The sequence below is a fragment of the Malaclemys terrapin genome, chromosome 1 (assembly GCF_027887155.1).
Source record: "Malaclemys terrapin pileata isolate rMalTer1 chromosome 1, rMalTer1.hap1, whole genome shotgun sequence".
NCBI lineage: Eukaryota > Metazoa > Chordata > Testudines > Emydidae > Malaclemys > Malaclemys terrapin.
In genome coordinates this window covers 349,664,984-349,735,828 of record NC_071505.1, presented here as the reverse complement: position 1 = coordinate 349,735,828, position 70,845 = coordinate 349,664,984, and the positions used below count along the sequence as shown (strand labels likewise).

The 70,845-nt window shown below is 47.2% G+C and overlaps 4 protein-coding genes, 3 non-coding genes and 2 pseudogenes across 7 annotated transcripts; 6 read left to right on the top strand and 3 right to left on the bottom strand.

Moving 5' to 3' along the window:
* Positions 1 to 5,268: 5,268 nt before the first annotated feature.
* LOC128845057 (olfactory receptor 52P1-like) lies at positions 5,269 to 6,205 on the bottom strand (annotated as a pseudogene).
* Positions 6,206 to 10,067: 3,862 nt separating this feature from the next.
* On the bottom strand, positions 10,068 to 11,006 carry LOC128832815 (olfactory receptor 52P1-like). Its single transcript, XM_054020447.1, has one exon. The coding sequence runs from the start codon at positions 11,004 to 11,006 to the stop codon at positions 10,068 to 10,070; it is 939 nt and encodes a 312-aa protein (XP_053876422.1).
* Positions 11,007 to 34,251: 23,245 nt separating this feature from the next.
* Positions 34,252 to 42,619, top strand: LOC128832808 (olfactory receptor 52E2-like). Its single transcript, XM_054020435.1, has 2 exons — positions 34,252 to 34,519; positions 40,495 to 42,619. The coding sequence occupies exon 2, from the start codon at positions 40,539 to 40,541 to the stop codon at positions 41,493 to 41,495; it is 957 nt and encodes a 318-aa protein (XP_053876410.1). The 5' UTR covers positions 34,252 to 34,519; positions 40,495 to 40,538; the 3' UTR covers positions 41,496 to 42,619.
* A 5,077-nt stretch (positions 42,620 to 47,696) lies between these two features.
* RPS11 (ribosomal protein S11) lies at positions 47,697 to 52,852 on the top strand. The gene is made up of 5 exons (XM_054016022.1): positions 47,697 to 47,801; positions 48,334 to 48,465; positions 49,080 to 49,155; positions 50,680 to 50,809; positions 52,683 to 52,852. Exons 1-5 carry the CDS (start codon positions 47,787 to 47,789, stop codon positions 52,804 to 52,806), a joined length of 477 nt encoding a protein of 158 aa, XP_053871997.1. The 5' UTR covers positions 47,697 to 47,786; the 3' UTR covers positions 52,807 to 52,852.
* LOC128830732 (small nucleolar RNA SNORD35) lies at positions 48,810 to 48,903 on the top strand. Its single transcript, XR_008443673.1, has one exon. It is a non-coding gene; the product is annotated as a small nucleolar RNA SNORD35 (small nucleolar RNA).
* Positions 49,587 to 49,677, top strand: LOC128830731 (small nucleolar RNA SNORD35). Its single transcript, XR_008443672.1, has one exon. It is a non-coding gene; the product is annotated as a small nucleolar RNA SNORD35 (small nucleolar RNA).
* Positions 51,345 to 51,439, top strand: LOC128830730 (small nucleolar RNA SNORD35). Its single transcript, XR_008443671.1, has one exon. It is a non-coding gene; the product is annotated as a small nucleolar RNA SNORD35 (small nucleolar RNA).
* A 5,289-nt stretch (positions 52,853 to 58,141) lies between the features above and the next one.
* LOC128832801 (olfactory receptor 52P1-like) lies at positions 58,142 to 59,077 on the bottom strand. Its single transcript, XM_054020423.1, has one exon. The coding sequence runs from the start codon at positions 59,075 to 59,077 to the stop codon at positions 58,142 to 58,144; it is 936 nt and encodes a 311-aa protein (XP_053876398.1).
* Positions 59,078 to 64,539: 5,462 nt separating this feature from the next.
* LOC128844973 (olfactory receptor 52N4-like) lies at positions 64,540 to 65,537 on the top strand (annotated as a pseudogene).
* The last annotated feature ends 5,308 nt before the right edge of the window (positions 65,538 to 70,845 follow it).

Below are 70,845 nucleotides of genomic sequence, written 5' to 3'. Positions count from 1 at the left end.
ACCCCAAATAAATCCGTTTTACTCTGTATAAAGATTATACAGGGTTAATTCATAAATTGTTCACCCTCTATACCACTGATAGAGAGATATGCACAGTTGTTTGCTCCCCCTGGTATTAATCATTTACTCCGGGTTTTCTAATGAACAAAAGTGATTTTGTTAAGTATAAAAAGTAGGATTTAAGTGTTTCCAAGTAATAACAGACAGAGCAAAGTAAGTCATAAAGCAAAATAAAACAAAACACACAAGTCTAAGCCTAATACAGTAAGAAACTGATTACATAGGTAAAAAGAACAAGGAGCATTTGTGGCACCTTAGAGACTAACAAATGTATTTATTTATTTAGTCTCTAAGGTGCCACAAGTACTCCTCATTCTTTTTATTGATACAGACTAACATGGCTTCCACTCTGAAACCTGATTACAGGTAATATCTCACCCTCAAAGATGTTCCAATAAGCTATTTTCACAGACTAGACTCCTTTCTACTCTGGACCCAATTCTTTCCCCTGGTACAGTCCTTGTTATATCCAGCAGAAATCTCAGGTGGTAAGCATGGATTTTCTCATTACTGGCAGCCCCTTTTGTCCTGTTCCACCCCCTTTTATAGGTTTGGCACAAGGTGGGAATCTTTTGTCTGTGCTTGTCCTCACCCCCGCCTCATCCATGGAAAAGTACAAGGATTAAGATGGATTCCAGTATCATGTGACATGGTAGATGTGCAGGTGAATGAACCCCTAATGGCATGGCTGATATGATTAGGTCCTATGATGGTATCACTTGAATAGATATGTGGACAGAGTTGGCATCGGGCTTTGTTGCAAGGATAGGTTCCTGGGTTAATATTTATGTTGTATGGTGTGTGGTTGCTGGTGAGTATTTGCTTCAGGTTGGGGGGTTGTCTGTAAGCGAGGACAGGTCTGTCTCCAAAGATCTGAGAGAGTAAGGGATCATCTTTCAGGATAGGTTGTAGATCTTTGATGATGCGCTGAAGAGGTTTTAGTTGGGGGCTGAAGGTGATAGCTAGTGGTGATCTGTTATTTTCTTTGTTGGGCCTGTCTTGTAGGAGGTGACTTCTGGGTGCTCATCTGGCTCTGTCAATCTGTTTTTCACTTCAGCAGGTGTTTATTGTAGTTTTAAGAATCCTTGATAGAAATCTTGTAGGTGCTTGTCTCTGTCTGAACAAAAACACTGACCCAGGAACCTATCCTTGCAACAAAGCCCGATGCCAACTCTGCCCACATATCTATCCAAGTGATATCATCATAGGACCTAATCACATCAGCCATACATCAGGGGCTCATTCACCTGCACATCTACCAATGTGATATATGCCATCATGTGCCAGCAATGCCCCTCTGCCATGTACATTGGCCAAACCGGACAGTCTCTATGCAAAAGAATTAATGGACACAAATCTGACATCAGGAATCATAACATTCAAAAAACAGTAGGAGAACACTTTAACCTGTCTGGTCATTCAATGACAGACCTGCGGGTGGCAATTTTGCAACAAAAAAAGCTTCAAAAACAGACTCCAACGAGAAACTGCTGAGCTGGAATTGATATGCAAATTAGATACAATCAACTTAGGCTTAAATAGAGACTGGGAATGGCTGAGCCATTACAAACATTGAATCTATCTCCCCATGTAAGTACGCTCACACTTCTTATCAAACTGTCTGTATTGGGCTATCCAACTCCCACCTTTTCATGCTCTCTGTATGTGTATATATATCTCCTCAATATATGTTCCATTCTATGCATCCGAAGAAGTGGGCTGTAGCCCACGAAAGCTTATGCTCAAATAAATGTGTTAGTCTCTAAGGTGCCACAAGTACTCCTGTTCATAAAACATATGGAGTGCAACATCACAAAGGGCAACAAAAATAATTAGGGGTATGGAACAGCTTACATCTGAGGAGAGATTTAAAAGACTGTGACTTTTCAGTTTGGATAAGAGACAACTAAGAGCGGATATGATAGAGGTCTATAAAATTTTGAATGGTGTGGAGAAAGTGAACACAGAAGTCTTGTTTACTCCTTCACACAATATAAGAACCAGGGGGCCCACAAGGAAATTAATAGGCATCAGGTTTAAAACAAAAAAAAAGGAAGTGCTACATACAACACACAGTCAACCTGTGGAACTCTTTACCAGGAGATATTGTGAAGGCAAAAACTGTAATGGGGTTCAAAAAGAATGAGATAAGTTCATGGATGATAGGTCCCTCAATGGCTGTTAGCCAAGGTGTTCAGGGATGCAACCCCATATTTTGGGTGTCCGTAGCCTCTGTCTGCCAGATGATGGGATCTGACAACAGCAGATGGATCCCTCTATAATAACTCTGTTCTGTTCTTTCCCTTTGAAGCACCTGACATTGACCCTTGTCAGGATTCTGGACTAGGTGGAACATTGTTCTGACCCATTATGGCCAATCTTATGTTCTGATTTGAGTCTCCTTTTTCTTCTCTACGTGCTGGACCTCATATTTGATGGGGCCCACATGCCTCACTACCTCAAACAATCCCTGCCATTGAACCAGTAATTTGAACAGCAAACTTGGTAGTAACAATAAAACTCAATCCCCCAGTCTGAACACTCGCAGCTGAACCCCTTTGCTCTAGGCCTTCTCTTGTACCTGTTCTTCATTTAGCAAAATTCTTCTAGCAAACGCCCACAAAATATGGAGGCAATTTGCTTCCCATACAGCAGATCAAAGGGAGAAAACTTGGAGGCTTGAGACACCTTCGTGATAGCAAGCAGGAGGGAGGGGAAGAGTTGGTCTCAATGTTTGCAATCCGAGGCTACAAACTTCTTTAACATCGCCATCAAACTTCTGTGAAGTCACTCTACCAACCCATCATTTTGGAGATGGTAGATCGACGTATTTTATGTCTTTACCCTTCGTACATGGCACAGTTCTTTCATTAGTTGTAAAGTGAAGTTAGGTCCTTGATTAGAAAGTATTTATTTAGATATTACCACCCGGGAAAGGAATTTCATGAGTTTGTTTGCTCATTTGGCTCATAGCCAGTGTGCTAGGACTATGCCTTAATGGAAATAAACCTGGTCGAGTGCCTTTGTCACTGAACTGTGTCTGTGGTCTTTCTTTATGAGTAACATCAAGCTCTGCTGAATTATCACGTTCCTTATCTGTTAATAATGATAACACTGGAGCTCGAAGGACAGAAGCAGTGAGTAGCCTGCACAGCATTACTGAGGCATCAAGATTCCAGCCTTTAGCATTTGAAAACAGCCAGCTGACACTCTGAGCCTGGGGTGAACAAATCAACTATCTGCAGCAAATCAGCGACTGTGGTGCCTCCTCCTCAGTTGCTGGGGTTCCACCACACTGAGTTGTTCATAGGAATTGATAAGGATAATATTATGTCATGGAAGTCATGGATTACGTGACTTTCAGAGACTCCATACTATTTTCCACTTCAGCTCCGGGGCGGAGGAGCCAGGGCTGTCGGCCAGCAGAGGCCCCCAATCTCTCAGCTGCCATGGGTGGCCAAAGACCAGAAGCCCCCACCAGCCATGGGCGGTGGGGGCACTCAGACATCATAATAGATGCTCAACTCAAAAGTATACCCAAAATAAAAAAAAAAAACAAGAGAACCAAAAAAGTGTCACCATGGCTAAACAATAAAATAAAAGAAGCGTGAGAGGCATAAAGGGAAATCTCTCCCCTTCCACTAGAACTGTCCAAGGACTCCACAAAACAATAGTAGAAATGAGATAGCAGCTTATCTAAGTTGTGAAGGACTTTGTACTGCAAGCGATTCAATCACCTGAACATTTGGTGGCAATCTCTGTTTCATCTGTTTCACAAACTCCAAGATGAAATCTCGACACCGACTTCTGACATCTTCGAGAACTGGAATGCTTACTGTGTATTTTGAAAGTCCCCACTAAAAGTGACTTAAAAATTGGCTGCATAGAGTGGTAAGTTATTGCACTCCAAGGCATTGCCACAGCAGTCTGGTACCCGGGTATTTCAGAACCCACAACAGGGGCAACTTAATTATTTCACTTCAGGCGGCGTCAGGAATAAATCAATTGGAAGAGAGCAATTCTGTCTGATAAAGGAAGAAATCCAAGCAAGCATGCTCTTGTCTAACACTGCAGTTTATTAGATTTAAGCACACAGAGACATAAGCAGTAGGTCTAGAACATCCCAGATATTTACCTAACAGCTGGAATGGTTTAGAGTAATTAACAGCGGGTTTGCAGTGGCCAGTTGCTCCCCCATCAGGGATAAAGAGTGTCAGGAAAAAATGTCTCTCAAGATAGCTTCGGAGGACTGCTCCAAAGTACACTGTATTAGCTAATTTTGTATAACTTCTACAAAACACATAGGTCATAGTGACCCCTGCTGGACCACCACTTTTCCTAACTTTCAATAAACTTGTAATATCAGAGGCATTTAGACTCAAGGTTATCATCCATTTATATTCTTTCATTCTTACATATTAATTTGTCTGTCCACTCCTCTTATTATTATTACCAGAAACTACTAGCAAGATTTTGATCTTGCATTTAAAAGCCTGCTTTCCAATTAACCCTTAATTATGTGGTGTTCCATTTTATTAATTCACAGTGACTGAGTGTACATCATAGAGTTGCAGTTGGCTTGATCACATTCTGGGATAAACACCCCTCAAATACAGAGTAACACAGTCCAGTTCTCACAAACACACAGTTTCACAACTCTCACCAATAAGCTCTAGTAGAATGTCCTCAGTTCCTGCAGCAACTTTCCATATTAAAGCTTTCCAACTGAAATACCTGGTTTATCTGCCAGGATTCCTGAAGGATTGCACGTAGAAAAAACAGGTAAATTTTGCTCACCAGATCACTGTACATATGATACAGAAGTTCAGCATTGTAGTTGCTTTCTTTGTCTTTGTTTATCAGAAAGTGTAGCTTCAGTTCACTAAACTGATCAAGAATCCTGTTCACACAGGGTATAATGGAAATCCACCTTGTTTCAGAAAGCTGCAGAATATTCTGGTGGTCTGGAAACTGCAGAAAGGATGAGTGACAGCATGTGTGGAGGTGGGGGCTGATAGGTGACACTGAAAGGGATCGGTGATGGTCAGGGAGGGGGAACTCAGCAACGGAGAGAGCAGTGCTTGGTTATGGAGTGATAAGATGTTTGGTGTGAGGATGTTCTCAGAATGTGAACTTCCACAATACTGAGCTCACCCAAACTGGGACAGAGCACCCTTGATTAATGAGGAGATATCCTTCCCCCTCTTGTCACGCAGGTTTAAAGTGAGTGGCTACAGGTGATACCTTTCTGCAGGTGTATTTGCCCACTTTGTCATGAAGCTCTTCCGTTTTGATCCCATAAATGATAGGGCTGAATATGGGGAGGGGGAAGGAGGACATAGAGATTGGCCAAGATGATGTGAACATGGGGCGCGATTCTCTAATCGAACCAGTGTGTGAGAGTGGAGAAGAGGAAGGGAGGATAAGACATCAACATCACACACATGTGGGCTGTGCAGGTGTTCAGGGCTTTCTGGTGGGCTTTCTTGGAGGAGATTCTGAGAACAACCCTGATGATCAGACCATAGGACAGGGCAATGAGCGTCAGGTCTAACCCAATGACTAGAAACGCCATCACCAAGCCGTACATATTGTTGACTGTGGTGTCCCCATACAACATCTTCACAACAGCCATGTGCTCGCAGTATGTATGGGGGATAATGCGGTTGGCACAGAATGACAGCCTACTCAGGAGCAGGGGCAGGGGCAGAACAACGAGAACAGCTCTTATCAAACCCACTAGACCTAGTTTAGCTATCTATGTGTTGGTGTGGATGGTGGCATATCTCAGAGGGTTACATATGCCAATGTAATGATCAAAGGCCATTGTCACGAGGACAGATGAGTGCATCATGGAAACCCTGTGAAGGAAGAACATCTGCCTCAAGATATTGAGGCAGCCACTCACTGTAATATCTTTCAAATTGAACCAAAATATACACAGTGCCTTCGGCACGACTGAGGTAGACGTGGCAATGTCTGTGAGTGCCAGCATGCAGAGCAGCAGGTACATTGGCTTGTGCAGGGTCTCCTCTTTGCCTACAACAAACAAAACCATGAAATTTCCCAACAGGCCAATAAAGTAGAACATAGAGAAAGGGATGGAAATCCAGACGTGAGCAGCTTCCAAGCCAGGGATACCCATTAGGATGAATGTTGAAGGGTCAGAGGGGGTGAGGTTGAAAAGTGCCAAGAGGTGGTCGATTCTTCAATTGGGCTCAGAAATGCTCAATGTGCCTGTGAAGGGAGAGAAGCAGAGCAAGTTGGTTATACACTTTATAACAAATATTGTGGTAAATACTTTATAATTATTAAAAGTCTAGAAAAGGGGGTGAATAGTGAGATGGCAATATTTACAGATGGCACCACATTATTTAGGTCATAGTCAAGTCTAGAGAAGTCATCAGAGGGAGCCCATATCAATAACTGCAAGGTGTCTGCCCACTGGAGGGAAAAGCTTGAACTCCTCATATACCTTAAAAGGTTCTAATTTAACTTTATGAACTCAGCACAGCGACCTGGGTATCATGGTACACAGCTCTGTGAAACCCTGCTCACAGTGCAAGCACGTTCAGAAATAAACCAAAGTATTGGGATCCAGGAGGAGTGGGATGGGGAATTATACAGAAAATATAATGCCATGAGATCACTCTGTCAATGTTTCTCCCTCCTCTGGATTCCTCTATGTAGTACTGGGCACCCTTCTCACACAGGATATTGCTGAACTAGAAGGGGCTCAGGGAAGGGCAACGAGAATGATCAAAGGCCCCGGGAAACTCTCATATGGAACAGGTTGAAAAGACTGGAACTCTTACCGTAGAAAGAAGATGAATTAGAGGGGACATGAGAAATGTCTATAAATTTTTGACTGGTAGTGAGTAGATAGGAAATGTGTTGTCCCCGTATCCTACCTCAAGATCAAGAGGACATTCAATTAAATTGAAAAGTGAAAAATTCAAAATAGATAAAAAAGAGTGCTTACTTATAGTACAGTTTGGTTCATTTACAATTTTTACTTCATTTGATTCTATGCTCTCTTTCATGTGTAGTGCCACTCGGCCGCCAGGACAACCTATTCTGTCCTTCCGATATATTTTGAACCTTGGTATTATTGTGTCCCATTGATTATCCTCATTCCACCAAGTTTCTGTGCTGCCTCTTATATCAATATCCTCATTTAATACTAGCTACCCATCTTATTAGTTAGACTTCTAGTATTTTAATATAAGCACTCTAAGAATGGTCACTTTTTAGTTGTCTGTCATTACATGGTGTAATTGAATGGGACTCTTTTTCATTTGACTGTTTCTCATCAGATGCTACCCATATTTTGTCGTCTTCCATCCTCTCCTCCTTACAAAGACATAGAGAATCTCCATTACGAGATGTATGGCTTTCTTTCCTTGAAGCTGACTGGGAACTATTAACATCTGTAGGTCAGGGCTTTACAGACAATAGCCCCAAGGTTTCACTCTGTGAAATACTGTCTGAAAAGTCCTGGTAAGACAGAGGTGTGGCCTGGGCTCCAGCAAAGAGCGAAACTGAGGTGCAGGACAAGGGGGAGCGTAAAAGAGTGATACATAATATTGCCTCAGAATCCCCATCTGATCCCTCTGAAGCATCTGGTGCTGTTCCCTGTCAGAAACACAGACTCTGATGTGACCAGCGCCTAACACACATACTACTATTGATATCATTTCCACCTTTGGCCTTCATTCTTTTGTAAGCAGCCTGAGACAATTGCTGTGCCCCTGTGCATACTATTGGGGTGATACCACAGAAGCCCAGCGATGATCACTGAAACAGTGACCTTGTGAAATATTCCACTGTTTGTTAGTATAATGAAGATATCCACACGTTACTGTGAGTGGTACCAAAGCACTACAGAGGGGCATCAGAGCCCACAGAGGGCCCCTTTTCCCAGCATCCACCCTCCCATTGGGTTCATGTCCCCCACCCTTGAGTCCAACTTCAAGGCCCTGATGTCAGGCGATGTCTTTCTGCACTGGGCCCTCTTCCCATGGTCCCACCTTGCTCTCCACGGCTCCTCATCATGCTCAGATGCCATGTTACCAATGGCATGGCTGGTGTCCACTATAGTGGTTCTTGCCCAACAGCTTCCTGCTGTAGCTCATCCCTGCCTCCCCATCAGCACAGCTGGTTTGTGCTGACCCAGCTCCCGGCTCTGCTGTGCTCCAGCTCCCAGCTGTGCCTCAGCGCTGCTTCTCTGCCTCCGGCCGTGCTCTGCTCACTGCTGCTCATCAGTCTCTGGCCCAGCTCTGCCTTCTGGGCTGCTTCTTTGGCCCCTCTGGTTCTGGCTGGCGTGGCCAGATTTCCACTGCATTAATAAACCAAAGTCACTTAAAACTAACCTAAAAGTAGCTCAGCATATTTCTTGAAACAAAGTTTTGTTTTGTTTCATTCACACATTGGTCTTTACATCAAGTAAAAAATGAAAGCTTTCTTTAGCTACCTAGTACAGATTTGATTTTTTTTTTAAAGCTACATGCCCCAGTAGGAGTTCTTCCACATTAGCAACAAACCTTTGAGATGACAACCAAATTCAAAATTAAAATGCCAGTACTGATACTTGTGTTAGGGTTGGCAGGTGTTTCAAACAAAAACTGGCACATGATGGTGTTAAAAATAGCCCAAAAGTAGCACAAAACATATGTAGTGAAAAAACAACAATAACATTATTATATTATTTATTTCTAATTGCATTCAATGATGTAAGTCAATTTCTACATTTTCTGTTGAATTCATTTGTTACTGTTAGTGATTATTTGGTTTATCCTCCAGGTTTCCTGAAGGATTGGATGTAAAAAATGCAGGTAAAGTTTGCTCACCGGATCACTGTACATAAGATAAAGAAGTTCATCATTGTAAAGTTTCTTTCTTTTCTCTTTGGCTATCTGAAAGTGTAGCTCCTGTTCGTCAAACTGATCAAGAATGCTGTTCTCACAAGGACTAATCTTCCATCAGAAAGCTGCAGAATCTTCTGTTAGTCTAGGAGGTACAGAAATGCTGAGTGACAGGGTGAGTGAGGTTGGGGGTTGACGGGTGAAATGAAAGAGATCGGGTGATGGTCAGAGAGAGGGAACTCAGCAAGGGTTCAGCATATAGACTTGTTTGTCATCCTGAGATCAAATTTGGGGTTTGATGCTTTGATACTTTTATATCTTACACTAATATGTGTGAACAAAGGACAAAGACACTGTGTGTGTTGCATCTGCCTGGCCAGATGGGTTTGTTAGTATAATGGGAAGAGATAAGGGATAGAACTAAAAATGTTACAGGGTATGGTGGGAGTGTAATATATGAGTATACATTGAAAGGCTGCCTGGCTCCTTTCTCAAGCCAAGGTCAAGCAACCTGTTAGGAGGGGCAAGAGAGGATGGGGGGAGGCATAATGAATACTAAAAGCCAAAGAAAAGATTGGCCTTGGCCAATGTGGTAAGTAACTCACTACTTACCCCTCCCATGGGGTACAAAAGGATTGGGATGAAGACCCCAGACTCACGAACCTCCAAAATGGAACATGACCATAAGTTGTAAGGGGTGGGACTTGGGGTATGCATGGCAGGTATATTTGGGCCTACTAAGAAAGAGGAGGTGGAAAAAAATGGGAATGGGAAATGGGGACACAGGCAACATTCTGTGGCATTAGCGCTCAGAATGAAACATACACAACCAGCATGTAGAGCTATGGATATGCTTGCTTGGAACTAACCTCCACAAACATTCATTGTCTACACTTTGGACTTCTGGTCTTCTGCTTCTTGTCCATGTGACAAGAACCAGGGAAGGGGTGAAGGAAAAGCCCTCTACAAAAAAGACCAGTGCTTGGTGATGGAGAGATAAGCCATTAGGTGTGAGGAACTTCTCAGACTGGGAACTTCCACAATGATCAGATCAGACAAACTGGGACAGAGCACCCTTGATAAACAAGGAGATATCCTTTCCACCTCTTGCCACAAAGGTTTAAAATCAGTGGTCCCCGGCAATTACCTTCTGCAGGTGTATTTGCCCACTTTCTCACGAAGCTCTTTGGTTTTGACCCCATAAATGATAGGGTTGACCATGGGGGGGACAACGAGATAGATGTTGGCCAAGATGATGTGAATGTGTGGAGCGATGCCCTGACCGAACCGGTATGTCAGAGTGGAAAAGAAGAAGGGAGGATAAGAAATCAGCATCACACAAAGGTGGGCTGTGCAGGTATTGAGGGCTTTCTGGTGGGCATTCTTGGAGGAGATTCTGAGGATAGCCCTGATGATCAGAGCATATGACAAGGCAATGAGAGTCAGGTCTAACCCGATGATTACAAATGCTGCCACCAAGCCATACATCCTGCTGACTGTGATGTCCCCACATGCCATCTTCACCACAGCCATGTGGTCGCAGTACATATGGGGGATAATGCGGTTGGCACAGAATGGATGCCTGCTCAGGAGTAGGGGCAGGGGCAGAACAAAGAGGACAGGTCTTATCAAACCCACTAGCCCTAGCTTAGCTACTCGTGCATTGGTGAGGATGGTGGTGTATCTCAGAGGGTTACATATGGCAACATAGCGATCAAAGGCCATTGTGACGAGGATGGCTGAGTGCATCATAGTACCAGCATAAAGGAAGAACATCTGGGTGAGGCAGCCACCCACAGTAATGCCTTTCAAATTAAACCAAAATATACACAGTGCCTTTGGCATGATGGAGGTAGTTGTGCTGATTTCTGTGAATGCCAGAATGCAAAGCAGCAGGTACATTGGCTTATGCAGGGTCTGCTCTCTGCCTACAACAAACAGAATAGTGAAATTTCCCAACAGGCCGATAATGTAGAACGTAGAGAAAGGGATGGAAATCCAGACATGGGACGCTTCCAGGCCAGGGATACCCGTTAGGATGAATGTTGAAGCCTCAGAGGAGGTGAGGTTGAAAACTGCCATGATGTATTCGATGTGTTGATTGGGCTCAGAAATGCGCAAGGTGCCTGTGAAGGGAGAGAAGCACAGTGAGAGGTGGGGGGGGGTTACACACTTTATAACAAATGATATATATTTTATAGGTTTCCCTGTGGTAGCCGTGTTAGTCTGTATCAGCAAAAAAAATGAGGAGTCCTTGTGGCACTTTAGAGACAAAAAAATATTTGGGCATAAGTTTTCGTGGGCTAAAACCCACTTCATCAGATGCGTGGAGTGGAACTTACAGTAGGGAGGTATAAATACACAACATAAGAAAGTATGGGAGTTGCCTTACCAACTGGGGGGGTCAGTGCTAATGAGCCAATTAGAATTGGCCTATTCTCAACAGTTGACAAGAAGGAGTGGAAAGCACTTTTGTAGTGCTAATGAGGCCAAAGTAAACAAGATGGACCATTTCAAACAGTTGACAAGAAGGTGTGAGTATTTAGCAAGGGGAAATTAGTTTTTGTAAAAACAATGAGGAGTACTTGTGGCTCCTTAGAGATAACAAATTTAAGTAGTTTTTGTAGTGACCCAGCCACTCCCAGTCTTTATTCAGGCCTCATTTGATGGTGTCCAGTTTGCAAATTAATTCCAGTTCTGCAGTTTCTCGATGGAGTCTGTTTTTGAAGGTTTTTTGTTGAAGAATTGCCACTTTTAAGTTTTCCAATCTAGAAATGGGATGATCAGAGAGGTGGCAACATTTGCAGATGGCACCAGATTATCTAGGTCATAGTCAAGTACAGAGAAGTCCTCACAGGGAGCTATCTACCCAGGTGAATAGGCAGAATGGTGACACTTCGATGTCAATAACTGCAATGTGTATGCCCATTGGAGGGAAAAGCTTGAACTCCTCAAACATGCTATCAGGTTCTATTTTAATTGTATGAACTCAGGACAGGGATCTCGGCTTCATGGTACACAGCTCTGTGAAACCCTGCTCACAGAGTGAGCATTGACAGAAACTAAGCAAAGCATTGGGATCCAGGAGGAATGGGAGGAGGAATCATACAGAACATACAATGCCATGAGATCAGTCAGTCAATGTTTCACCCTCTTCTAAACTCCAATGTGTAGTACTGGGCACCCTTCTCACACAGGATATTGCAGAACTAGAGGGGTTCAGAGAATGGCAACCAGAATAATCCAGAGCCCAGGGCAACTCTCATACCTGGGAGGATAACCAGGGGAATGCCAAGGAGATGTAGATAAGTTATTTTACCTCTGTAGTTGGCACTGGTGCGACTATTTCTGGAATCCTGTGTCCAGTTCTAGTGTCCACAATTTAAAATGGATGTTGATACACTGCAGAGGATTCAGAGAAAAATCACAAGAATTAGTAAAAGATTAGAAAATGTGCCTTATAGTGATAGACTCAAACATCTCAATCTATTTAATTTTACAAAGATGGTTAAGGTGTGACTGGATAACAGTCTGTAAGAGCCTACACAGGGAACCAATATTTTATAATAGGCTTTTCAGCCTAGAAGTTAAAGAAATTCTGACTGGAACTAAGGAGTACAGTTTTTAAACGGTGAGAGTAATTCAACATTGGAACAATTTACCAAGGGTCTTGGTGGTTTCTCCAAAACTGAGAATTCTTAAATCTAGCTTGGATGTTTCTCTAAATTATTTGCTCTAGGAATAATTTGGGGGAAAATCTCAGGCCTGTGTTATACAGACTAGATTATCACCATGGTCCCTTCTGGCCTTGGAATCTTTGAACATGTCCCCAGGAGTCAGCTGGAGGCATTTTGCCTGAAAGCTCGTGACTCAGATACTGAAGGCATTTTTTCTATTCATGACCGTGTTGAAATTAGCCCTGTGAGGAGAAATTCTCATGTAACTGCGGTGCCTTGGAAATGTAACACTAGGTGTGTATTTCACGAAGCTGAGGGATCCCAGGAGGCACTAAATGGATGAACATTTTAGGTGAGAAAAATAATGACCTGAGCCCATAAAATCTCCACACTGAAGAATGAATGTACAACCCTCCCCTTGAATGACTAGCAGAGCTGGCTAGCAAATGGCCTCAGAGCATCCTGGGTTTAACATCTCTGTCCCAGTTGCTGACTGTTTCAGCCAGCTGCCTGTGTCTCCTGCACCTGGCAGCGGTATTTACCTAGGCTCTTACATGTCCCAGAGTACCCCACTCTCATTCTGTAATATGAATACTTCACAGCTTCCAAATTGTTCCTTGTTGGCAATCCTTGAAGAACCACGCAGTGTGTATATAACAAGAGAAGCCGCACAGGTGTCTCTCTAAGCATTTGCCTCATGTTAGATTTCTCACCAGTCAGATACAGTCACTGACTGCTCACAGCCAAGGGAACAGGAGTGATGGGAGGCACCTCACCCATGCGGAGGAAGAGCTGTGGGGATTGTGGGGCAGGTCGGAGGTTGTGGGAGCCAGGGATGACTAAGGAGAATGGAGAAGACACTGGCAACCAACGCACTGTTGGAATCAGGGCAGCCTGGGGTGGGGAAGGAGAATGTGAATAGCAGATCATAGATGAGAGATTGAAGAAGCTGAGGAACAAAGATCAGGCATTTTAGCAGTGGGAAGAACAATTGAAGTTCCGTAATTAACATTCAACAACAACCACTGGAAACAAAACTGAGTAGAGGTTGTGACACCCAGGCTGCAGGTTTGAGGCTTGGCAGAGCAAAGAGACCCTGAGACTCCCACAAACACGCTCTGGGCTAGGTAAGGTACCAGCGCTGGCCTTGAACCAACAATCACAAAGAAAAAAATTATTTCAGTAACACTGCCTGCCTGTCCATGTACTTGCCGCTCCACACCCCATACCACCCAGTGCTGCTCGCCTGTCCTTATAGCTTCTTCCTGTCATACAGCCACAGGAACTGCCCACTTCTCTGTGTACATGCTACTCCGTGCCCTCACAACCCTCAGCGCTGCTCAACTGTCCCTGTACAGCCCCTATCTGCCCCACAACCCTCAACCCTGCCCGTCTGTCCCTGTACGTGGCAGTCCCGGTCCCCACAACCCCCAGTGCTGCTTGCATGTCCCTGTACACCGCCTGCATGCCTCACAACCCTTAGCGATATCCCCTGTCCCTTTACATCCCATTCCCACCACCCACAATCCCCACCATTGCCCACCTCTCCTAAACACCCCTGCCTGCCCACAACCCCTAGTGCTGGCCACTTATCCATGTAGGTCCCCTACCCCCACAATTTCCAGTGCTACCACATAGTGATACCCCACACCCAGGATCAAAACAAGGTGCCAGACCCCACAGCGACAGCTCACAGAAATACCTCCACAGACTAGGTTAAAGTCAGTGTCTGCCTGCACTTGGGGAAAGGGGGAGATCAGCCTGAACTGCCTTTCTGGGGGTGCAGGAAGGAGAGAGAGACAGACTCAGGGTGAGGGAAAGAGGATGTGGAGACTAAAAGGAGCCAGTGTCAGTGACTCTTCCTCAAAACAACACAAAGTTTTTATGTATTGCAGCACATTAGAAACCCAGACACCCATTTCTGAGGCTGCTTTTCTGCGTTGGCAATTGCTGATGTTACAAAGACGTTCTAGTGGGGTTGCTCATGGAAGGAGGGATTGTCTGAATGGGGGACAGTGTCAGAGATAATCTGCAACAGTATGGTCCACATCTCTTTTACAGTCTGAGACACCCCCTGCTGCAGAAAGCCTTGTTATGCCTCTTTGGTCTGTGCATTAGGCAGGATGTTCATTTCCTATTTCATCCAGTTTCAGGGCTTCATGCCACTGGGATCTGGATACTGCACATCCCTCTTTCCCACCCTCACCCCCCCACACACTGTGTGTTCCTGAACCTCTCCTGGTGAGATTTCGAACACTGCTTGCCTTTGGAGCTTCTCGTCTTCTCCAGACCCTAGGCATGGAGAGAGCAGACCCCTCTCTCCCCTGAAAAAAATTGTTATCCTTATTGTTCTGAACCTCTAAGCCTGTGATCTTGAGATTTCAGTATCTCTCCTGTCAGTTCTTCTTTGGTCCAAATGAGCTCACCCGTCCTTAGAGGCCATGGGGCGACTCCAGTTGAAGTCGCTGGAGCCTCATGGCTGGTATAAATCAGGCCATTTATTTAAATCCCTACATGTGGATTTCTTGTGAACTCCTGGCCATTTTTGGAGCTTTCCCATTGATCTCAATGGGACACATTCACCCTTCGTGTTTAACTTTTGGCTCCAAACTGTGAAAATTATGGCTTTGGGTCCTGCTCTTCTCTTAGGGTGCTGAAAGTGTCTGAAGGAAAACCCCAGTTTATGTGGTGCTCTGAGACCGGGTATGAAAGATGGGGATTCCAAAACATGTGGGCTCTGATTTTGCTCTCAAGGAGGACAGTTTCATTCTGGAGTGACCCATGGTAGGCAGAATGTGAGAGCAGAATCTGGCCACTGTGTGACCCATTCTTGTTGGGAACCCTCTGGTCACACAGATACGCACTGCAGAGGCTTTCACTTTACTCCTTAACAGGGCAGTGAAGTTGCTGAACTGGAAAACTTGAACAAACCAGAGGAAAAACCACACCACCCAAAAAAGAAGCTACTGAGACAGATAAAAGAACAAAGTGTGATGCAAAGAACTGATCTTAAAAACAAATATTTGTCTAAACTATTTACAGTAAATTTTTAGTTCCAATTTTACCAGGTAAACCCCTTGTTGTTTCTGACAATACTAAACAGTTCAAGTCGCTGTACAAGTGAATTCCTGCCCAGATGGTTCTTGACTTGAACCCAGGATCCCTTCCTGAGCCCTTAGCACTAACTTTAATACAGAAAGAGGCAACTCACCAAAATCCCACTCAGCAGAGCAAGGAAAACTCCTTACTGTGACAGGAATGCAAAGCCATGAGAATCAGTGTATGAATCTCACATATCTGAGACTCGGCGCACTAGACAGCGATCTTTATGATTCCCCTGTACAATCCCTGTGGGCTCTCAGATTGGCCAGGACTCCCAGACAATTCCCTTAGCTCTGTGAGCAGCAAGAATAGCAGAAAATAGATTCTGGAGAACTTCAGCTTCAGAGCCTCCCCGGGGAGCGTAGAAGTGATTCACCAATCAATACCAGGGGCTCCAATTTTCAGGGCAAACTGAGTCTTGCGATCTGTTCACCCTAGCAGTTGGCAATTTCTTTATTTTGTGTGTGTAATATTCTGTCACATGCACTACATGTGGGAATGCTGCCACAATATATGGATTCAAAAACAATTTTCAATTGATTGTAGCAGCATAGTGCTGCATACCACCCATGCAGTTATAATATCCAGTCCATTATCCTCTGAAAAGTCACTGCCACCCTGTGGAGGCCAAATGACATGATCCCGAATTAATGCAGGCCAAAGGGTGTGGAAAAGGCTTTCTTCTACCAGTATTCTGGCCTCAAAGTTATTTGCCATTATCCCCAAAATGAGCTACCCGAGGCCTTACCTAAGGGGGCAAAGTACAATAAGCAGACATGAGCCAATTTCCCCTCTCTCCAGGCTCACACAGCCCACTGGAGTATAAACCCAAAATTATACTGTCTTGCACTGCACAGGGATTTATACAATATATGTTCTTTAAAAGAGATCACCCTCCCCTCGATGTGAGAAGGACATGCAACAAACCATTCTTAACCAAGCTGAGATTTCCCCCAGACACTTCATTCAAAGGCAAGCAGGTTTAGATAAAACAAAAAAAAAAACAAGTTTCACTACAAAAAAGATTTTAAGTGATTATAAGTGATAGCAAACAGATCAAAGCAGATTTCTTAGCAAATAAACAAAACCACAAACTAAGCCTAAGATACTAGATAGATTGGATATTAATTTCCAATTTCTCACCCTGACTGGTGATATAAGCAGTCCACCGGGTTTCCATATACAGGATAGACATCCTTTTAGCCTGGGACCAGCACTTCTCCCAGTTCAGTCTTTGTTCCTCAGGTCCTTCTAGGAGTTCTCTTGTATGGGGAGTGAGGCCACTAGATGCTGTCACACCCCACTTTATATTGCTTTAACATATGGCAGGAATCCTTTGTTCCAAACACTGTTCCCAGTCCAGTTTGTGGAAAAAGACAGGAACCCAAAATGGAATACAGAGTCATGTGGTCAGGTCACATGCCCTTGCATGTCCTCCTGAATTATAGCAGCGATTATCTATAGGCTGTCTGGAGCATTCTATGGAAGGCTCACCAGGTCAGGGATAACCTTGTTCTAAAGCCTATTGTTTCCCCTAATGTCCCATGACCCTGAGTAGACCCTTTGCAACCAGCTGTCTAGCCTGGAAACATTTTGTGTGCCACCCAGGTGTAACTACATTTGACATACAGATACATAGTCAATATTCATAACTTCACATACGAAAATGATACATGCAGACAAATAGGATAATCCCTTTCAGCAAATGACAACTTTCCAATGATACCTGATATCTTGTACAAAATGTATCCTAATTATGTCATAATTATATCATAATCATACTACTATGAAGAATAGTGTCACAATGAGGTTAAGAGGGGCATCTCTTCCTAGGTGTTTAAGAGTTTCAAATAGTTGAAGCAGTAAAGCACATTAGAAAACATGATTCCAACTAGACAAACAAAATGATGGGATCTAAATTATCTGTTATGACTCAAGAAAGAGATCTAGAGAGCCTTGTGGGGAATTTTATAAATCAGACTCTGTGTGAGAGTCTCCATCGTCCCGCAGGTCAGATTCTGTCTCCCCATTCTAGGACACACCTAATTGAGAGCCTCCAACAGGGGGCCTCTCTTTTTGTTTTTTTCTGCTCATCACCTCTTTGGCCTTTAAAAAATATTTTACACTGACCCGCACCCATAACTTTTTGGCAGTCATCCATTCATCCCCCAAACGCTGTTCCCCCTTTTGTTTACACCTTAGCTGGTATACCCTTTAGGATATCCCTTTCCACAACTAGTCTTGCCTGCTCAAAGCCATACTCTGGAAAACTAAAGTATTTTTCAAAGTCACCCACAAGAGATTTTGCAATTTTGATGTAGCTTCCAGTCATCCTCTCTTTTAGAACACCTGATGATACAGCAACCATCAGTTTTCTGAACAAAGAGTCATATTTTTCCCCAAATCTTTTTAGAATACCAGAGTTGTGCTTAGTTTATGGAAGTGGGAGAACAGTTCATAACAATTGTTGGATACTTCATAAGGAGATACTCCTGCATTGCAGGAGCTTTTTTCACTCACTGTTTTCTTACGGCTTGGTGTGGTATTGACCGTTGAGAAACTGGAGCTGTGTTTGTGTTGTTGTTTTTTACCAGAGTCTTTTGTTTTGTCCTTGGGTTTGACATATCATAGAATCATAGAAGATTAGGGTTGGAAGAGACCTCAAGAGGTCATCTAGTCCAACCCCCTGCTCAAAGCAGGACCAATTCCCAACTAAATCATACCAGCCAGGGCTTTGTCAAGCCTGACCTTAAAAACCTCTAAGGATGTAGATTCCACCACCTCCCTAGGTAACCCATGGCAGTGCTTCACCACCCTCCTAGTGTTACCTCGCAGCTCTGTGTTCTTGGGGAACCAGGGTGCGGAAAGACTCCCCCCCCGCAGCCATTGCTTGAACCAAATCTGCAACAGAAGAAAGACTTACAACAAGCAATGAAAAGACAGTGGGAGACACACCTAAACCCTTGAGATAAGGATGACAGGATTAAGTAAACTCCCCTAGCCTCATTTGCATCGAAGATGGGACAAGGAGGCATCTCCATCAGCATATAGAATGGAAAACAGAGATTCCAAGGCAAGAACCGCACGGAACGCTGGGACCAGAAAAGCAGGGAAGCACTGCATGATGGGGGATCTCTGCTCCAGATGTTAACGAACCCACATCTGCACACACCCAACTCAGGAGTTATCAGACTAATTCTCAGAATAAATCCAAAAAGTGAAGCTCCCTAATTGCATTGTGAGCTCCCTCCAAGGAACACTGCCCAAAGCCAGGAATGATCAGCTCCCATGTCTAACCTGAACAAAACAACTTTGGTATATTCCCTTGTTTACACATAAACAAATCTAGTGTCTCCCTTGAACCATTGTTGTTTCTCTACAAAACCCCCTACCTATGCTCAAGTAAGTGTTCTGATGCCTGGGTCCAAAACCTGCTTCAGTTCTATTGGGACTTCATCTTCTCCTGACTGATTGTTCTGGGGGCTCTGCCTGTCTCCAGCATTCCAGACCCTCAGTTACCACCACCACCTGGGAACCCTGATCGATTCATGCTTCATGGAGTGGTGAGAACCCAGCTCTCTCTCACTCTCTTTCTCTAAGTATAGCCTTCTCAGCCTGACTTGTGTGATCAGTTATAGTTTTCTAAACCTGACTTTTATAATCCAGTTTAAGTTAGATTTAATACTATAACTATATTTCTGGTAGCTGGTTGCTTTTCTCTCTCTTTGTCTCTCTCTCTCTACTCCCCACCCCACCCCCCACCCCTCGGGGGGGGGGGGTGTTTTTTTGGTTTCCTCCTTCACTCTGCAGCAACGCTCCTCGTACCTAAGATAAAAGAGCCCTGCAGTGCCCAAAAATCCTGTGGGGTTTGCTCATCAAGTGGGTTACTACCAGAACATTTGTAACGTGAAAGTGGGGATAGGGACATGCTGAACCTGGGACATATGAGGGTGGCAGCTAGGAAGTGCTGCTTGGCCCAGTCTGCTGAGTTCAGGGGTGTATGAGGGGGGCATATTGAAAGTGCTGCTCGACCCAGCCTGCTCAGGCGTGCTCAATTCCGGTGTGGTTCTCAAGGAATATAAGACAGCTTGGAGGTGCTCTTTGACCCAGTCTGATGAATCCAAGGGCCTTAGAGGGTGACAGCTTGGAAATCCTGCTCGACCCAGCCTACTGAGTCCACGGACATACAAGGGGTCAGCTTGGGAGTGCTTATTAACACGATCCTCTCAGACACACTCTGTTAATATGTGTGGGTGTGTTCATCTGATTCCGGGGCTGGAAGAACCCAGCCCTGGGGAACCTAGCTCCTGCAGGATAGCTCCATTAGGAGGGAACTTGCAGCAGTGTGCCAGGGAAGATAATGGAGCAAGCAATTAAGGAAATCATCTAAAAACACTCGGAAGGTGGTAAGGTGATAGGGAATAGCCAGCATGGATTTGTAAAGAACAAATCATGTCAAACCAATCTGATAGCTTTCTTTGATAGGATAACGAGTCTTGTGGATAAGGGAGAAGCGGTGGATGAGGTATACCTAGACTTTAGTAAGGCATTTGATATGGTCTCACATGATATTCTTATCGATAAACTAGGCAAATACAATTTAGATGGGGCTACTATAAGGTGGGTGTATAACTGGCTGGATAACCGTACTCAGAGAGTTGTTATTAATGGTTCCCAATCCTGCAGGAAAGGCATAACGAGTGGGGTACTGCAGGGGTATGTTTTGGGACAGGCTCTGTTCAATATCCTCATCAACGACTTAGATATTGGCATAGAAAGTACGCTTATTAAGTTTGCAGATGATACCAAACTGGGAGGGATTGCAACTGCTTTGGAGGACAGGGTTATAATTCAAAATCATCTGGACAAATTGGAGAAATGGTCTGAGGTAAACAAGATGAAGTTTAATAAAGACAAATACAAAGTGCTCCACTTAGGAAGGAAAAATCAGTTTCACACATACAGAATGGGAAGAGACTGTCTAGGAAGGAGTACGGCAGAAAGGGATCTAGGGGTTATAGTGGACCACAAGCTAAATATGAGTCAACAGTGTGATGCTGTTGCAAAAAAAGCAAACATGATTCTGGGATGCATTAACAGGTGTGTTGTGAGCAAGACATGAGAAGTCATTCTTCTGCTCTACTCTGCGCTGGTTTGGCCTCAACTGGAGTATTGCGTCCAGTTCTGGGCACCATATTTCAAGAAAGATGTGGAGAAATTGGAGAGGGTCCAGAGAAGAGCAAGGAGAATGATTAAAGGTCTTGAGAACATGACCTATGAAGGAAGGCTGAAAGAATTGGGTTTGTTTAGTTTGGAAAAGAGAAGACTGAGAGGGGACATGATAGCAGTTTTCAGGTATCTAAGAGGGAGTCATAAGGAGGAGGGAGAAAACTTGTTCACCTTAGCCTCTAAGGATAGAACAAGAAGCAATGGGCTTAAACTGCAGCAAGGGAGGTTTAGGTTGGACATTAGGAAAAAGTTCCTAACTGTCAGGGTGGTTAAACACTGGAATAAATTGCCTAGGGAAGTTGTGGAATCTCCATCTCTGGAGATATTTAAGAGTAGGTTAGATAACTGTCTATCAGGGATGGTCTAGACAGTATTTGGTCCTGCCATGCGGGCAGGGGACTGGACTCGATGACCTTTCAAGGCCCCTTCCAGTCCTAGAATCTATGAATCTATGAATCTAGGGAGCAGTAGAGTGTCATATGAGAACACAAGTGACACAAGCAGCACACTGATAGAAGTACAGAACCCCCCACCCCCCAGAACTGTAACCCCCATAAATGAGCATACCCCAAAGTAATGGGCAAAGCTGGTAACACTAGTGAAATAGTTTTTCCTAACATCCAACCTAGATCTTCCCCACTACAACTTGAGTCCACTGCTTCTTTTTCTGTCATCTGCCACCACTGAGAAGAGCCGAGCTTCATCCTCTTTGGAGCCCCACTTCAGGTAGTTGAAGGATGCTATCAAATCCCCCCTCACTCTTTTCTGCAGAATAAATAAGCCCAGTTCCCTCAGCCTCTCCTCGTAAGTCATGTGCCCCAGGCCCTAAGAATTTTTGTTGCCTTCCGTTGGACTCTCTCCAATTTGTCCACATCCTTTCTGTAGTTGGGGGCCCAAAACTGGACGCAATACTCCAGATGTGTCCTCACCAGTGCCGAATAGAGGGGAATAATCACTTCCCTTGATCTGCTGGTAATGCTCCTACTAAGGCAGCCCAATATGCTGTTAGCCTTCACGGCACCAAGGGCACACTGCTAACTCATATCCAGCTTCTCATCCACTGTAATCCCCAGGTCCTTTTCTGCAGAACTGCCATTTAGCCTGTTGGTTTCCAGGCTGTAGTGGTGCATGGGATTCTTCCTTCCTAACTGAAGGACTCTGCACTTGTCCTTGTTGAACCTCATCAGATTTCTTTTGGCCCAATGCTCCAATTTGTCTACTTCACTCTGGACCCCTATCCCTACTCTCCAGCTTATCTACCTCTCCCCCCAGCTTAGTGTCAACCACGAACTTGCTGAGGGTACAATCCATCCCATCATCCAGATAATTATTGAAGATGTTGAACAAAATCAGCCCCAGGGCAGACCCCTGGTGCACTCCGCTTGATACCGGCTGCCAACTAGACATCAAGCCGTTGATCACTACCCATTGAGCCCGATGAGCTAGCCAGCTTTCTATCCACCTTATAGTCCATTCATCCAATCCATACTTTTTTAACTTGCTGGCAAGAATACTGTGGGAGACCCTGTCAAAAGCTTTGCTAAAGTCAAAATATATCACATCCACCACTTTCCCCCTATCCGCAGAGCCATTTATTTCATCAAAGAAGGCAATCAGGTTGGTCAGAAATGACTTGCCCTTGTTGAATCCATGTTGATTGTTCCTGATCACCTTCCTCTCCTCTAAGTGATTCAAAATGGGTTCCTTGAGGACGTGCTCCATGATTTTTCCAGAGACTGAGGTGAGGCTGACCAATCTGTAGTTCCCTGGATTCTCTTTCTTCCCTTTTTAAAAGATGGGCACTAGATTCACCTTTTTCCTATCGGCCGGGACCTCCCCTGATTGCCACGAGTTTTCAAAGATAATGGCTCTGCAATCACATCAGCCGACTCCCTCAGCACCCTCGCTTACATTGCATCCGGCCCCATGGACTTGTGCATGTCCACCTTTTCTAAATAGCCCTTAATCTGTTCTTTCACCACTCAGGGCTGCTCACCTCCTCCCCATACTGCGGTGCCCAGTGCAGCTGTCTGGGAGCTGACCTCGTCTGTGAAGACCAAAGCAAAAAAAGCATTGAGAACTTCAGCTTTTTCCAGATCATCTGCCACTAGGTTGCCTCTCCCATTCAGTAAGGGTCCCACACTTTCCATGACCTTCTTCTTGTTGCTAACATACCTGTAGAAACCCTTCTTGTTACCCTTCACATCCCTTCCTAGCTGCAACTCCAGTTGAGCTTTAGCCTTCCTGAGTACACCCTTGCATGCTCGAGCAATATTTTTATACTCGTCCCTAGTCATCTGTCCAAGTTTCAACTTCTTGAAAGTTTCCTTTTTGTGTTTAAGGTCATTCAAGATTTCTCTCTTAAGCCAAGCTGGTCTCCTTACATATTTACTGTTCTTTCTGCACATCAGGATGGTTTGTTCCTGCATCCTCAATAAGGCTTCTTTAAAATGCTCCTCCCATGGCCTCTCCACCTGCTGTTTGCCGAGTCTCTCCATCCCCCCTCTCCCAAGACCCCACTGACGATGCACTGTGAGTCTCTCCATCTCTGTGTGAGCAAGTGTTGAATTCATTGCAAAGGCACTTGAATATTCACTGAGCAGTCCATCAATGCCCTCTGGATCATATGTTAGCCCTGCATCTACACTTTTAGTTATGTCCGTTGACTGGGATGAAAACCTGCGATTACATACACTTAACAGTGCATCCAACACAGAAAAATACAGCTGTCTGCCCCATTTTCCTTTAGATCTCTCATTTTTATCTGGCTGATATTCTCATTGTCCGAGTGTGTTTTTAGTAACTGAACAGTCAAGGAAGGATGTTTTTTTTTCCACGGGTTATTTGTGAACATACTCTTCCTCTGTGCCGGGGTAACAGGGACATCATGCAGCTGACAGAACTTTTTGAGCTTTCTCCCAAAGAACATCCCACTTAGCGCTGGTTCACATACTCTCTAATGCTTTGACAGTTCTCTGCCGTACACTGCAGGCCTGAGAAAGTGTCATGTCTTGTGTCTGCAGAGCTTTGTGTGCTACTTGAGTCATACTAAGAACATGGTAAAAAACCATCAAGCACACCCAAAAATCTATTTTCTGCCCATTCTTCAACAAACCAAATGCTTCAATAAATCTTTGGTAGGGAGGCTCTGACAGTCCCTACAAACTGCTGAAAAGTGCGCTCATGGAGTTTTGTACAGCAGATGCATTTTCCCATCTGCATGCCCATCTCAAGTCACTTAAACTAGACAAGATAGCTCAGTGGTTTGAGCATTTACCTGCTAAATCCAGGGTTATGCGTTCAATCCTTGAGGGGGCCGTTTAGGGATCTAGGGCAAAAATCTGATCTGTCTGGGGATTGGTCCTGCTTTGAGCAGAGGGTTGGACTAAATGACCTCCTGAGGTACCTTCCAACCCTGATATTCTATGTTTTAATTCCAGTTTCAGTCCATAAAAACAACAAGGAGTCTAGTGGCACCTTAAAGCCAAATAAATCTGTTAGTCTTTAAGGTGCCACCAGACTCCTTGTTGTTTTTGTAGATACAGACTAACACGGCTACCCCCTGATACTTGAGTTTCAGTCCATGCATCTTCTGGTCCTCTAAGTGAGCATGGTGTTTGCCAGGCTGTGAAAAGAAGGTAAACAAGCCCTCTAGAGTGAAAAAAAAATCCTGCTGTTCTCTCATTTACTTTACAGGCCTCAACTAAAACCAAATTTAATTTATGAGCTACACAGTGTGTATATAGAGCAGTGGGGTGATTCTGAAGCACTTTTTGCTCTACTCCACTTACATGACCTGCCATGACAGTGGCCCCATCATAACACTGTGCTACGACCGGCATGTTTGCAGTCCCCGATGCTTGTTAGAACTACTTAATGTTGCGATAGCTAGCACCAGCCTCCCCTCGCTCAGAGCAATGAACAAATTCTAGAAATCATTCCCTTATTTCCAGATTTCCTGTGTCTCTCAGACTGTCATTTCTTCTTGTTTAAAAGTGCGTGCTTCGTCAACAAGAACAGTACAAAACCCAGTCTCCTGAACTTTCAGAATGATTTTGCTTTTCACAATATCAGCAGCGATTTGTAAAAGCTCGTTTTGAGTTGAGTGGCTTGTGAGATTCAAAAACCACTCTTCTTTTGTTTGTTTCTTTTTCTTGTTGTGTTTTTTTTTTTTTTTTTTTGAGAATGCTTCATCATATTGTGAAAACAAATTGAATAATTCCAGAAAATTTCCATAGTTTGCTGATTCTTCTCTCTCATCCTGCGCCACACTGAAATTCCTTGGTTAGCCAGGTAAATCAGTACATTGGTGATTTTTGCAGCATTGTCTGTTTTCAAATAATACCATCCTGTGAGAATTTGACAACTGTGCCACTATAGAGCCCGCTTCTTTTGACTGTTTGAAAAAAACTGCCATCTTTCAGAACACTGCTTGTCTAGGGCAGATTGTATATGTTTCTGAAGCTTTTTTCCTATATTTCTCCAGTCCCTTACTCCATTTTCAGTGAATGCAGGGTCTCTCAAACCACTGGAAAACTGTCTGCAAGGAAAGCAGAAAACTGCATCTGCCTGCGCACTTTACTCTAAAAATGAAAATGCTGTATGAGGGAGCGGGCTGAGGCCATATGCACTAGCCCCCTCTGGGGCTTTCTCCCCACCCGCACGGAGATGGTGGCTACTCTGCACCTCTTCTTCTGCCCCCCAACATTGTCCAACCACAGAATTCAGTGGCCCCACAGTCCATCACCGGGCAGTTACGGCTCTTATGCCCCGGCTGTCCACAGCGCCAGTATACAACCTGCTCCAGGCGGCTAGGGGTTCACTTGTGCTCCTCCCGTCGCTTGTCTACCGGCTCCCCAGCAGGATGCTCACGGGGTTTCTTGCCTCCCTCTGTCTCTCGCAGGGTCCGATGCGCCCTCGGGGGGGAAGTCTGCCTCTGTATATTCCTCCATCCTTTTGACGGCAGCTTCTACGGTGCCAGGCTGATGTCACTGCACCCAGACCCACATGCTATCAGGAAGACACTGCACAAACCATTCGAGGATCACCTTGTTGGTGTCACTAGGCATCACCCTAGGTAACTCGGGGGGGTGGAAGACCACAAAAGTCGATGAAGCCCCCCCCACTCTAGGCCAAAGTGAACCAAAGCCCCTCCATGTTAAACTTTACTAACCTCACAGGCCAGCAGCTGGAAAGCGGAAGTGATAAGGGGAACCTACATGCTTCTAGCTGAAGGACAAAATAACTTGCAGAAGGGAACATTGCGAACAAGTTGCACAGCCAAGGTCGTTTAATGTAACTGCTGCAGGGGGAGAAAATGGGGGGAGGTAGGGAAGGGAAAAAAAAGGATAAAAAGGGAAAAATTGCTTGTATCAGTGCGCTTGATTTGAGACATGCTGGTCTCCTAGTGCCTATTCAGAGCTCTTGAATAAACTTTGTCTGCTTCTCCACCCTAGTGTGTTCATTGGCGCGAAGCACACAGGGCAATGAACCCCGCTGTTGCCCCCCTCGGGCCCTCTGTGCCGGCAACAACCCGATTCATAATCTGCCCCACTGTTTGGGTGTCGGGCCTCAACCACCGCATCGCCCAGTCCATCAATTTCTGGGCAAAGGCTCGGGACCACACACCCCCTGCCCACCAGACTACACAAAACTTTTGCCGGTATTTTTCCGATGAAAGCCCCAGGTGGTCCAAGATGGCTGCCTTCACAGTGTCATAGTCTCTAGCCTGGGCATCCGACAGGGCCATATACGCCACTTGCGCCTCCCCAGCAAGAGATGGGGCTAGCCGCAGGGCCCTGGTTGCCCTGTCCCATCCCACGCTCAGGGCCACATGCTCAAAGGTGAACAAAAAGGCATCGGGGCCATCCACCGGGGCCATCTTACAGAGGCTGAGGCCCAGGGGGCGGGTGCTATCTCCCCCCACAGGACTCACCAGTTGCTGCAGGAACTGCTGCTGCACCACTGCATGTACTTTAATCAAGTCCTGCAAAGCCCGTTATTGCTTGGCCTGCCAAGCCAGTAAAGCATTTGGGGGCTTGTCCGGGATCCTTTGCCAGAGACAAAGTTTGGCGACCAGGAGATGAGGGCACTCGCAGTGGCTCATGGAGCAGCATGGGGAGATGCAGAAGACATTGCAGGCCTTTCAGTGGTCCCACCAGCTGGAGAGGCAAGTAACAGGGTTCACCGCCCGCCCCTCTTCCTGGGGCCCGCGTGGTCTCCCCCATAAAGCTCAGAGAGGCTTCAGGGTTGTGCAATACCCGTGTCTTTATTTACTTAAGGTTGTCCCACCACCAGTGTCCATCTATAGACAAGCTTTACAGGCAGAGTCTGTCAAGTCAAGAACCATCTGGGCAAGAATTCAGCAGCAGGGAGACTTGAACTGTTTAGTATTGTCAGAAACGCCAAGGGATTTATGCGGTAAAATTGGAACTACAAATGTATTGGGAGTAGTTTAGACAAATATTTGTTTTTAAGATCAGTTCCTTGTGTCACACTGTGTCCTTCTATCTGTCTCAGTAGCTTCCTTTTTTTGGGTTGTGTGCTTTTTCCTCCGATTTGCTAAAGTTTTCCAATTCAGCAGCTTCAATGCCCTGTTAAAAAGTGCAGCCAAAGCCTCTGCAGTGTGTATCTGTGTTACCAGAGGGTTCACAAGAAGAATGGATCACACTCTGGCCGGATTCTGCTCTCACATTCTGCCTTCACTGGGTCACTCCAGATTGACACTGGCCTCCCTGAGAGAAAAATCAGGGGCCCTGTATTTCAAACCCCATCTTTCGTATCCAGTCTCTGGATGCCACTTAAACTGGGAGTCTTCCTTCAGACTCCTTCAGCACCCTAACAAAATAGCGCTTTCGGTAGCATGACCTGAAGCCATGATTTTCTCAGCTCAGAGCCAAAAGTTAAACATTAAGGGTGCATCTGGTCCTATTGAGATCAATGGAAAGACTCCCAACACAGCCAGGAGTTCACCCTACATCCACATGTAAGGACTTAATTAAATGGCTGGATTTCCACCGGCCACAAGCCTCCTTTGACTTCAACTGGAATGGTCCCATGGCCTCTAAGGATGGGTGAGCTCATTTGGATCCAAGAAGAACTGACAGGAGAGTTGCTCAAATCTCAAACTCACAGGCTTAGAGATTCAAAACAATTTGGATAAAACAATTTTTTTCAGGGAGAAAGAGGGGTCTGCTCTGTCCATGCCCCGGCATCTCTGGGTCTGGAGAGGACAAGATGCACCAAAAGGCAGTAAAAATAAAAGCATGTTTCTGACTTAGGGGGCTGAGGAGACCAGATCTGGAGGGAAGAAGTCATACACAGATTATGATAACCACCTTCTCTGTATGCGAAGCAGGAACCAATCCTATTCATCATATTCATAAATGATTTGGAAAAAGGGGTAAACAGGTGGCAACATTTGCAGATGATACAAAATTACTAAAGATAGTTAAGACCCAAGCAGACTGTGAAAAGCTACAAAAGGATGTCTCAAAACTGGATGACTGGGCAACAAAATGGCAGATGAAATTCAGTGTTGATAAATGCAAAGTAACGCACATTGGAAAACATAATCCCAACTGTACCTATAAAATGATGGGGTCTAAATTAGCTGTTACCACTCAAGAAAGAGATCCTGGAGTATTTGTGGATAATTCTCTGAAAACATCCACTCAATGTGCAGCAGCAGTCCAAAAAGCTAACAGTGTTGTGAATGATTAGGAAAGGGATAGATAATAAGACAGAAAATATCATGTTGACTCTTATATAAATCCATGGTATGCCGACATCATGAATACTGCGTGCAGATCTGAACAGCCCATCTCAAAAAGGATGTGTTGGAATTGGGAAAGGCAATGAGTTCCACGGTTTGTGTGTTGTGTATAGTATTTCCTTTCCTTTGTTTTAAATCTGCTGCCTATTCATTTCCTTGAGTGACCCCTGGTTCTTGTGTCATGTGAAGGAGTATACAAGACTTCCATATTCACTTTCTCCACACCAGTCATGATTTGATAGACTTCTATCATCTCTCATCTCAATTGTGTCTTTTGCAAGTTGAAAAGTCCCAGTCTGTTTAATCTCTCCTTAGATGGAAGCTGTTCTATGCCCCTAATCAGTTTTGTTGCCCTTCTCTGTACCGTTTTCCAATTCTAATATTTTCTGTCTTCTTATCTATCCCTTTCCTAATGGTTCCTAACATTGTTAGTTTTTTGATGGCTGCTGCACACTGAGCGGATGTTTTCAGAAAACTATCTATAATGACCCCTAGATCTCTTTCTTCAGCTAATTTACACCCTATTGTTTGATATGAAGGGCATGGCCTCTGAACGGTACACCGGTTCTGGCAGGGGAGTGGGAAATGGGGTGTGGTTTCTTGTCTCAGTACATGTGCTCTCTGTCTGCTGTTCTTTCTTCTCTTCACAGATACACCAAAGATTCACAGCCTCTTCTGCTGGATGCCCCTGTCCACTCCTTACAGCCTGGTGACTCCGTTCTCGTTCGGTTCTGGAAGGATGAGCCTCTCCAAGAAAAGTGGAAGGGACCCCACACTGTCCTGCTGGTCTCCCACACGGCAGCAAAGGTTGAAGGACACAAGAACTGGATTCATCACTCTTGACTGAAAGCAGTACCCACTCCTGAACAGTGGACTGTCCAGCCTGCAGAGAAGACTGCCAGCGACGATTTGGGACTTAAGCTGTTATTCAAAAGACAGTAAGGGTCACTGGGAATGCCTGGTGATCTCTCTGAACAGCCACAGCGCACTCCCCGCGAAAACCCTCAGCATTGGTTCTATCTATTCACAGCAGGCCGACCTAGCCTATGGTCCTGGTCCTTTTATTTTTTTATTTGTTTGGTGTCAATAATTCTTAGCTTCTGGGCATTTGGGTTGTTGTAATTACAATATGGGTTCAGGTTTAGGGTCTCTCACAACTTTCCTTTTTGTCACAGAAGCAATCCTTCTGTTATCTACTGTTTCACCCACATCGCATGCAGGAGGGGGAGCCATCCCTGCAGACATGGCTATCAATACCTATGAGGCCCTGAAAATTGCCTTTGCCCGTGAGTTCAATCTCTCCCACTGTTGGATATGTGCCCAGACTCCCCACCATTCGGCTGGATTGACCTGGAGAGTAGTTCCCCAAAATTAGTCAGACTTTTGCCAAAGGTGGATGGTTACCAGCAGCAGCACCTCTGACAATTTAAGTTTGCGATCTAACTGTACTGCGGAAGCTCCTTATGGCCTACACAATGGCTCTTGGAATTCCCACTATAGTAGCACTCGGAAGCCCCAGCCCATTCGTCTACACTCTCCACCCACTGGTCTCATATGTTATCAGCAAGCCAGTACAAGTAATCATACCTGGTTTGCCGGCATTAGTCCATATAGATTTTATATTGGTCCTGGTATAAGTCTCACTGTTCCTGTACTAAATGCCACCGGTTGGCAAACCGGCACTGCATTTTTTGCCCTTTCCCCACAAGCCACCCTACGGGACCTACAAGGTAACAATGGAAAGGCTAGTTATGATGAAGCATTCTGGGTCTGTGGTAATAGTGCCTACAAATGGCTTCCTCATGGTTGGCATGGTAGCTGTTATAAAGGCTATCTCGCTCCTCCGCTCCGTGTTCTGACCCAGGCTCCCTCAGGTCGCCCCAGGTACTATCGGTCCTTGAGAGCTACCATTGAATCCATCGGAGAAGGAGACAGGTTTGGAATGATAGTCCTCCCTATTTATGGGGTGGGATGGCTAGCCCAACTCTACAGGAGACTTTCTAAATTTCTCACTCAGTTTGCCAGTGATACCCTGGCCATAGAAAAAGCCATAAGCTCCGAGCTGTACCAGCTTCGATTGCTGGCTCTGCAAAACCGCCAAGCCCTAGATTATGTGTTAGCCTCACGGGGCAGGGTCTGTGCCCTTATTGGAGAATAATGTTGTACCTATGTCCCAGAGTTTTCACAGGATATTAACAAGCACATCTTGTCAGCCGAACAGGCCTTGAACCAGTGGAAGGCCCAGGAAGGAGAACCCACTATTTTTGATTCCCTTTGGAGTTGGTTACCTGGTCTAGGGGGAGGCATTGTTCGCCTCTTGCTCACAGGTGTTGTGATATGTTTTGTTCTTTTTCTTTTGCTCACTTGCTGTAAAGTGCTCATACATAAGATTTGTCCCTTCTATTCCCCAGGAGTTCCTTTATACCCTCTCATTGATGATCCCAATTGCATGGCGCTTAATCACATTTTGTCTTTAGAGTATGAGAAAACTCTGCCAAAGGTTTGTTGAGTGTTCTCAAAGGAGGGAATTGTTGACGTCACTAGGCATAGCTACCACATAACTCGGGGGGTGGGGGTGGAAGGCCATAAGTGCCGATGAAACCCCCCTGCTCTGGGTCTAAGTGAGCCACAGTAACTCCATCTTGTGAACTTTAACCAGCCTCCATGCTAACAGCCTAAATGCTGAAGCAGAATATGTAACGGTCAGCTTTTTTAGCAGACAGCTGCAGTTTCGCTAACACTGGCAGAAGCAGTAGTGATAACAAGGGGGGAAGGGGGAGGGAGAGGCCTACTACATAGAGCTTGCAAGGTTGAAGATAAACATGCGGACGAGAACTTTTCTAACATGCCACAATGTAATGCCTGCTGTAACTGCTGTCGGGAAGGGAGGGGTAGGGGGAGAACAGAACAAAGGCTTGCACACAAACAGGTTGGAATATAAAATGGGAAATTTGCTTGTATTTGCTGCGCTTGATTTGAGACATGCTGGTCTCCTAGTGCCTATTCAGAGCTCTTGAATAAATTTGGTTTGCTTCTCCACCCTGGTGTGTCTATTGGTGCGATGCACACCGGGCAACGAACACTGTTGCCCCTTCGGGCCCTTTGGGCCAGCAACAGTTGGATCTGAGAAATTGGCTGGTGTTTCCAGTTTGTACTTGGGTGGGTGAGGTAAACCCTCAGGTGCTCAGTTGGGTGTGTGGCGTCATCTGCTTTCGTGGTGGGTGATAACAGGGCCTGGAGAGGCTGAATCACCAGCAAATCAGTTTGAAAAAGGGCCAGCCCAGCTAGGTGGTTAGAGGGTGCAGCAGTTCCCACAGCTCTCAGACTGCAGCTCGGGGGTGACAGCCCATCACAATCATGCCCTCCAGAGCCCAAATTAGGCCCCCAGGCAGCTGTGATGCAGCCATGGGGGAGGGACTGTAGCCCGAACAAATTATCCAGATATAGGAGTTATTTGATTCCTTTACCACCGTGTTCTCACCCCAGCAGGGTACACCTACCTAAAATATCACCATACTGAAATGGCCCCAGGGCAACAGATCAGGGAAACTCCGTGGCTTATCCCTCGTAAAATGTGGGATACCATGTGAGATGAACTGCAGGTCATTTTGGTCCTCGGAGTGATGAAGGAATCCTACAGTGAGTGGAGAAGTCCCAATGTGCTAGTTCTGATGCAGGATAGCACAACCCATTTCTGCATCGATTTCTGAGAGACCAAAACAGTATTGAAATTTGATGCTTACCCGATGCAGAGAGTAGATGAACTACTAGAACATTTCGGAGTTGCCAGATATATATCCACTTTCAACCTCACAAAGAATACTTGCAAATATTGTTGATGCCAGAATTCTGTGAGAAGAAAGCCTTTTCCATGTCCTTTGGCCTGTCTCAATTCAGGATCACATCATTTGGCCTCCACAGAGTGGCAGTGACTTCTCAGAGGCTAATGGGCTGAATATTACAACTACACAGGCGGTATGCAGCAACATGCTGCTATGATCAATTGAAAATGGTTTTTGGTCCCATACCTTATGGCATCATTTCCCACACATAGTGCAGATAGCAGTACATTACACAAAGAAAAGAAAGCCATCCTCAATCGCTAGGCTGTGTAGTAGGAAGAGGGTCTGAAACATAATCCCTTGTAGCAGACGCTTGGTGTAAGGCTTGAGGCCTGGGCTAAAGTAGTCAAAATGTTGCAGCTCTAAAGCAAAGTTAAGTTGTGAGCAAGGTGCAGGCCCGGCTCACAAAATCTGGCAAGAACAGAGCTGATATTACAGAAACACACATTCCTAAGTAGTGCTAGGCACAAGAATATATATGCAAACTAGGGCTGTCAATTAATCACAGTTAACTTATGCGATTAACTCAAAAAATGTAATCGCAATTACAAAAATAATCATGGTGGTTAATGGATGAATGTTGGTTGAAGCATGAAGGGGCGTACGAATGTTTAGCATATCTGGCATGTAAATACCTTGCAATGCCAACTACAACAGTGCCGTGTGAACACCTGTCTTCACTTTCAGGTGACATTGTAAACAAGAAGCAGGCAGCATTATCTTCTGAAATTGTAACCAACCTTGTATGTCTGAGGAATTGGCTGACCAAGAAGTAGGACTGAGTGGACTTGCAGGCTCTAAAGTTTTACATTGTTTTATTTTTGAATGCAGTTTTTTTTACATAATTCTACATTTGCAAGTTCAATTTTCATGATAAAGAGATTGTACTACACTACTTGTATGAGGTGAATTGAAAACATACTTTTTTTATTTTTACAGTGCAAATATTTGTAATAAAATTAATATAAAGTGAGCACTGTACACTTTGTATTGTGTTGTAATTGAAATTAATATATTTGAAAATGTAGTAAACATCCAAAATATTTAAAATAAATGGTATTCTATGGTTGTTTAATAGGATGATTAATCATGATTAATTTTTTTTAATTGCTTGACAGCCCTAAGGAAAACACATTCCAGAAAGTTGGTACCGGAACACCTTGATACCAAACACATTCCCCAAAGATAACAGAAACACACTGACCCATCTTAAGGATAAGGTCAGGACGACAGCATAATGGACCAACCTGTACAAGGTAATGGACGGCCCCTAGATATGTCAATGGGTGTCACCCCAATACATCAGAGGGTGGCACCCTGATACATCAGGAGTAATACATAACTTGTTTGTATATGTGTATAAAGATCTATCTCAGAGGCAATGTCTTTGTCTGAACGAGGGGAGAATAGAAAGTCTTGCCATTCACTGACGCAGTCCATTGTCACGGGCATACATGTGTATCTGTAACCACTGAGCTGGGGCATTAGCACCTTGTCTCATCGGTCATAAACCTGACCAAGGTCCTTCACTGAAAACCGAGTTTGTGGATTTATTGGGCAGTCCAATCAGAGTCTGTTGTACAGGCTATCTGGCCAGAATCAGTACAGCAGGCAGAAAGAACACACACACACAGCCAAACATCTGTCAACAGGCTGAACAGTTTGGAAGACTCAGTTTGCCCTAACAATCTGAACCCCTGTTATCAGCGAATCATTGCTTCACTCCTGGGGGAGACTCTCACGCTGAAGTTCTCCAGGGTCTATTTTCTGCTCTTTCTGCTGCTCATGGAGCTGAGGGAATTGTATGCGAGTCCTGGCCAACCTGAGAGTCCACAGGGACTGTTCAAGGGAATCATAAAGGTTGCTGTTCAGCACGCTGACACTCAGACATGTGAGATTCATACGCTGATTCTCAGGGCTCTCCCTTCCTGTCACCATAACGAGATTTCCTCTCTGCTGAGCAGGATTGCGGTGAGTTGCCTTTTTCTGCATTAAAGTTAGTGTTAAGGGCTCAGGACGAGATCCAGTGTTCAAGTCAAGAACCATTTGAACAGGAATTCACTAGCATGGGGACTTGAACTGTTTAATATTGTGAGAAACTCTAAGGCATTTACCTGTTAAAACTGGAACTACAAATGTACTGGAAACAGTTTAGACAAATATTTGTTTTTAAAAGTTCCTTGTCTTTTACTGTGTTCTATTTGTCTCAGTAGCTTCCTTTTGGGGGGCGGAGAGGGGCTGTGTGGTTTTTCCTCTGGCAGGGCCGGCTCCAGCATTTCCGCCGCCCCAAGCGGAAAAAAAAAAAAGCCGCGATCGCAATCAGCTTTGGGAAATTGGGAAAAATTGGGGAAAAAAATGGTGAGTTTTTCCTAGAGGGAGTGAGGGACCTGCCACCCCCGAATTGCCGCAGGTGCCGCCCCTCTCCCTTGGCCGCCCCAAGCACCTGCTTGTTAAGCTGGTGCCTGGAGCCAGCCCTGTCCTCTGGTTCGCTCATGTTTTCCAGTTCAGCAACTTCATTGCACTGTTAGGTAGTACAGCCAAAGCCTCTGTAGTGGGAATCTGTGGTACCAGCTGGTTCACAACCAGAATGGGCCCCACACTGGTCAGATTCTGCTTTCACATTCTGCTATCAGTGGATCACTCCAAATGGACACTGGCCTCACTGAGAGCCAAATCAGGGCCACTATGTTTTGAAATCCCCATCTTCCATGCCTGGTCTCAGAATGCCACATAAATTAACGGGTTCCTTCAGACTTTTTCAGCACCCTAACAGAATAGTGCTTTCTGTAGCAGGACCCGAAGCCATGATTTTCACAGTCGGGAGCTGAAATTTAAACACTAAGGGTCCCATGGAGATCAATGGCAAAGCTCCCAAGATGGCCAGAAGTTCTCCCTAAGTCCACATGTAGGGACATAAAAAAATGGCCCAATTTACACTCTCCATGAGCCTCCAGTGACTTCAACTGGAGTCGTCCCGTGGTCTCTAAGGGTGGGTGAGCTCATTTAGACGAAAGAAGAACTGAGAGGAGAGTTGCTGAAATCTCAAACTCACAGGCTAAGAGCTTCAGAACAATCAGGATAATTTTTTTCAGGGAGTGAGGGATCTGCTTTCTCTGTACCCCTGCATCTTTGGGTCTGGAGAGGATGAGAAGCACCAAAAGGCAGTAAAAATAAAAACATGTTTCTGGCTTAGAGGAAACCAGGCAATGTTGGAAATCTCACTGGGGGAGGTCCAGGAATGCAGTGTGGGAGGGGGGTGGGGGGGAAGTAGTCATGCAGTATCCAAATCACAGTAGCGTGGAGTCCTGAAGCCAGGTGAAACAGGGAATGGACATCCTGCCTAATGCACAGACCAAAGAGGCATCACAAGGTCTCCTGGGATGAGGGAGGTGTCTCAGACTGAAATGTAAGGTGGACCACACTGTAGCAGCCTGTCTCTGATACCATCCCCCATCTGGACCATCCCTCGTCCCATGAGTAATCCCGCTACAACCTCGTGGCAATGTCAGCAATTGCCAACACAGAAAAGAAGCTTGAGGAAGGTATGTCCAGGTATCCCACGGGCAGCAATACGTTAAAGGTTTGTATCATTTTGAGGAAGAGTTACTCACGCTGGCTCCTTTTAGTCTCCATGTCCTATCTCCCTCCCACCGGGACTGTCCCTCTCTTCTTCCCTGCACAGGCTGAGCTGCTGCTGGGGTTCCCTTTGCCCCCAGAAAGGCAGTTCAGGCTGATCTCCCCTTTTTCCCCGGTGCAGGCAGACACTGAGTTTAACTTAGTCTGAGGAGATAGTTGTGTGAGCCGTCCCTGTAGGGTATGGCACCAGGTTTTCGTCCTGGCTGAAGAGTAACACTTCGTGACAGGGCAGGATATTCTGGGTATGGGCGATCTACATAGAGAAGTGGCCAGTACTGGGGGTTGTGGGGGCAGGCAGGAGGTGTACAGGGACAGGCAGGCAGCACTAGGGGTTGCGGGGGCACAAAGCGGTAGGTACATGGACAGGAAGGCAGCGCTGATGAAAGTATTTTTTCTTTGTGATTCTTAGTCCTAGGCCAGCGCTGAGTCCTTTCCTGGCCCCAAGTGCATTTGGAGAGGTCTCAGGGTCTCTTTCCCCTGGCAAGCCTCAGACTAGCAACCTGGGTGTCACAACATTTTCTCACTTTTGTTTCCAATTGTTGTTGAATGTTATTTGCATAACTTCAGGCATTTCAGTGGCACAAAGAACTAGTGACCTTTGCACCTTAGCTGCTTCAACCTCCCATTATATTCTGGATCCCTGTCTGTAGTCTCCTTCCCCATCCCAGGCTGCCTTGATTTCAACAGCACGCTGGTCGCCAGTGTGTTCTCCATGCTCCCCAATCATTCATGGCTCCCACAAGCTCCAAGCCGACCCACACTCCTCAGAGCACTTCCTCTGCAAGGGACGAGGTGCTTCCCGTCACACCTGCTCCCTTGGCTAAAGGGGAGATCAGTGACTGTGTCTCACTGGTGAGAAATCTCACACATGAGTAGCAAATGCCAAGGCACCTGTGCTGCTTCTCTCGTTACACCCTTACACACTGCATGGTGCTTCAAGAACTGCTACAAGGAACAGCTCGCAAGCTAAGAAATATGCACGTTATATAGTGAGAGCGGGAAACTCTGGGACATGTGAGGGCCTAGCAAAATACAGATGCCATGTGGAGGAGCCACTGTCATTCAGAGAGTGGGTACTGTGACACAGACTTAAAACCAGGATGCTCTGGGATCATTTGCTTGCCATCGCTGTTAGTCATTAATGGTGAGGGCGGTACATTCATCCTCAGTGTGGAGATTTTATGGGGTAAAGTCATTATTTTTCTCACCTAAAACTTTCATTCATTCAGTGCCTCACGGGATCCCTCAGCCTCATGAAATACACACTTAGTGTAACATTTTCAAGGCACCTTCAGTAAGCTCAGGCATGAGCTTTCAGGCAAAATACCTCCAGGTGACTCCTGGGGACATTTTTGTAGATTCCAAGGCCAGAAGGGACCATTGTGATCATCTAGTCTGTATAACACAAGCCTGAGATTTCCCCCAAAATTATTCCTAGAGCAGATCTTTTAGAGAAACATCCATCTTGATTTAAAAAGTGATGAAGAATCCGCCAAGACCCTTGGTAAATTGTTCCAATGGTTACTGTCACCATTTAAAAAAATTATGCCTCATTTCCACTCAGAATTTCTTTAACTTCAACTTCCAGCCATTGGCTCCTGCTACACCTCTGTATGCTAGATTGAAAAGACTATTATTAAATATTTGTTCCCCAGTAGGCACTTATCGACTGTTATCAAGTCACCCCTTAACCATCTTTGTTAAACTAAATAGATTGAGATCTTTGAGTTTATCACTATAAGGCAGATTTTCTAATCTTTTACTAATTCTTGTGATTCTTCTCTGAACCCTCTGCAGTGTATTAACATACATTTTAGATCGTGAACACTAGAACTGCGCACAGGATTCCAGCAGTAGTCGCATCAGTGCCAAACAGAAAGGTAAAATAACTTCTCTCCCTCACCTTGACATTCCCCTGGTTATCATCCCAGGATCATATAGCTCTTTTGGCCACATGGTCACACTGGAAATTCATGTTTAGTGAGTTCATATCCCCAAATCTTCTTCAGAATCATTGTACTTCCCACAATAGTTCCCCAACATGTAAGGATAACCTACATTCTTTGTTCCCTTATGTAGATATTGACATAGCTATGTTATTGTTTGCTTTGCCCCAGTTTACCAACCAGTCCAGATTGCTCTGAATCAGTGACCTGTCCTCTTCATTATTTACAATCCCCCAATGTTTGTGTCATCTGCAAACTTCATCAATATTCAGGAATGAGAAGGGTTTGCAGCGGAGATGCTGACACATTTCTCTGCTTACCCGTGTCAGTTAACCCCTGTAACTTATGTCTCAGACAAAGCTGGGTGCCCGCAAGAAAGTGTCTCACCAAAAGAAAGAAGGGAAGCAACAGAGGTGCAGGCCTGTAGCCCTAAATACGAAGACCCTTGTGGCTTTCATGACCATTCTGTTGAGCGCCATGTCATAGTCCAGCATGATAATGTCTGTTTCCATGGGGGAAACTTGTCTCCTTTCCAGCATAGGAATGGCATCGTGAATCAGACCTATGGTCCATCTAGTCCAGTGTCCTCTGTCTTACAGTATCAGGGGGGTAGCCATGTTAGTCTGGATCTGTAAAAGCAGCAAAGAGTCCTGTGGCACCTTATAGACTAACAGACATATTGGAGCATGAGCTTTCGTGGGTGAATACCCACTTCGTCGGATGCATGTTCACCCACGAAAGCTCATGCTCCAATATGTCTGTGAGTCTATAAGCTGCCACAGGACTCTTTGCTGTCTTACAGTGACAGCCCCAGGTGTTGCAGAAGAAGGTGTAAGAAACCCAGCAGTGGGTGGATGGGGGGGGATTACTTAACCATCCTGAGAGTGACACCCTAATGCCTCAGAGGGTCCTGTGGCACCTTTGAGACTAACAGAAGTACTGGGAGCATAAGCTTTCGTGGGTCAGAACCTCACTTCTTCAGATGCCATCTGAAGAAGTGAGGTTCTGACCCACGAAAGCTTATGCTCCCAGTACTTCTGTTAGTCTCAAAGGTGCCACAGGACCCTCTGTTGCTTTTTACAGATTCAGACTAACACGGCTACCCCTCTGATACTTGACCCTAATGCCTAACACTGTGCCCTGAAACACATGGGCATATAGACTTTCTAAAATATTTATTTAGCTGTAACTATTGTAACTGGATAGTCTCACTATCCATGAAAATGTACATCCCTTCCTGATTCTTACTTGGCTCATGGCCTCAACTACCTCTTGTGGAAATTGACAAGTTTCTCGGCTAGCTTGATTATCACTTCAAAAGTTTTTTTTTTTTTTTTTTTTTTTTTCTCTTAATTAATTGGCCTCTCAGAGTTAGTAAGACAACTCCCACCTGTTTATGCTCTCTGTATGTGTGTATATATATCTCCTCATTATATGTTCCATTCTATATGCATCCGAAGAAGTGGGCTGTAGTCCACGAAAGCTTATGCTCTAATAAATTTGTTAGTCTCTAAGGTGCCACAAGTACTCCTGTTCTTCTTCTTGTGGAAATGAGTTCCTCAGTCTAATTAGGCATAGAGTGAAGAAAGCATTCGTTTTTATCTGTTTTGAATTTGCCACATTTCAGTTTAAATGAATGTCCACTTGATCCTGTGCTATGAGACAGGGAAATTCTCAGTCTATTCTCTACCATTCAGGTTTTTATAGAATTTTCTCATATCCCCTCTTCTTCCTCTCCTTTGTAAGGTAACAATCCCAGTCTTTTCAACCTTTCTCTGTATGAGAGTTTCTTGGGGTCCTTGATCCTTCTTGTTGCCCTTGCCTGAACCCCTGTAAGTCTGCATTATCCTATGTGAGAAGGGCGCCCAGTGCTACGCAGAAGACTCCAGATGAGGGTGAAACATTGACTGATCTCATGGAGTTGTATTTTCTGTATGATTCCCCATCCCACTCCTCCTGGATCCCAATGTTTTACTTAGTTTCTGTCCAGGCATGCACTATGAGCAGGGTTTGTCTGAGCTATGTACTATGATGCCCAGATTAATGTCCTGAGTTCATACAGTTAACTTAGAACCTTGTTAGATGTTTGAGGAGTTCAAGCTTTTCCCTCCAATGGGCATACATGTTGCAGTTATTGACATGAAAGTTCATCTGTCATCATGCTGCCCATTCACCTGGCTTGGTGATATCCCTCTGAGGACTTGTCTGGACTTGACTATGACGTAAATAATCTGGTGCTATCTGCAAATGTTGCCACCTCACTGCTCACCCCCTTTTCTAGATTGATAATAACTATAAAATATTTAACTTACTATTTGTTATAAAGTGTGTAACCCCCCTTGCTGTGCTTCTCTCCCTTCACAGGCACCTTGAGCATTTCTGAGCCTAATCGACACATCTACCACCTCATGGCATCTTTCAACCTCACCCCCTCTGACCCTTCAACATTCATCCTAATGGGCATCCCTGGCCTGGAAGCTGCCCATGTCTGGATTTCCATCCCGTTCACTACGCTCTACATTATCGGCCTGTTGGGAAATTTCATGGTTCTGTTTGTCGTGGGCAAAGAGCAGACCCTGCACAAGCCAATGTACCTGTTGCTCTGCATGCTGGCGCTCACAGAAATCGGCACGTCTACCTCCGTTGTGCTGAAGGCACTTTGTATATTTTGGTTTAATATGAAAGGTATTACTTTGGGTGGCTGCCTCACCCAGATGTTCTTCTTTCATGCAGGTACTGTGATGCACTCAGCTGTCCTCGTGACAATGGCCTTTGATCGCTATGTTGCCATATGTAACCCTCTGAGATATGCCACCATCCTCACCAATGCACGAATAGCTACGCTAGGGCTAGTGGGTTTGATAAGAGCTGTTCTCTTTGTTCTGCCCCTGCCCCTGCTCCTGATCAGGCAGCCATTCTGTGCCAACCGCATTATCCCCCATACGTTCTGCGACCACATGGCTGTGGCGAAGATGTCATGTGGGGACATCACAGTCAACAGGATGTACGGCTTGGTAATACCATTTGTAGTCAACATGTTAGACCTGACACTCATTGGCCTCTCCTATGGTCTGATCATCAGGGCTGTCCTCAGAATCTCTTCCAAGAAAGCCCACCAGAAAGCCCTCAACACCTGCACAGCCCACATCTGTGTGATGCTGATGTCCTATCCTTCCTTCTTCTTCTCCACTCTGACACACCGGTTCAGTCAGGGCATCGCTCCCCATGTTCACATCATCTTGGCCAACCTCTATTTCCTCCTCCCCACCATGCTGAACCCTATCATTTATGGCGTCAAAAACAAAGAGCTTCTTGAGAAACTGGGCAAATACACCTGCAGAATGTGCTTGCCTGGGGACCACTGACTTTAATCCTGTGTGACAAGAGGGGGAAAGAATACTTCCTCCTTAATCAAGGGCACTCTGTCCCAGTTTGGCTGAGCTCAACATTGTGGAAGTTTGCAGTCTGAGAAGCTCTTCAAACCTAACATCACTCCATCACCAAGAACTGCTCTCTCCGTTGCTGAGTTCCCTCTCTCTGACCATCACCTGATCTCTTTCAACATCACCCATCAGCCCCCATCTCCGCACATCCTGTCACTCGTCCTTTCCATGACTTCCAGACCACCAGAAGATTCTTCCGCTTACTGAAGCAAGGCGACTTTCCATTAGACCTTTTGTGAGCAGCTTTCTTGATCAGTTTGATGAACTGAAGCTATGCTTTCTGATAGCCAAAGAGAAAGAAAGCAACTACAGTGCTGAACTTCTTTGTCATATATACAGTGATCCGGTGACCTAAATTTGCCTCATTTTCCTTCATCCAATCTTTCAGGAAATCAGGAGGGTAAACCAATTTTTTCATTGGAAAGTGCTAATACAGGAACTCTGCTGCAGGAATTGAGGACATTCTACTAGAGCTTATTGGTGAGAGTTGTGAAACTGTGTGTTTTTGAGAACTGGACTGTGTACCCTGTATTTGAGGGGTGTGTATCCCAGAGAGTGATCAAGCCAATTGCAACCATATGATGTGCACTCAGCCACTATGAATTAATAAAATAGAACATTACGTAGTATAGGGTTAATTGGAAAGCAGGCTTTTAAATGCAAGGTCAAAATCTAGCTGGCAGTTTCCGCTAATCAGAATGGGAGGAGTGGACAGACAAATAGATAAGTGAGAATGAAAGCAGATAAGTGGATGAAAACCTTCAGTCTGGATGCCTTTGATATTGGACTTTTATTGAAAGTTAGGAAAAGTGATGATCGAGTAGGGGTCACTATGACCTATGTCTTTTGTAGAAGTTATACAAATTTAGCTAATACAGTGTAGTTTGGAGGAGTCCTCTGAAGCCATCTTGAAAGACCTTTTTCCTGACACCCTTTCTCCCCAGCTGGTGAGCAACTGGCCATGGAGAACATGCTGCTAATTACTCAATACCATTCCAGCTGTTAGGTAAATATCTGGGATGTTCTAAACCTATTCCTTATGTCTGTGTGCACTTAAATCTAATAAACTGCAGTGTTAGACAAGAACGTGCTTACTTTCATTTAATCCTTGATCAGACAGAATTGCTGTCTTCCCATTGATTTATTCCTGACACCGCCTGGTGTGAAATAGTTAAGTTGCCCACGCTGGGGTTCTGAAAACAGACTGCTGTCTTGAACTACGACATCGCCTTGGAGTCAAATAACACCATTTTGTGCAATTGATTTTGGAGTCTCTTTTAGTTGGAACTTTTAAAATACACAGTAATCATTCCCATTGTCCAAGATGTCAGAAGTAGGTGTCGAGATTTCATGTTGGAGTTTGTGAAACATATGAAACAGAGACTGTCATCAAATGTCCAGGCGACTGAATCACTTGCAGTACTAAGTCCTTCATGACCTATATTGATTCACTGGCCTCATTCTTAGAACAACCAAGTACAGTAACTCCGCACTTTAAGTCGTCCCGGTTAACGTTGTTTCATTGTTATGTTGCTGATCAGTTAGGGTTGAGCCCCTACCCCACCACCCCTGGTGCTTGCAGAGTAGGGGAAGCTGCCGCTGCTGTGCATCGTGCTTCTCCTAGACTACAGACTCTCAGGATTTTGTTTCCAGGCACAACCGGCTCCATACAGATCAGGGACTGGAGTCCTGAAGGGAACACCTCACAACAGGGCCCTATGCACAGTGGACTGGAGTGAAAAGTTTAGTCAATCTTGAGCATGAGGGGCAACAAGAACTATTGCTGGGGAATGAAGACCGCTGCAGAGAACTTGAATTTACCCAGCTCCTGTGTGCCCCGAGCTGCTCACGTTCATTGTGAGGTTGGTGAATGAGCTGGGTGTTTTTAAAGCTACTCATCATCTCATGTTTCAGAGGGGTAGCCGTGTTAGTCTGTATCAGCAAAAACGAGGCATCCTTGTGGCACCTTAGAGACTAACACATTTATTTGGGCATGAGCTTTCGTGGGCTAAAACCCACTTCATCATCTCATGACTTTCTGGCAGCAGAAATCTCCCAATTTTTCCATAAATGGTTGACAGTTTGCAAGAGGCTGCCCCTAATGAAGATGGCTGCTGTCTACCATTATTTCCAATGGCATTGAAGCCATGCTGCCTTCTGGGAAAATAGCCACTCTCTGGGCCATGCGTGGCCAATCTGTGGCTACGGAGCCACATGTGGCTCTTCAGGAGTTAATATGCGGCTCCTTGTATAGGCACCGACTCTGGGGCTGGAGCTACAGGCGCCAACTTTCTGATGTGCCGGGGGGTGCTCACTGCTCAACCCCTGGCTCTGCCACAGGCCCTGGCCCCATTCCACCCCTTCCCACCCCCTCCCGTGAGCCTGCCGTGCCCTCGCTCCTCCCCCCCCACCCCCGAGCCTCCTGCACGCCACGGCACAGCTGATCGGGAGGTGTGGGGAGGGAGGGGGAGGCGCTGATCCGCGGGGCTGCCGGTGGGCAGGAGGTGCTGAGAGCGGGGAGGGAGCTGATGGGGGGCTGCTGACGTATTACTGTGGCTCTTTGGCTCAGGTTGGCCACCCCTGCTCTGGGCGCTCTGGTTTAAAATCTGGACAGGGAAGCGTGGGGGGCAGAAGGGGGAAGCCAAGGAGAGTCTGAAGGGAAAATGGAGTGAAACAGTGGGGGCAGGTGTGACAGGAGACTTGGGGGCCACGGGGGGAGGGGTGTGAACTGGTTGGCAGGCAGGAGAGTGGGTGGGAGGATGAATAGGGATAATATGGCTGTTCCCCAACCCCAGAGGTTAGGAGAGGGTAAGGCAGTTCCCCCCACACACACTCAGCAGTCACCCGGCAGAGCCATATTTTTGTATATGATTGAATCTTAAACCTGAAATAATCACGTGTGTTGGGGTGAGGGCAACGTTTTCCCTGCAGTGAACCTAATTTAATGCTAATGGGGCCCCTCTCCCCTCATCTCAGCAGCCCAACCAGAGCCACCAACACTGCTTCTGTCTCGCTGGTGTTGGGGAGGAGGCTGGTGGGCCCCAGGCAGGTCTGTTCTGGGTGAGCTGCTGCCATCCTCGCTCTCCTGACGTTCCCGCCTCAGGAATTGTCTCTTTTAAAATAATAAACTCAGAAACTTCCCAGCTCCCCTCTGCTTTCCTCAGGTAGGCCTGAAAATGCCCCACCCCCTGCACCTCACATGATCACTGCAGTCTCTGTCTATTGCCAGCGGCAATTTGGGATCTGGGGGGCTGGCTCTGAAGCTATAGCCATTAATGAAACCCGACCTCTTCGCAGAGCTGGTGGCAAAACCCACCATCTCACCTATGCATTGCGCGTTTTTCTCTTGCACCAGCACTGGCCTCAGGGCAAGAAGCTACTGGCAGCCTGCGGCACCTGTGAATCAACTCATCCATTTGCAGAACAGTGTATCCGCGCAATGGCTGCGGGGGCGGGACCCGGGCTATCCCCACAGAGCAATGGCTGCGGGGGCGGGACACGGGCTATCCCCACAGAGCAATGGCTGCGGGGGCGGGACACGGGCTATCCCCACAGAGCAATGGCTGCCGGGGGCGGGACACGGGCTATCCCCACAGAGCAATGGCTGCCGGGGGGCGGGACACGGGCTATCCCCACAGAGCAATGGCTGCCGGCGGCGGGACACGGGCTATCCCCACAGAGCAATGGCTGCCGGGGGTAGAACACGGGCTATCCCCACAGAGCAATGGCTGCCGGGGGTAGAACACGGGCTATCCCCACAGAGCAATGGCTGCGGGGGCGGGACACGGGCTATCCCCACAGAGCAATGGCTGCCGGCGGCGGGACACGGGCTATCCCCACAGAGCAATGGCTGCCGGGGGCGGGACACGGGCTATCCCCACAGAGCAATGGCTGCCGGCGGCGGGACACGGGCTATCCCCACAGAGCAATGGCTGCCGGGGGCGGGACACGGGCTATCCCCACAGAGCAATGGCTGCCGGGGGCGGGACACGGGCTATCCCCACAGAGCAATGGCTGCGGGGGCGGGACACGGGCTATCCCCACAGAGCAATGGCTGCGGGGGGCGGGACACGGGCTATCCCCACAGAGCAATGGCTGCCGGGGGCGGGACCCGGGCTATCCCCACAGAGCAATGGCTGCCAGGCGCTGGGGACACGGGCTATCCCCACAGAGCAATGGCTGCCGGGGGCGGGACACGGGCTATCCCCACAGAGCAATGGCTGCCAGGCGCTGGGGACCGGACTATCCCCACAGAGCAATGGCTGCCGGGGGCGGGACCCGGGCTATCCCCACAGAGCAATGGCTGCCGGGGGCGGGACACGGGCTATCCCCACAGAGCAATGGCTGCCGGCGGCGGGACACGGGCTATCCCCACAGAGCAATGGCTGCCGGCGGCGGGACACGGGCTATCCCCACAGAGCAATGGCTGCCGGCGGCGGGACACGGGCTATCCCCACAGAGCAATGGCTGCCGGGGGTAGAACACGGGCTATCCCCACAGAGCAATGGCTGCGGGGGCGGGACACGGGCTATCCCCACAGAGCAATGGCTGCCGGCGGCGGGACACGGGCTATCCCCACAGAGCAATGGCTGCCGGGGGCGGGACACGGGCTATCCCCACAGAGCAATGGCTGCCAGGCGCTGGGGACCGGACTATCCCCACAGAGCAATGGCTGCCGGCGGCGGGACACGGGCTATCCCCACAGAGCAATGGCTGCCGGGGGCGGGACACGGGCTATCCCCACAGAGCAATGGCTGCCGGGGGCGGGACACGGGCTATCCCCACAGAGCAATGGCTGCGGGGGCGGGACCCGGGCTATCCCCACAGAGCAATGGCTGCGGGGGGCGGGACACGGGCTATCCCCACAGAGCAATGGCTGCCGGGGGCGGGACCCGGGCTATCCCCACAGAGCAATGGCTGCCAGGCGCTGGGGACACGGGCTATCCCCACAGAGCAATGGCTGCCGGGGGCGGGACACGGGCTATCCCCACAGAGCAATGGCTGCCAGGCGCTGGGGACCGGACTATCCCCACAGAGCAATGGCTGCCGGGGGCGGGACCCGGGCTATCCCCACAGAGCAATGGCTGCCGGGGGCGGGACACGGGCTATCCCCACAGAGCAATGGCTGCCGGCGGCGGGACACGGGCTATCCCCACAGAGCAATGGCTGCCGGGGGCGGGACACGGGCTATCCCCACAGAGCAATGGCTGCCGGGGGCGGGACCCGGGCTATCCCCACAGAGCAATGGCTGCCGGGGGGCGGGACCCGGGCTATCCCCACAGAGCAATGGCTGCCAGGCGCTGGGGACACGGGCTATCCCCACAGAGCAATGGCTGCCGGGGGCGGGACACGGGCTATCCCCACAAAGCAATGGCTGCCGGGGGCGGGACCCGGGCTATCCCCACAGAGCAATGGCTGCCGGGGGGCGGGACACGGGCTATCCCCACAGAGCAATGGCTGCCAGGCGCTGGGGACACGGGCTATCCCCACAGAGCAATGGCTGCCGGGGGCGGGACACGGGCTATCCCCACAGAGCAATGGCTGCCGGGGGGCGGGACACGGGCTATCCCCACAGAGCAATGGCTGCCGGGGGGCGGGACACGGGCTATCCCCACAGAGCAATGGCTGCCGGGGGCGGGACACGGGCTATCCCCACAGAGCAATGGCTGCCGGGGGCGGGACACGGGCTATCCCCACAGAGCAATGGCTGCCGGGGGCGGGACACGGGCTATCCCCACAGAGCAATGGCTGCCGGGGGCGGGACACGGGCTATCCCCACAGAGCAATGGCTGCCGGGGGCGGGACACGGGCTATCCCCACAGAGCAATGGCTGCCGGCGGCGGGACACGGGCTATCCCCACAGAGCAATGGCTGCCGGGGGCGGGACCCGGGCTATCCCCACAGAGCAATGGCTGCCGGGGGCGGGACCCGGGCTATCCCCACAGAGCAATGGCTGCGGGGGGCGGGACACGGGCTATCCCCACAGAGCAATGGCTGCCGGGGGTGGCTAGCGCACATTCCAGGGGCGGGGGGGATGAAAACTCTCCGCCCCTGTGCGAGTCAGCCCCGCCCCTCCACTCAGGCCCCGCCCCCTGCTGGGACGGAGCGGACGCCTCCCGCGCTCCCTGTGCGTCGTGAGGTCACTTCCGGCGCGGCGGCGGATAAGCGGCCCCGTGCGGCTGCTGCGGCCTCTTTTGCCTCGCGCAGCGCAAGATGGCGGACACGCAGGTCAGGGCTCCGCGCCGGGGGCGGGAAGCGGTTTGCTCGGCTCCCGCGGGGGGATGGGCCGCTGTGAGCGGGGCCTGGGCCGGGCCTAGGGGCGGCGGGACGAGCCCCTGGGCCGCGTGCGGGGACGGGCGCTGCCCACGCGCCTGGCGGCTCCGCCCCGGCCCCCGCTGCCGGAGTGGGGACCCCCCTCCCCGGCCTGGCGCCGGCCACGCAGGGCCTGGGGCTGGTTTAACGGCCCCCGCGGGTGGGGGGGGGTCACCCCCCTGGCTGTCCGGCGGAGACCAGCCCCCGGGTACCACGGCCCCAGCGCCTCTCCGAGCTGGTCTGCCCCGGGGACGGGCATGGGCAGAGCCCCGTCTCCCGGGTGTCACTACAGTGGTGACCTGGTAGTGTTGTAAGTGTGCCCATCAGCTCCCCTGGTGTGACACCGCTGTTCAGTTCAGAACACACCCCAGGCGGGCGGTATGGGGTGCATGATTTTGGTGACTTTCTTCATCTTAACTTTTGCTTTATTTTGGTCTTTCCCAAACAGACTGAGAGGGCTTATCAGAAACAGCCTACCATCTTCCAGAACAAGAAGCGGGTGCTTCTGGGAGAGGGAGGCAAGGAGAAACTCCCCCGTTACTACAAGAACATTGGCCTGGGCTTCAAGACCCCCAAAGAGGTATAAGTTTGTGTGTGAATAAAAGTGAACCAAGCCACAGCTGGTCCTGGTTCTGGCTTGCTGGTCTTTTGGGGTGACTCATGAATTTGTCCTTTGTATGGGGGAGAGGGGCGGGGGAAGAGGTTGAAGCTATAAGGAACACTTGTTAAACCTTTTAATATCTTCATGAAAAGATTAGTATAGAAATGGTATTAAGTTTGGGCTAGAAGAATAAAATCCAATAGGCTAGAGATAAGTTCAGCTCCAGACTGTTTCTGTCAAAATAGCAGGTTAACAGCCAGTGAATAATCCAGGAGGTTTGAAAGGCAATTTCTGTGAACTTCAGGGTGGTTCTTTTCCTTGCTGACATGTGATGTTTTTTCTCACGATGGTCTTCCAAGTCCCACAGGTGAAGGGGCTTTGACGACAGTTGCCAAGTGGCCTTGCTGATGTCAGTTCATACAGACAGGAATAAAGGAGGCAATGTGCCTCAGACTTACAGTACTAGTCCTGTTGTAGCACCCAAATTCGCTTTCAGGGGGCGGGGGCAACAAGTTTTCATTGATGGTAGATTTCTGCAGCACTCACTAACTTTTTAGCTCCAAAGCACTGATGTCTGGTTTCTCTGTTTTCAGGCCATTGAGGGCACTTACATTGACAAGAAATGCCCGTTCACTGGTAATGTCTCTATTCGTGGTCGTATCCTGTCAGGTAAGGACTAAGAAACACTTCTGTTCTGTGAGTAGAGTTGTTACTTTGGATACACTTTGAAACCTTTTGGTTACCTGAACACCCTGCAGGGAATGGCATTTGGAGGCCTGTGTGAGTAGAGCTGTTTAGGGTCTGGATCTATCAGTTAAATGAAATGTAGGCATATGAGCGTATTAATGGAAAACAGGGTTGTTTGGAACTTGCATAGACTAGAGCAGGCTGCAGATGTCCTTGAGTCTGAGTGTGCTGGAACTGGAGACGCTAGCATATGGGGTTATTGTTAAAGGCGGTAGCCATTTCTTGCCTTTAATGTGCAGCCCACTCTTTAGGATCTCAAATCCCAAGACACTAAATTCCTCCTTTGGGTTTGTACGCTCCTTACCAGAAATTAATTGCTATTTCCCCTTTTCACTGCTGCTATGGTCCTGAGCTGCAAATGATGCTATTCTCACGATGGTCTTCCAAGTCTCATGGTGAAGGGACTGTGACGACACTGCCAAATGGCTTTGCTGATGCCTGGCAAAAGGACCCAGGAGACAGTGGCTGTATCCTTCTAGAGAGCTGCTGCCTCCTATTTTAGGAGAAGCTCTTTACACTGAAATAGAACTGTTTTGATTGACTCAGATAGTGAGGAGAACATCAACTTCAGGGGGCAGTTGCTGTTGAAAAATACATGCAGAGGCTACAAACTTGCTAATGTTGCCCAAAATTATCTGATACCATCCTTTGAAACTTAAATATGGAGTAATCCATTTCTAATCTACAGTGGATTATGGAGAGCTAATCAATCCTTACCACGTATTAGGAATAACTATTTAGCTGCCATCTTCTGAATGTAATACAGGGTAGGATCAAGGGACATGTTGCGCCTTTGTTTGTGTGAAGGAGGATGGGTAAAGCAGGGGGGCACGTAATCAGTAGCTCCAAGTATAGGGTCCTATTGAAAATTCCAGGGAAAGGTAGGGGACAAGTCTCCATCTGTCTCCAGTCTGTACAATCAAGGTTGATGGTTTAAGCTTTGTAAGGAGTTATGCAAGTGCACTGTACTGTATTGGATTTACTTTACTATAAGCCATTGGTAAGAGTTATAAGATAGCATGATGGGAAAATTTACCATATAATCTTGAAGGTCCCCTGTCTCAGTCTATGTTGCCTAAGTCTTAGTCTCCAGACAGGAGCTTCTTTTGGGAAGTCTCTGGCCTTATTTATACTAGGAGGCTTTTGCCATTGTACTTGTACTGTTGTATCTAAACTTGCAAAGCCCTTCTAGTCTGGATGCAATTATACCCGTTCTCTGAACCAGCAAAATTATACTGGCATAAGCACAGTTATACTAGTATGCGTCTGCACTGGCTGACACCAGCAAAGCTGCGTTGGTTTTAAATTAAAAAAATACTGTGACCAGCGTAACTATACTGGAATAACTTTGTAGACCAGGCCTCAGTAAAATGTTAACTTCTGCTTAAACACCACAACTAAGAGTGCTTGACATTCTTTCCCCCGCCACCCTCCTTATTCCTGCAGGTGTGGTTACCAAGATGAAGATGCAGCGTACCATCGTCATCCGCAGGGATTACTTACACTATATCCGCAAGTACAACCGTTTTGAGAAACGCCACAAGAACATGTCCGTACATCTCTCCCCCTGCTTCAGGTGAGCGGAGGAGTAGTACTGGGGGCTACACTGTCTAGTGGTTTGAAGGGAAGAGCACAGCACCACTAATCTGAGCACTGATCAAACTGTACATGGGTCATGACATAGTCGGTCTGTACCATTCACTAACAGATAGGAGCCCTGCAGTCTACAGGCCCCAGAATGCAATGATGGGCGCAAGACGAGGAGTCAGGATATTTGTATTAATCCATTCTGATGTATACTATGACTATGGGCAAGCTGGTTGTCTTCTACTTCCATTTTCTTATGGGTAAAATGGGAATCACTTACCTGTCTTGCTAGCTTGGTGTTAAGGTTAAAGCGTGCACATGCTTCGAAGTTGAGAAGTGGTGCATATGCTATACTATGCTCAGTCTCAACCCAAACAGAAAGCTGTTTAGATCAAAGGGGGAGCACAAGATACCCAGAATTGTAGCTGGTGACTGCACTTCTATCTAGAAAGGTAAATGAAGTGAGTCAACACTAAAACTACATGGGCTGTGCTTTTGCCATTCCTGACCTAGAGCCTGTTTGGTGGTGGTGATGTCTAAACTCACGATGGTCTGCAGAGCCCCCTGTGGTGAAGGGGGACTGCTGAAAATGCCAGTCTGGCAATGCTGAACCATAAAACATGTTCTGGTCTGGCTGCCCCTAGTCTCAAATGCTTCTCTGTGCAGCTACTTTCTAGCACACTGTCAAACCTGTATATTTAGGGAAGTTTATAAAGTGAGCTGTATGCTTGTGACCTGTGTCCAGTTAGTAAATGTCAAAGATTTTACAAGTTTTCCTGGGAGGAAGCCTTCTTGCGGTATTTAAGACAGGGAACTTAGACCTGGTCTACACTGGGGGGTGGGGCGGGGGTTCGATCTAAGATGCATCGACTTCAGCTACACTATTCTCGTAGCTGAAGTTGCATATCTTAGATCGACTTAGAATCCCTTACTTCGCGTCCTCGCGGCACAGGATCGACGGCCGCTGCTCCCCCGTTGACTCCGCTTCTGCCTCTCGCCATGGTGAAGGTCTGGAGTCTATCTCAGAGTGATCCCCGATAGATCAATCACTACCCACCGATCCGGCGGGTAGTGTAAACTTACCCTTAGTGTAAAGACTGAATCCCCATTCTTGGTGCTGTCTGACTTATTCTGTGATCTTGAGTAAGTCCCTTCATCTCTTTTCCTTTATCCCTCGGTAACCAGGGATTACTTACCTCCCTCTCTGGAGATTGTGAAGCTTCATAAGTATTTATAAAGCTCTTTGAGATCCTTGGAAGAAAGGTACTAGAGCATAATATAGGGAACCTGTCTAATGACCTGTGAAGATAAATGTACTGAGAGTAGGGAGTGGGGGTCCTGTAGCTTGAACAACACTCTGATCCTCTTGTCTCTGAGAGGTCCTGGATTAGCATTTCAGTCCAAATTCAGAGAACCAAGCAAGAGGCTTTTTCTAAGTACCTAGGTGAGGATTAAGCAAGAGACACACCTGGTCTTGCCTGGGTGATGTGTCCTCAAGCACTTGTTTTTAATTCTGATTAATATTCTCCTGTGGGACCTTTGTGTACTATCTGTCTTGCATATTGGAGCTTGCTTCACACATGCCAAAACCAAAGGCTAGAGATGTCCTCCATCCTGGTTTTCCAATGAATGGAGGACCTCTCACTTACTGAAAGCAAATGCCACCTGTTTGGCATTTAAATAACAGCAGAAGGTGCCTTAAATACTTTAGGTTTATGAGACCTGTTTCTCGGTGTTGTCTTGTTCAGTTGCATTTAGTCTCTTCAGGGCAGTGCTGGCACACATTTGTTCCTGCAGCACAGATTTCTGGTGGCAAAGAATCTGCTGTTCAGCTATCTAAAAGCAGCTGTGCTTTTTTCCAGGGATGTCCAGATTGGGGATATTGTGACTGTGGGGGAATGCCGTCCCCTCAGCAAGACAGTCCGATTCAACGTCCTCAAGGTCACAAAGGCTGCTGGCACCAAGAAGCAGTTCCAGAAGTTTTAAAGGCGACAAATGGATGATCAGGATGAATAAAAGTTTTGTAAAAGTCTGTTCAGTTTGTGATCTGAAATGAGCAGGGATGTCATGCTAAGGGGCATGAGACTGCAGGACTCTAGAAAAGGAAAGTGGCCTTGCTCCAGCTCCTAAGTATCTCCAGGAGTGCTACATGGGCACATCTCGGTTCTAAGTGCTCAAAAAGAGGTGGGGAGGAGGGCTTTGTACAAAGAAGACATGAATGGATTTTGGCTTCCCTGTAGGACTCCTCTTTCCACATAGAAATCTTTGCTTGCTCCATGGTACCAGCCAGCTGAACAATGCAATGAGATTTCAGTGAGAGCTGGGGTGTTCCATTTTTAGTGCATCTCTTCTCCCAAGTGTCTTTGTATTTGGAATGAAATATGTATCAAAAGCCTTTAAAAGTGTATTCACTTCCTTTTTCAATCAGGCTTCACTTCTCCCTGTCCTAGCCCTGCTAGTTCAAGACTTTCATAGTCTTCTGTGAAAGTCTAAACAAGATGAAAATTTCTTGTATCAAAAAACAGGCTTTCTTAAAAAAAAAAAATGGATGTGCTTTTGGTACAGTAAAACCTCAGTTATTCACCTTGAGAATGGAGGTTGTTCATAAGTGAAATGTTCGTAACTCTGAACAAAATTTTATGGTGGTTCTTTCAAAAGTTTACAAATGAACATTGCCTCAATACAGCTTTGAAACTTTACTATGCAGAAGAGAAATTATGCTTGTAATCTAATTTAAGTGAAACAAGCAAACAGTTCCTTGCCTTGTCAAATCTTTTTTATACTTTTCTTTTTTAGTAGTTTACATTTAACACTACAGTATTTGCTTTTGTCTTTGCGGGTGCCTGGCTGCCCTCTTCTGGCTCTAAATGAGGTGGTGTTTAACTGAGATTCTACTGTATATTGATGCCAAAAGCTCACTTTCCCAGTTCCTCCATATCCCTGCCAAAAATTGGAATGCTGCTAGCCACTGGCTGTAGATTAAACTTTGTATAAAATTTCATCCTTCTGTGAAAGGCAAGACTACTCATGTTGCTCACATTAGGGTTAGTATTGCTTCTCTTGCTCTCTCTAGCCCAGGCGTGGGCAAACTTTTTGGCCTGAGGGCCACAGCAAAATTCCTAAACTGTACGGAGGGTAGGAAAGGCTGTGCCTCCCTAAATAGCCTGCCCCCTTCTCACCTGCTGTCCCTCTCAGAACCCCTCACCCATCCAACCCCCCCTACTCCTTGGTCCCTGGTGCCCCCCACCCCCTATCCAATCCTCTGGCTCCCTGTCACCTGAGTGCCCCAGCTTCTATCCACACCCCTGCCCCCTGATGGGCCCCTCAGGTTGACCACACCGATCCAACTGCCCCCTTAACATGCCGTTCAGAGCACCAGGCCTGGCAGCTGCGCCACCCGCCCGGAGCCTGCCATGCAGTCTGGAGTAGCGGGGCAGGCCAGCGGCTCTCGCAGCCCTGCTGACCAGAGCGCTGGTGGTACGGCAAGCTGAGGCTGTGGGGGTGGGGGGCTGGCCTCCACATCCAGGAGCTCAAGGGCAGGGCAGGAAGGTCCTGTGAGCCGTAATTTGCCCACCTATGCTCTAACCTAATGACTGTTCTGCTTTGGATAAATATTTAGTTAGTGGGTGAGAGAAGGGACGCCTATAGTCCAGTGGTTGGGAGACCCTCGCACATAACTAAGGCATTTGGAGGTTTGTAGTTTCCAGAGGGACTATGGGAATTGTGTGCTGTGATAAGGCATGCTGGGAAAAAGCCCAGTAATATAAACTGCCTCTCATAAAAGGTAGAGAAAGAGGTGTTGGGCTTATATCACAGGCAGACCATGGGGTCAGACACCCTGAGGGTGGAGTGGTGTAAACTGTGGGAAGAGAAAAGGGAAAGATTGCACTGTCAGACTGTTGTATTACTTTTAGAACAGTGGAGTGAGGTTTTTACTCACGAAAGCTTATGCCCAAATAAATCTGTTAGTCTTTAAGGTGCCACCAGACTTCTTGTTGTTTTTGTAGATACAGACTAACACGGCTACCCCCTGAAACTTAACCTGAGAGCCCTTTCACTAAAATGTCAAGTCTTGCAAACCCACTCCTAAAAATGAATATTTCCAGGTATTTTCTTCTTTACTTGAGTATAAATTATAAAAGCAGTGAAAACGGCGGCACTCTTCCAAGATCTCACTTTCGTAGCTTGTATCACTTTGAATAAGCCTGTTTATAAGACAAGGCTCCTATGTTTCAGCAAGCAGTATCAGCTATGAAGCAGCATGAAAGTATTTAAGAAGCCAACTCAAAGAGTTCCTCCTACACAAGCATTCCGGTCTTGAGCAGTCCAGGCAAACAACGCATGTTACAACAAAGCTTAAACTTGTTCATAATTTTAAAAACAAAACCAGCTGCCAATTTAATTTTAAAAACAGCAAAAAATATCCACCTCCCTTTCCATTTCTTATAAGGAGTTTTGATGTTTAAATCTCAGTGTGATAGATAAACTTGCTTTGAGCTGCTTAGCTATTGGAAGTCCAGGGGCTCCGGGCTGCAGGCCCTGTGCTGCCCGCGGTCCCTAGGGACAGCTCTGTCCACCATTAGGGATTTTTTTTCCGGGAACCCCCTATACCATTTCACAAATCCCCAGGGGTTCACGAACCCCAGTTTGGGAACCACTGCTTTAGAGGGATTATGTGGGCCTAAAGAGTCAACGGTGTTAACGTGACCCTGTGTCTATCCTCCCGAACTCCCCTTTTTTGTTTTTTTAAGGACTCTGAAAGGAAGTGATCATGGGGGGAATAGCCCATCCATTTATCATTTTGCTCACCAATTAGGTGTAATTTCTGATAAACCAGTTTTGCTCTGTTGATTTCCAATCTCCCACTTTTGTTTAAAAAGCACAATCTTAGCACAGCCCTTGAGTTATATCAGGAAGCCTTTTTGTTGAAATGAATTAAGTCCTTTTTGCACCTTCCTCCTTGACAGTTTATTGTTAAAAGTTATTGTGACATATTAAGAACAGTTAGTTTTCATAGCTGAACTCACAACTAGGATAGATCTGTAGGCCTGGTTATCACAAAAGACCCGATGCCTGATTCATTGTTGAGGGCCCCAAGGCTGGCTCAGGTGAAAGGGAATACCCAGCAGTGCTAGCTCTCCCAATGTTTTTACAGTGGGGATTTTAGCTGGGCTGGAGCCCTGTGCCTGCCCACTCCATGGGCAGGCCTCTGGCTGCATCCAGTCCTAGCTGCTGCAGGCAAAGGTCTTTCCCCTCAGCAATCAAAACCATTCTTGAGGGTCTAAAGAGCCCAGCAGCTCAGCATAGCTTCTGTAAACTGGATGCATGGGTGTGACTGAAAGCCACCTGGATAATTAGAGGTCTCTTACCCTGACACTGACCCTGGGCAAAACAATGGGTGGCTGATATGGGACTCAGTTAACAAAGATATAAAGGATGGTAATGTAACTAATGCCCGTCAATGTGGATTTATGAAAATGAATCATAGAATCATAGAAGATCAGGGTTGGAAGGGACCTCAGGAGGTCATCTAGTCCAACCCCCTGCTCAAAGCAGGACCAACCCCCAACTAAATCATCCCAGCCAGGGCTTTGTCAAGCCAGGCCTTAAAAACCTCTAAGGATGGAGATTCCACCACCTCCCTAGGGAACCCATTCCAGTGCTTCATCACTCTCCTAGTGAAAAAGTTTTTCTTAATATCCAACCTAAACCTCCCCCACTGCAACTTGAGACCATTACTCTTGTCAAACTAGATTTTTTTAAAACAAGATTAACTGTTTGGTTGATAAAGGAAATAGTGTTGATGTAATATACTTAGACCTCTGTAAGGCAGTTGACTTGGTGCTGCAAGACATTTTGATTAAAAAATTAAAACAATACAAAATCAACATGGCACACATTCAATTAATTCAAAACTGGCTAATACATAGGTCTCAAAATGTAATGGGAAATCATCACTGAGTAGGTATTTTTCTAGTGGGGTCCAGCACGAATCAGTTCGTAGCCCTACTACGCTATTTAACACTTTTATCAATGAGCTGGAAGCAAACATAAAATCATCCCTGATGAAGTTTGCAGAAAATGCAAAAATTGGGGAAGACGTAAATGAAGAGGACAATGAAACAGGCCTGCAACCCTGAGTCGGCTGGCATGGGCCAGCCGCGCGTGTCTAGTTGCTGTGTAGACATATCCAAAAGCTCCATTGATATGGGGCCCAAGTCCCGGACAACGAGGCACCATTCACACCTGTGTCTCAGCCTGCCCTGAAGGCAAACAATCCTATTCCATCCCCTAGGTAACCATGCAGCACATAGGGGAAACTGAGGCACATATAGGCGTCATAAAAAATATTACAGAAAATTCCCGCTTTGTCACAAACACGAGTGAATTCAGAGTGATGAAAGTGGGGAGAGGATATCAGCAGTTATGCTTGGGGCTGGCATGCATGTGAGTGGGGCATCAGGCTGTCTCCCTTTGAAGGTAGAACCAAGTGCCTCCTGCTGTGATGTGTTTTGCCTATGGAGCAGGTGGCGTGGATTCACGCTGGGCCACTGCTTCATAGATTCATGGAGTTTAAGGCCAGAAGGGACCATTTCTCCGCTAGATTACAGAGCCCTTTAGTACTTGGGATTTTCTCCCCAGAAAGGTCTTTACACACTGTAACCAAGTCACCTCTCAATCTCCTGTTTGATAAGCTAAACAGACTGAGCTCTTTAAGTCTCTCGCTATACAGGCATGTCTCCAGTCCTCAAATAATTTTTGTGGCTCTTTTCTTCCCCTCTCCAATTAATCGCCCTCTCTGTAAAATACGGACACCCAGAACTGGATTCAGTATCCATCACCGAAGCCCCCTACAGATGTAAAAATCACTTCCCTGCTCCTACTTGCTTCTGAGATTTATACATCCAAACGCCACATTAGCCCTCTGTTCCACAGCATCACACAGGGAGCTCATGCCGAGTTGCTTGGCCACGCTGTCGTAAGTCCTTTTCAGTCACTGCTTTCCAGGATACAGTCTCCCATGCTGTGTCTGTGGCCCTGTGGCTCTTTCCGGGTCAGGTGGGGAATCAGAGGCAATGGCTTCTCCCCTGAAGTCCCAGACAGGTTCGCTCTCTGCAGCGCTGGGAGAACTCAGGGCTGCCCTGCCTCGCAGCTGGAATCCGGGCCCCACCTGGCTGGCACAAACTATCAGGGAGCCATCGGAGGTTATTGCTTTACAGACGCTGAGACAAAGCCCCCAGGAGGGGACACCGTGTGCACAGGAATCTCTGCCTGGGGGAACTGGCTGGATGGCCTTCGAAGGAGGGAGCCCCAGTCTGGCCTAGATTTGGAGGTACCTGAGCACCCGCTCCCGGATCTCCCTGGTCCTCACCCCATACACGATGGGGTTCAGCATGGGTGGGAACAGGAGGTAGAGGTTGGCCAGGATGATGTGGATAGGGGGAGCCACGCGCTGGCCAAAGCGGTGCGTGAAGAAGGAGAAGAGGGCCGGGGTGTAGGAGATCAGGATGACACAGATGTGGGAGCTGCAGGTACCAAAGGCCTTGAGCCGGGCCTCCCGGGATGAGAGGCGCAGGACGGCCCGGACAATCAGGAAATAGGAAAGACCGATAAACAGCAGGTCCCCACCTATGACTAGCAATGCCGCGCTGAGGCCGTAGGCATGATTAACGCTGGTGTCGCCACAGGCCAGCTTCACCACAGCCATGTGCTCGCAGTAGGTGTGCGGGATGACGTTGGTCTGGCAGAAGGACAGCCTCTTAATCAGAAAGGGGCAGGGGCTCATGAGCACCGTCCCCCTGGCTACGGCCGCCACGCCCAGCTTGGCAACGAGGCGGCCGGTGAAGACAGAGCTGTAGCGCAAGGGAGCGCAGATGGCCACGTAGCGATCCAGGGCCATGGCCAGCAGCACAGCTGACTCCATCATGGAGAGGGAGTGAATGAAGAACATCTGGGCCAGGCAGGCCCCAGCGTTGATCTCCCTGTCCTGAAACCAGAAGATGCAGAGCAATTTCGGCAGGGTGCAAGTGGAGGCGCCCAGGTCGATGGCTGCCAGCATGCAGAGGAAATAGCACATGGGTCGGTGCAGGGCTGGCTCTGTGGCAATGACGAGGAGAATAGCACAGTTCCCGACGATGATCACCACGTACATTGTGCACACGGGCACCGAGATCCAGACGTGAGCTTCTTCCAGCCCGGGGATGCCCAGCAGCAGGAATGTGGCCGGGTTCGAAGACGTCAGGTTGGCAGAAGCCATGGCCGGTCCCTGGTTCTCCAGCTGTGTTCACTGAAGCTCATGCTGCCTGTGAATAAGGACGCAATAAATCAGGGAGGGGAGACCGAGCCAAGGGAGAGGCCGGTTCTGTATGGACGCTGCCCGGTGCTGCTCTCGGCACCCTGTGCACTTGGCATTGCTGTCCCTGGAGGAAGCAAGAATAAGGGCCGAGGAGACTGAGCCCAGCAGCACCAGGTCTCCTAGTTTCTATGGTCTCAGCGAAGTTTATCATAGCGAGGGTGATGCTGGAGGGACCCAGCAGCTAGACCTGCTCTTAGCCTCACATATAGAGTAAGCCCCACGCAGGGAAAGGAATTACTTAGGGTGGTAACACCTGCTGAGATCTTGCTCTAGAACTGCGGTGTCACTGACCAGACTGTGTGGCATGGGATGACTCTATTCTTTTCTATATAGAACATGGCAGGGAAGGGATGAGACATGTGAGACAAGGGGAATAAGGATCACATGGGGAATTACAGATCAGTCAGCTTCACTTCAGTACCAGGAAAGACACTGGAGCAATTAATCAAGCAAACAATTTGCAAACATCTAGAAGATAATAAGGTGATAAGTAACAGTTAACGTGGATTTGTCAAGAACAAATCATGTCAAACCAACCTAATAGCTTTCTTTGACAGAGTAACAAGCCTTGTAGGTGGAGGGAAGTGGTAGATGTGGTATATCTTGACTTTAGTAAGGTTTCTGATACTGTTTCCCATGACCTTCTCATAAACAAACTAGGGAAATACAACCTAGATGGAGCTACTATGAGGTGGGTGCAGAACTGGTTGGAAAACCATTCCTACAGAATAGTTATCAGTGGCTCACAGTCAAGCTGTGCATATCCAATGGGGTCCCGCAGGGATTGGTTCCGAGTCTGGTTCTGTTCAATATCGTCATCAATGATTTAGATAATGTCTTAGAGAGGACACTTAGAGACGATACCAAACTCAGAGGGGTTGCAAGTGTTTTGGAGGATAATATTAAAATTCAAAATGATTTGGACAAATTGCTGAAGTGGTCTGAAGTAAATAGGAGGAAATTCAATAAGGACAAATACGAAGTACTCCACTTAGGAAGGAACAATCAATTGTACACATAATACATGGGAAATGACTGCCTTGGAAGGAGTACTGCAGAAAGGGATCTAGAGATCATAGTGGACCACAAGCTAAATATGAGTCAACAATGTAACTCTGTTGCAAAAAAAGCAAACATCATTCTGGGATCTATTAGCAGGAGTGTTGTAAGCAAGGCACAAGAAGTAATTCTTCTACTCTATGCTGCACTGATTAGGCCTCAACTGGAATATTGTGTCCAGTTCTGGGTGTCACATTTCAGGAAGGATGTGCACAAATTGGAGAGAGTCTGGAGAAGAGCAAGACAAATTATTAAAGCTCTAGAAAGCATGACTTATGAGGGGAGATTGAAAGGGTTGCATTTGGTTAGTCTGGAGAAGAGAAAACTGAGGGGCGACGTGATAACAGTTTTCAAGTACATAAAAGGTTGTTACAAGGAGGAGGGAGTAAAATTGTTCTCCTTAACCTCTGAGGATAGGACAAGAAGCAATGGGCTTAAACAGCAGCAAGGGCAGTTTAGGTTGAACATTAGGAAAAACTTCTTAACTGTCAGAGTGGTTAAGCACTGGAATAAATTGCCTGGGAGGTTGTGGAATCTCCATCAGTGGAGATGTTTAAAAGCAGGTTAGCCATATACCTGCCAGGATGGTCTAGATAATACTTAGTCCTGCCATGAATGCAGGGGACTGGAGTAGATGACCTCTTGATGTCCCTTCCAGTCCTACGATTCTATGATGCTATGTGCTGTGTGCATCGTGGGGCTCCATGTTTAATATCCTCCGGTAACATTCCTGGGTGCAGGTACAGTCCTGCCCAACCCCCCCAGCTCTGCTGGGGCTCTCAGCTGTCAGCTTTTACAGCTGCACCCGCAAAGGGCCTCAAATACAGAGTGTGATTTCCTGAAAGGACCTGGAGAGGGGTGTGTATGATATAGCTGGGCACCAGGAAAGAGGCTGCCCGGGTAATACAGCCTGTTCTCAGCGGCAAGTTCCCTCCCTGTACCCAGTGCCAAGAAAAAGGAGAACCCTCACCAAAGCAAGTCCTCACCCCCAGCCCCGGCTTCCGCCCCCTGACACACAGTCTCCTCTGTGTGAGCATGGGAGCTAGTTCCCTGGGTGTCGGCCCAGGTGGATTTTCTATTCCCATTAATTGGCTGAATTCTGTCCTTAATTATACCATGTCACCCACTGACTCCAAAGGGGTCACACAGTGGAAGGGAGACAATAGTCTGGCCTGGTGTATTGTTAGATCTCCATTTACACACTGGGCAGAGCTGCGGCTGACTGGTGTGCGTCTGTCTGAGGGATGCGTCTGTCAGGGGATATCACTCTGGTCCATATAACTGACCTTCCTTTCCCAATCCCCCTGCAGTAGCACAGGAAAAACCTAACCCCAGCCTGAGCTCCAGGACACCCAGAATGCCACTGATGGAGATGGATCTTACCTAGGTGCAAATAACAAGGAGGGAGGGGGGTTATTTACAGGGGTACAAGGCAGGTACCTGGGAGGAATAGGGTGAAATTAGGGAAGAGAACATGTAGGCTGAAGTTAATGAGAACTTGATGCAAGTGGGATCAATCGAGCTGTGGGATTATATCCCAGGAGAAGTGGTGGGGTCCATATAACACAGTTTAAACTAGGCTAGTCAATGCACTAAGATATGTAACAGGGACCAGTCCGGCCCTTGCCTCGGGAGGTTTTCTGTCTCTCTTATGATCGGGAAATTGCCCTCCAAACAATGGTTCCCTCTCTGGACACTGCAGCAGGGACACAGTTAATCCACAGCATTAGTGAATTAAATACTAGCCGAGTAACCAAGTACAAAGGACTCACCAGGCTCTGAGGCAGCAGCAGGGAAGGAAAGGTGTTTGTGGGGCGACAGACGCCTTTCTCCTAGAGGAAACCATCTGGACAAATCTCCCCTTTACAGGGCTTCGGTAGCAGAGATATTTATAACTGCCGTGTGAAATCCCTATGGAACATCCTCACCAGCTGAGGTCTCCCCAGTGCTCAGTGCTTCCTCTTGAGATTGGCTCTGGGCTTGGGGAATTATGGGGAACTCTGTGTCTAGGTACATGCTGGGGACCCCAGTGTCTGTGCAGATCTCATGGGACACACACGGCTGCACTGCAGAGCTAGCACAGATTTACAAAGGTAGGGAAATCCAGTGGCTGGACGCTAAAGCTAGACAAATTCAGGACAGAATAAGGTGGAATTTTTTGAGAGTGAGGATAGTTAACCATCGGAATCCGTAATTTGAAGTCTTGAAAAACATGCTTGATAATGAAAGACTTAAGTCAATCCTTGTACATATAAACAAGGGAATCTCAAGTAGGAGTAAGGTTATACTACCTCTTTTATTTGGCACAGGTGCTATCACTACTTATAATATCGGTTCCCGTTCTGGTGTCCACAATTCAAATAGGATGTTGATACGTTGGAGAAGATTCAAAGAGCCGCTAGAATTTTAATCACTGGAAAATCTGCCTTATAGTGAGAGACTCCAGGAGCCCAATCTTTTTAGCTTAACAAAGAGAAAGTTAAGGGGTGATTTGATCACAGTCTGTAAGTACCTACATGCAGAGAAAGAACACATATGCACTCACACATCCCTCCCTGTGGCCCCAGGCAAGGAAAGCCTAAATATCTTCTTGCTACATAGGGGACACTGTGCTGTAAAAATCCTGGAGGGGAAAGAAAGGTACTGCTGCAAGAGAAGAACACAGTGAATGATGCTTATCACCTGTCCATTAATTAATGAGTTGGCCAGTTCATATGGGCAGTACAGCCCTCTACTGGCAGAAATTGGTATGACTACTGTGTGCCAAAGGCACTACACAGCGAATAGCTAATAATAACAGTGATTCTCCATTATTTACTATGGGCTAGGCACTCTCCACACCCACACAAGAAAACAATCCCCACCCTAGCTAGTGGCGTTCTGTTACTTTCTTTGTTGGGTCTGTTCTGTAGAAGGTGACTTCTGGGTACCCTTCTGGCTCTGTCAATCTGTTTTTTCACTTCACCGGGTGGATACTGTAGTTTTAAGAGCACTTGATAGAGATCCTGAAGGTGTTTGTCTCTGTCTTTTTCTCACTAACCGTCACCTACAGCCCTCAACTAAAACCTCTCCAGTGCATTATCAAGCATCTACAACCTATCCTGAAGGACGATCCCTCACTCTCACAGACCTTGGGAAACAGGCCAGTCCTCGCTTACAGACAGCCCCCCAACCTGAAGCAAATACTCACCAGCAACTACACACCACACAACAAAAACACTAACCCAGGAACCAAACCCTGTAACAAACCCCGGTGCCAACTCTGTCCGCATATCTATTCAAAGGACAGCATCATAGGACCTAACCACATCAGCCACACCATCAGGGGCTCGTTCACCTGCACATTTACCAATGTGATATATGCCATCATGTGCCAGCAATGCCCCTCTGCCATGTACATTGGCCAAACCAGACAGTCTCTATGCAACAGAATAAATGGACACAAATCTGACATCAAAAATTATAACATTCAAAAACCAGTCGGAGAACACTTCAGTCTCCCTGGACACTCAATAACAGACTTACAAATAGCAATTCTTCAACAACAAAAACTTCAAAAACAGACTCCAACGAGAAACTGCAGAACTGGAATTAATTTGCAAACTGGACACCATCAAATTAGGCCTGAATAACTAGTAGGAGTGGATGGGTCACTACAAAAACTAATCCCCCCTGCTGATACTCACACCTTCTTGTCAACTGTTTGAAATGGGCCACCTTGATTACATTGGCCTCATTAGCACCACAAAAGTGATTTCCACCCCTTCTTGTCAACTGTTGAGAATAGTTCACTTCCACCTTAATTGAACTGGCTCATTAGCACTGACCCCCCCACTTGCACTGACCCCCCACTTGGTAAGGCAACTCCCATCTTTTCATATGCTGTGTATTTATACCTCCCTACTGTATTTTCCACTCCATGCATCTGATGAAGTGGGTTCTAGCCCACAAAAGCTTATGCCCAAATAAATTTGCTAGTCTCTAAGGTGCCACAAGGACTCCTTGTTGTTTTTGCTGATACAGACTAACGCGGCTACCACTCTGAAATCTTATCCTTGTGTTGCTCTTCTGGATGGAGATGGAAAACATGCACCAGGTCTCAGCTTGCCCCTTTCCCAGAAGCCAGTGATTGATTGTTTCTCCAGTGAGTTGCCTACCCTAATTTTAAGTATTTGTGGCAATGGGGATTTCCTTGGGAGACGATTTCTCAGGCTGCCCCAACTCACTGCCAGATTATTTCTCATGATACTCGGCATAATTTCCCACATCCCTGATGTGGGCTGTGTGCAGGTTGATGTGCCCAGATGCGGGGAACTGGAACTCGTCCCCAGCAGCGCCTCCTGATGACCTGCAATGACATGGACCTAGAACAGGTCATCTTCATCCTAGTTGGCATCCTTGGGCTGGAGACCTTTCCCTGCTGGATTGCCATCCGGCTCTGCTCCATGTGGGTCCTGGTCTTACTAGGGAACTGCACAATGCTGCTCATCATCAAGACAGAGGTGAGCCTCCGCATGCCCATGTACTTTTCCTCTCTATGCTGGCCATCAATGACCCAGTGATCACCACCTCCCCCCTGCCCAAAATGCTCAGCACCCTCAGACTGGGCTCCCAGGAGATCAGCTTCAACACTTTCCTACAGCAGATGTATTTCACCCACACCTTCCCCATCATCAAGTCTGGCACCCTCTTGGCCACAGCCTGTGACTGATATGTTGCCATCTGCTGCCTGCTCCAGTATGCCACCACCCTCAGCAACCCAGCTGTTGTCAAGATGGGGTTGGTAGCAGCAACAGCAGGGGGAGTGATCCTGGTGATTCCCTGCCCTGTCCTCACCTGGAGGCTGCCCTACTACTTCCGGCAGGTCATCCCACACACCCACTGCGAGCCCACAGCCGGGGTGAAGCTGGCATGTGCAGACATCAGAGTGGGCCGGGTCTACGGTATCTCCGTGGCGCTGCTGGTGGTGGGGCTGGACATGATACTTGTTGCCGCCTTCTACTCCATCATCCTAAGGGCTGTCTTCACGCTCTCGTCGAGTGAGGCGAACAGTAAGGCCCTGGCAACCTGCACAGCCCACCTCTGCACCCTCCTGGTTTTATGTACATCTGCCCTCTTCACCTTCCTGACCCACCGCATCAACAGAGACGTGCCCCCTTAGAGCCACATGCTGCTGGCCAGCCTCTACCTCCTGGTGCTGCCCCTGGTAAATCCGCTGGTGTATGGCGTGAAGACCGAGAAGTTCCGTGACAGGGTGAGCAGCATTGTCAACCATGGCAAGAAGATAGCTTCAAAGCCTTAAAGCCTGGACTGTTACCACTGTGTCTCCAATACTGCCCCACTTGCACGTCTGTGTGTTCAATAGAGAACTTTTATTTAAAGGGAAAGGGAACCAAGGATGAGTTTGGGAAAACACCACACCCACGTTCAAAACATGCAGCCAGAAGCAAACCCGACCCCGCAGTGCATTGGGCAGTGTCCTTTGCCTCAGTTTCCCCCCTTGCAGTGGGAAAGTACAATGAATGAATGTCCCTTTAGCACATCACTGCCCTCTCCCTCGGCTGCACGGCACCCACAGTTGGCTGCCCCTGGTTAGTGAAGACCCAGGGGTGTGTTCCCAGCTGTTCACCTCCTACCCCAGGAGGGTGGGGGTGGAGCAGTGAGCCACACCTCTGCTGCTACCTCTGCAACTGGCTCACAGCTACTGCTGCTGTCTCTGCTGCCACTGCTTCTCTGCCACCACTCCCAGGCAGCGGGGAAGCCCATGGCCAGTGTAGCGTCTGTGCTGTTTTTCACTGTCCCCACACAGGATCTAAGGCTTAGCCCCTAGACCTGTTCAGCCGTGAGGACAGCTCTCAGAATCCCCAACCACAAACAAGGGCTCACAACTGAGTCTAATCAGCTCTGTCATTAAACACTGGTCAAATGGCTGGTTGGTTGGTTCACTGGGATTTGGCATCCCTACCCCTTGCTTAGCAGGGTTGGTTTGGTTGAGGGTGACCCCCTCAATCAGGACAGGCTAAGCACAGGTCTGCTTCCCGTCATTCACACAATAAGGATAACATTTCATTACCCTGCATTCAAACGCTAGCGTGATTTTAAACCCAAGCCAGCGGATCATTTTAGCAAGGCAGCTCCATCTGCAGCGCACTAGGCAAACACGGGCTGCTCCTGAAGCCTTTCCTCCAGCTCGTCACTAGGTGTCGGGGAGAGCTCATTCAGACCCCGTCTTTCAGAAAGACGTCAAATCTTGTTTTAAATTCTCCAAGTGCTGGCGGGTTCACCACCTCCCCAGGAAGCTGCTCCAATGTCTCAGTTACTCAGGAAATTGCATCTTATTACAAGGCTGAATTTCTCTAGCTTCAATTTCCAACCACTGGCTCTGCTAAAGAGCCTCTCGAGGGGCCGCAGGGGCCGGTGGCAGGGCTTTGGGATTCATCTGCACCAACGAAACAGCTCATTAGCAGCCCTCTGCGACTCAGCCATAGGAACATAAGAACGGCCCTACTGGGTCAGACCAAAGGCCCATCTAGGCCAGGACCCTGTCTTCCGACAGTGGCCAATGGCAGGCGCCCCAGAGGGAATGAACAGAACAAGGAATCATCAAATGATCCATCCCCTGTTGCTCATTCCCAGCTTCTGGCAAACAGAGGCTAGGGACACCATCCCTGACCATCCTGCTAATAGCCATTGATGGACCTATCCTCCATGAATTTATCTAGTGCTTTTTTGAACCCTGTTATAGTCTTGGCCTTCACAACATCCTCTGGCAAGGAGTTCCACAGGTTGACTGAATGTTGTGTGAAGAAATACTTCCTTTTATTTGTTTTAAACCTGCTGCCTATTAATTTAATTTGGTGACTCCTAGTTCTTGTGTTATGAGAAGTAGTAAACAACACTTCCTATCTACTTTCTCTACACCAGTCATGATTTTATAGACCTCAATCATATCTCTCCTTAGCCGTCTCTTTTCCAAGCTGAAAAGTCCCAGTCTTATTAATCTCTCCTCATGCGCCATGGCCGCTTTCATGACAGTGCTGCCCAAACCGGTTGCTAAAATAGACACTGATCCAGGAGAGCACATGTATGGCCCCACTGCTGTCATATCTGAGCTCTGCAACATACTTGTCCTCAAAACCTCTGTGAGGCAGGGCAGGGCTATTATCCCAGTTGCGGAACTGAGACACACAGAGGCTAAGGGACTGGCCCAAGATCCCACAAGAAGCCCTGTGGCAGAGTGGAGAACAAAGGCCTAGGCAAGTGCCCTAACCACTGGCCTCTTCCCCTCTATGAGTGCATTCTGCAGCTCCTCTCTACACACAACAGGATTAAGCACGTCATTAAGCCCCACTGATTTTAGTGCAATTCGGGCATGTGCATCAAGTTAAACATACTTAAGTGTTCCCCCAAATAGGGACGCTTTCCTGAACTGGGTTTCTGACTGACCTGACAGGACTATTACCCTCTTCTCCTTCAGACCACTCCTCTTTGCAGTGTCATGGGTCCACATCCAGGGTCCACATCCCATCTCCCCCCAGAGAGGTTACATGCAATCGCACTCCACAATCACACAGAAACTTTGCCTCTAATATGACAGACTCCAAAGCTACCTAAATGGTTTATTCCAAGGATATTGCAGGAAATTGTCATCTCTGTCACTGGGTGGGGATAGCCCGTGAAGGGCCGAGGAAGTGAAGACAAGTAGTTTGTGTTTGATGCCATAGCGAAGTGGGAGCTGGTGAACAGATGCAGAGACGGGCAACATGGTAAGGGCAACAGGCTAGGGGAAAGATCTTTGCAGCAGCATTCTGAATGGAGCTGAGTGGGGGGTCAGACTGCATTTGTTAAGGCCAAAGACTGACACCAGGGAAAAGGAGGCTGGAAATCAGGGTGGCTAAGGGCACTAGACCTGGGTTCTATTCCTCACTATGGTACTGAACGGCTGCAGGACATCGGGCACGTCACTTCCCCTCCCACGCTTTGTCTTGTCTTCTTCTGGGCAGGGACTGTCTTTGACTAGATGTTTGGACAGCCTCCAGAACAAGGGGTCCCCTTTTTTTATTTGGGGCCTCTGACTGCTTCTGTACAATCCACATGACAGTCTCATATGCAAACGAGGGATATGTGTTCTAGATGAAATTACTCTAAGGTGGGTGCCCAACTGGTGGAAAGACTGCACTCAAAGACCATGGTTCACTGTCAAACTGGGATGACATATCTACTAGGGTCCTGCAGGGATCTGTCTTGGGTCCAATACTAATCAACATTTTCATCAATAACTTGGATAATGGAGTGTAGAATGTGCTTCTGGAATTTATGGACAACACTAACCTGGGAGGAGTGGCAAGCACTTTGGAGGACAGGATTAGAATTCAAAATGACCTTGACACATTACAGAATTGGTCTGAAATCAACCAGATGAAATTCAATAAAGAGAAGCGTAAAATACTACACTTAGGAAGGAAAAAACGTTAAATGCACAACTACACAATGGAGAATAACTGGCTAAGCCGTCGTACTGCAGAAAATGGTCAGGAGGCTATAATGGATCACAAATTAAATAGGAGTTAATAATGTGGCGCAGTTGCAAAAAAGGCTAGTATCATTCTGCGGGGTATTAACAGGAGTGTCGTACGTAAGCCACAGGAGGTAATTGTCCCACTCTATTCAGCACTGGTGAGTCCTCAGCCAGAGTATTGCACCCATTTTTGGGAGCCACGCTTTAAGAAAGATTTGGACAAATTGGACAGATTCCAGAGGAGAGCAACAAAAATGATAAAAGTTTTTAAAAACCTGACCTGTGAAGACAGATTAAAAAAACAACAACGAGCATATATAGTCTTGAGAAAAGAAGACTGACATAGGATAACCGTATCCAAGTATGTGAAGGGCTGTTATAAAGAGGACTTTGATCAATTGTTCTCCATGTCCACTGAAGGTGGGAAAATTAGTAATGGGCTTAATCTGCAGCCAGGGAGATTTAGATATTAGGAAAATCTGGTAACTCTAAGGGCAGTTAAGCTCTGCAATAGGCTTCAAAGGGAGATTGTAGAATCCCTATGACTGGAGGGTTTTAAGAACCGGTTAGACAAACCCCTGTCAGGGATGATCTAGGTTTTCTTGGCCTCAGCACAGGGGGCTGAACTAGATGACCTCTTGAGGTCCTTTTCATCCCTTCATTTTTATGATTCTGTGATTCTACATCTACATCTAGAATCCTGTGCTGCTAAACATTTACCCAGCTGTTAGAAGCATTTTACTGCTGATCTGAGCTAGGAATAAACTGCAAAGAATTCAAGGCTCTGTGAACAGCTTGATTCTTTGGGCAAAACTAATTTTGCAATTTTGTTTCCTGAAAATTTAAACTCACCATCTTCTGATTCAATTTGAGAAAGTAAGAAGTAGGACATTCGAGCTTACGGCAACCAGGTCTCTTTTACCGGGTTTTAGATGCCTAACATTAGGAATCCAGATTTGGGCTTCTTTCCTTTTTCATCAGAATTGCTCTCGGCTCCTTTCGCACAACCTCTCCGTATTTGTTTCTTGCGTGGCCCAGCCCTCGGTGCTCCGTTTCCCACCCTGGGTCTCTGTTGGATTGTTTCTCTCATCTCTGCGCTCACAGCAGAAAGAGTCCTAACAACATTCTCTTTCAAGCTGAACCTGCAGACCAACATGTCCGTGGTAACAAAATCACATGTGGCAGATAACAGACACAATCACACCTACACACTTGGGGACCTGAGACTGGAAGCAAGCACCCTTTGGCTCCAAATCACAAACCTCTAGTACATGAGGTGAAAAAATAACAACATCCCCGGCAAGCCATGATAACATTAGGTCCAATAGCCTCTCTGTGGGCCCAGCTGGAGGAAGGCAATGTCACCTGCTCACTTTCAGCTTGTACATTACATCATGCCTGATGTGAAGCACAGCACGATGTAATGCTTTGGGATGACTCCGGGGCCTGCTCCTCATGTTCCATGTTCTAATCCAAGGAGATATCTAGCAGCCAGGCGGGTCGTGAAAAGGGAGTTCAGGCTCAAACAGTTAATTTGCAGCTACACTTCACCACCTGAGTCAGGGTTAAAGTCATATTGACCCTGGGGCTCCCTACTGGCTTTGAGCCACCTGCTGGGATCCCCAGGGCGGGAGTATAAATATCCCTGTGTCTCAGCCCTGGTCAGTGCAGACTCCTCACCACCTGCGGCTCCCCGCACAGATCGCAGGCAGAGATTCCTCATTCCCGGCTGGGGCAGGAGCCTGGTGAGTCGATTGCATGGAACGCTTGGGTTCAGGGCAGCTCTCCAGCATTCAGCAGGGTTCGGGGGGATGCGGATAGTGATTAGAGAGGCAGGGATCTACAGAGGGGAGGGAAATGCCTTCGGGAGACGTCTAGGCCCAAAGCGGGGGGCATGTCACTTGCCCACCCAGGATACATAATGTAGTGTCAATGTCTGGCACACACAGCCGTTTTCTGACCTGCTCATTATCATTTAACATTTATATTAACGAAGGTGCCGGCTGGGCTTAGTGCCCCTTGTGCCATGCGAGAGAGAACGCAGTCCCTGCTCGGAGGAGCTTCCAGGCTGATTAATAACGTTGCCTCTTTT

What these genes read in the sequence shown, in the direction of transcription:
- LOC128832801 (XM_054020423.1), bottom strand. Translation starts at nt 59,077, where the DNA reads ATGGCTTCTGCCAACCTGACGTCTTCGAACCCGGCCACATTCCTGCTG.
- LOC128832815 (XM_054020447.1), bottom strand. Translation starts at nt 11,006, where the DNA reads ATGGCAGTTTTCAACCTCACCTCCTCTGAGGCTTCAACATTCATCCTA.
- RPS11 (XM_054016022.1), top strand. An exon ending in GCTTCAAGACCCCCAAAGAG is followed by an intron (nt 48,466 to 49,079) that starts GTATAAGTTTGT and finishes CTCTGTTTTCAG; the next exon opens with GCCATTGAGGGCACTTACAT. An exon ending in TCGTGGTCGTATCCTGTCAG is followed by an intron (nt 49,156 to 50,679) that starts GTAAGGACTAAG and finishes TTATTCCTGCAG; the next exon opens with GTGTGGTTACCAAGATGAAG.
- LOC128832808 (XM_054020435.1), top strand. Translation starts at nt 40,539, where the DNA reads ATGGCATCTTTCAACCTCACCCCCTCTGACCCTTCAACATTCATCCTA.